Source organism: Leucopleurus acutus (genome assembly GCF_964270905.1).
Source record: "Leucopleurus acutus genome assembly, chromosome: 20".
In the NCBI taxonomy this organism is placed as follows: domain Eukaryota; kingdom Metazoa; phylum Chordata; class Mammalia; order Artiodactyla; family Delphinidae; genus Leucopleurus; species Leucopleurus acutus.
Genome location: NC_139162.1, coordinates 33,953,529 through 34,025,617, shown reverse-complemented (window position 1 = coordinate 34,025,617; position 72,089 = coordinate 33,953,529). Strand labels below are relative to the sequence as shown.

At 40.4% G+C, this 72,089-nt stretch overlaps 2 protein-coding genes across 4 annotated transcripts in view; both read left to right on the top strand.

The window, feature by feature from the left end:
• The window catches only part of CNEP1R1 (CTD nuclear envelope phosphatase 1 regulatory subunit 1), a 14,949-nt gene extending 11,639 nt beyond the window's left edge, over positions 1 to 3,310 (top strand). For both annotated transcript variants that reach the window (XM_082863286.1, XM_082863285.1), the window contains exon 6: positions 1,565 to 3,310. In XM_082863286.1, the coding sequence (XP_082719412.1) occupies positions 1,565 to 1,606 (42 nt within the window). In that variant the 3' untranslated portion in view covers positions 1,607 to 3,310. The remainder of the gene's footprint in view (positions 1 to 1,564) is intronic.
• An 11,015-nt stretch (positions 3,311 to 14,325) lies between these two features.
• Positions 14,326 to 50,646, top strand: HEATR3 (HEAT repeat containing 3). Of its 2 annotated transcripts, XM_082862305.1 has the most exons (15): positions 14,326 to 14,586; positions 14,726 to 14,898; positions 16,813 to 16,900; positions 18,775 to 18,887; positions 21,091 to 21,200; positions 23,454 to 23,594; positions 25,111 to 25,388; positions 29,928 to 30,018; positions 30,125 to 30,282; positions 30,568 to 30,650; positions 32,292 to 32,428; positions 38,390 to 38,478; positions 43,290 to 43,433; positions 46,920 to 47,096; positions 49,876 to 50,646. In XM_082862305.1, exons 1-15 carry the CDS (start codon positions 14,452 to 14,454, stop codon positions 49,996 to 49,998), a joined length of 2,040 nt encoding a protein of 679 aa, XP_082718431.1. In that variant the 5' UTR covers positions 14,326 to 14,451; the 3' UTR covers positions 49,999 to 50,646. The 2 variants fall into 2 exon arrangements, with proteins under 2 accessions (XP_082718431.1, XP_082718432.1); XM_082862306.1 differs by lacking the exons at positions 43,290 to 43,433; positions 46,920 to 47,096; positions 49,876 to 50,646 and adding an exon at positions 46,100 to 46,431.
• The last annotated feature ends 21,443 nt before the right edge of the window (positions 50,647 to 72,089 follow it).

Genomic DNA, 72,089 nt, shown 5'->3' with positions numbered 1-72,089 from the left:
GGGGGTACCATTGACCTTGGAAAGGAGCATGGAGGAACTTTCTGAGTGGTGGTGATGTTCTGTAGCTTGATCTGGGTGGTGGTGACGTGGGTATATACATTTGTCAAAACTCATAAAACTGTACACAAGATTTGAGCATTTTACTGTGCATGAATTATACCTCAGTAAAACAGTAGAAAAATTAGTATCAAAGTTCTATCAAGATATCAAGGAGTTACCGAAAAAGTGAAAGTGAGAATTGAGAGGGAGCCAGAATCCTGACAACACTTGACCTGAGGACAATAAAGTGTGTTTCTGAAAACCAGCTAGAATTTTACCAACCAAAGATAATCACCATGTTTTATATTTTATTGTGTATTCTCATTTACTTTTATAAAAGAAAGTTGTTGATAATCAAGTTTATAAAGAACCATTAAAAAAATAAAAAGATGTTATGAATTTTTCAAACCTGCTTCTTTGACCCAACGTTAGGATTTAAGAGCCACCGTATACTGAAGGTTAACTGTGAAAGGTCCCAGGCCTGTTTTTTTTTGTTTTTTGTTTTTTTTTTTTTGCTGTACGCGGGCCTCTCCCGTTGCGGAGCACAGGCTCCGGACACGCAGGCTCAGCGGCCATGGCTCACGGGCCCAGCCGCTCTGCGGCATGTGGGATCTTCCCGGACCGGGGCACGAACGCGTGTCCCCTGCATTGGCAGGCGGACTCTCAACCACTGCACCACCAGGGAAGCCCCCAGGCCTGTTTTTTTATCTGCATGATCTCAAGATCTTCCATTTTGTTTAATTACATACTGTCCCACTTTATGGACACATCATAATTTAATCCCCTATGTCCACATTTTGCATGTTATATATGTTGTGCATTTTTCACTAGAACTTAAGCTCCGTAAAGACAAGGAACTTTGTGTAGTTAGTTCATTACTGGGTCCCTGGCATCTCACACGTCTGGCACATTAATGGGTACTCAGTAAATACTGAATTAATAGCACTTAAATGTACATCTTTACCCTTGCACCTAGTTTCCTTCAGATAAATTCCTAGAAGTGGAATTGTTTGGATTATATGGTATATGCTTTTTTTCTTTTTGATAAATATGACAGCCCTATAGAAGAGTTGTATCCACATACACTGAATACCAGCAGTGTATGAGTGTCTATTGCTCCAACCATTGGTTTACATTTTAACTTGAGGAAGTTAAAGTTTTAATGTTAGAAAAAGGGAAAAATTTTTGTTCAAATACATAGTTTTATTTATGTTTTATGGTAAGGGGCATAAATTAGTCTATATAAGTTGGGATTTTATTTTATCCACTGGGTTGGTTGGCTGATTTTCTGGTAGCCAGTGGATAGGGAATTCATCAAATAAAGATTTTATGTGTATGTTTTAAAGTACTAAAGATTTTAGAAGAAAGTTCCACACAAAGAACACTTTGAAAACATAATTATTAATTGCTTAATCTTGCCTAATATAGGGGGGTGTTCTAATGCCCTTTAAGTTTTCTAGGTAAGTGGTGGTGTTCTTAATAGAACTGTATACTTTTAAACTTTTTTTTTTTTTCATTTTTACAGACAGGAAAACTAATTTTGAAACCTAGGCCTCATGTTCAATGACAATCTGCACTCATTGTTATGGGACTTAAAACAACCTTTCTTCAAAAAGTGATACAGCAAAAAGCCATAAAGGATTGCTTTTACAGTTGGATATGTGAACGTCATAGCAACAACTGACGAGAAATGTGCAATATTTACCCAGATTATCTTCATGGTGGTGACTCGCGTAATCAGTGCTTTGGTACCTTTGATTATTTGTGTTTCAGTATTAGTGTCACTTTAGTACTTCAGATCCTGCAAAGATTTTTGCAGCTGAAGTATGTATGTATGTTACTAAGTTAAACTTAGAAACAGAACCTCATCCAGTTTTTATAATGTATTTTTGTAAACTACTGTAAATAGCAAATCAATGCCAGTGTTAAAAAGGAAACGTTATGTGGACTTTGTTCTCCTGCATCAGTGTTTCAGGAACATCTGCTTGCCATCTCCACAGCTCTTTAAAACCAGCTATTACGTATAGCTGTGCCTTTCACTCTTACACTCCTCTCTTTTAATCATAATGCAGGAAAAACATTGGATTGAGCTTAGACTAAGGAAAATTCATCTCCATTATGTTTTAAGAAATTATAGGTGTTTTGAGAAACAGTTTTTGTTAAAACTAGATAGTGAACTTCAGCCACTATTGTGATATTTTCCAGTTCATTGTTTTCATTTAATGCTAAATATACTTTATATTTTTTTAATGATTTTAAGAACACTCCAAAGGCTTCTGAATAGACAAGTTTAGTTATAAATTATGTATTGTCTGGGGAATTTGATAGTCATTGTTTTAGATAATGGGATTTTATGCTGTGGTAGACGTGCTGTTACACTAGTATTGTGCAGGTGTGATTGATCAGCCACACCATCACAGGGACAACTTGGGAGCAGTGCCACAAACTAGAGTCTACAATTCTCACTGTTTAGAGAGTGTTAATGACATACTGTGTATGCATATTAGCCACATATACTATAACAGCCCTTAAAATTAAACTATTGGGATTGCTGTAAATATTTTAAAGAACTGGAGGTGCCTTTTACCTGTTTATTAGAAGATTTTGAAAGGTTTAAATTATTTCACGAACAATCTTTTAAATTTCATTTAACATAAGGCTGAAAATTCAAAAACAGGACAAAAAACCTTTTTAACAAGGCTGCCATTTATCTTAAATGTGTTCATCTTGGCTTTCACGTGTATAAAATTTCATTCTTTGAACTGCAGCAATAAACCCCTCTGCTCCTACGAAGTTTTAAGAGGGTATTCCATATATTCTGCATTGTTTTATTTCCTGTAAATTTTGTAGGTAAATATGTGCATAAAAATAAATACTTTATATATATTTAGTGATTGGGCTTTTTCCTTGGTTTATTTTAAGTCTGTAACTGAAAAAAATTTTAAACATACTGAGTGTGTCAGGTACAGGCTAACATAAAATGAGTCAGATACAGGCTAAGTAAAATGAGATACTTTAACTGTGTGTCCAGTAGAGCAAATTTCAAGTAGCAATTGAAGGTACCCAGTTTATTAGGCTGTGAATACTTTAAATTTTTTTTTTTAAATATTTATTTATTTATTTCACTACGCTGGGTCTTAGTTGTGGCATGTGGGATCTTCATTGCGGCATGCAGGATCTTTTAGTTGCAGCATGCAGAATCTAGTTCCCTGACCAGGGGTCGAACCTGGGCCCCCCCCTGCATTGGGAGTGTGGAGTCCCAACCGCTGGATCACCAGGGAAGTCCCCTTTTAATATTTCTTATTCATCATTGTCTGATAATATGTGGTGTTTAATTAGGAAATGCAGGTTTTCTCAAAAATTAAGCTCTACAAACCTGGATCACTAGTTTCCTCCAAGAGTATAAAGCTGAAGAGGGATTTTATGTGTCCTAAATCCTTTTTGGAATCATCAGCTACTTTTTGTATTTAACAAAATCCTTGAATCTTTTCCCCTAGAAAAATATGTCTGTGTATGTACACATACGGTGCATGTACTTGGAGAGGTTTTCAAGGATTTCCTGATGCCAGGCTACTTGGAATCCATTGGCTCCAAGAAAGAAACTTTTGTTACAGTTCCAAAGATTTTTCATACCTTTACTTCTAACAGAACAGTTCATTTTCCAAAAAAGTCTTTGCTCTGGTTGAAATGGCCCAAGGATCCTTGCTAGGTTAGCCTCTCATCACCAGCGCCCTCACTCTCTCATACGCTCTTCCACACTGTTAGGAAATTACTGTTGAGTCTAGTCCTCTAACTTTACAGGTGGGGAAGACAGTCTTAGATTTTCAAAGTGACTTTACTCTACGTCCCCATGACTTACTGAAGACAACTAACACCAAGTCTCTTGACTCTGATTGAAAGGATGTTTATGTGTGTGTGTTGAACTTAAGTCATGAGCCATTATAATGGTATGGTTAAGAATGTAGACGCTTATGCCAAACTGGATTCTAATCTCAGATCTACTACTTGCTAGTTTTGTAACCTTAGGCAAATTAGTAACGTTAGTTTTTTCATTTACAAAATGGGTATAATGCCAATCTCCTCGGTAGAGGAAGATAATGTATAGGATATAGGTGTATCGCCAGTCATCTTATATTGAGTATTAAATTGTTAATTCATGGAGAGCACTTAAACAGTGCTTGGCTACAGAGTCAATGCTCAGTAAATTTAGTTGTTAAACCAAACACTAAAAGTAAAAAAAGGAACAAAACAAAAAACCTCATTGTTACAACTTTACCTAATATCAACATCTCAGTTGAGATAGCCAGGAGGAAGTTGTGCTTATCTTTTGAATCAGGCAAACTCCTGAATACTGGATTAAATACAAAGAGAAAGGCTATTTGGCCTCGAATGATTTAAGAAACCTAAAATGGTTCTAGGTGTTTTCTCAAGCAACTTCACTGAAAACATAAAGGCTGTGACTGCCTGATAGTGCTGCTTTTTGAGTGGCTCTTTTCTCCTTTAGAACTGGACTCTTGATGGGCATTTTGTAGAGACTTGAGTCTCTACATCCTTCTGGCTGACAGATGCTCTGCCTTCATCAGCAACTAAAGTGGCTCTATCATTTCCTCTCCTGTTGAAACCAAAGAAACTTGAGTCTCATTCTGTTTCCAAACTACACTTTCTATATGCTTTACATTAGGTAAGTATAATTTCTATCTTTTTCTGCTAAAAATAGGTGCACCTTGTCTGCACCATAGAACACAAAACATTTTTTAAATTGATGTTTTTAGTGAATGATTGTGTGCCATGCAAGTCTATTTGTGTGAGAGACAAAAAAGGAAGTAAAAGGATACCCATTACCTGAAAGTTTTAGGTGTGCTCCTTCATCACCTTTGTACACTGCCCTTTAAGTGGCAATGCTTTGTTGGGTATTTGTGTGAGGAAGAATTTTTGCACTCTCAGAACTTGTTGCCTGGGGGGAATACAGACCAGTGATTGAGCAGTTACCATGTGGTTTAAGTGCTATGAGGGTAAAAGTGTGGGACGCTGTAGGAGCCCAGAGGAAGTGGGCCAGCCCAGACACAACTTGACAGAGCTTATTTCCTTCTGATCTGAAGGGTCAGTCGTGGGGGGTAGGGGTGGGGCAGAGGCAGTTCTTGAACTTGCCTGGTGGTGAGGAGTTGGAGAGGAATTGTGGCAAGAGCTGAGGCTGGAAGTAAGTAGGCATCTGGGGTTGGGAGTCTTGTGAGGGTAGTGGCAAGCCACCAAACTGTTTTGGTAGGGAAGTGACTTAACTGGATTTGCATTTTATGATCATGACTGCTACTGTGTGGACTGAAGGGCCATGCCCTGGAGGGCAGTTAGGAACTGCTGCTATATAGTCCAGGTGAGAGATGAGTGCTCCTGAACCAGAGAAGTAAGAGCTTTCAGTAGTCAAATGAGTGGGACTTGGTGGGAGGCCAAGAGAGGGAGCAGTTGAGCATCAAGTCTACCACTTTTTCTATCCTGTTACCTGTTACAGAAATAAAGTTTCGATGATCACCAATGATTGGGAACTATTTTATCTTCTTAGAGAGTCCCTATGCTCCAAAGCATATTAAAAGCTCCGAGTGGTCCTGCAGTAGAGGAACCTGTTTCCCTGACGTTTTGTGAAATGCCTGTTAACGTACACTGGATGTTTGGATATTTGTCATGATATTTGTCTACCAAGGTTGTTTTGAATGCCCTTGCTAGGTGTGGGGAATGCCAGCTGAATGAGTCCAGTCTCTTGGAAGACAACCCAGAAAACTCCCTTCCTTTGCATTTGGGACGAGGGTGAGGCCATAAAGATAAGTTTCTGTTGCAGAGTACTTAGTAGTGCTCAGTGGTAGTGGCACCGGTTTCCTCATCAGGCCAGCTTGATGGCATGGGTATGGGCATTCTTTTCTAAAAGTTTAGCCAGACCTCCCCAAAATCCTGTGAGGTACCCAACCCTTTCGATAGTCTGTCTTCTGTTTAATCAGCCAAAGTCAGCTTCTCTTTCTTGCCAATAAGACCCTGACTTACAGAATATTACACAGAAGAAGTGTTCCAAAGAGCATGCTTTGAGGAGACTTGACCCGTCCCTGTAAGGGACTAGGGAGCTGCTTCAAACCAAGCGTGATGTCATCTTCCAGGTAAGGGGTCTCTGGGCCATGTGTAGTGGAAGAGTACAGCCTGGCAGATTGACTTGGGTCATAGTCCTGGTTCCTCCATTAAACCGCTTAGGCAGGTGACTTATTCTTAAAGTCCCTATATTCTGTCCTTGTCATCCGTGTATCTTTAGTACCCTAGAGCACCTGGCATTTGGAAGATGCTCAGTTACTGTTGGTTGAATGAGTGAATGAACCTTAACTTTGGTATTTAAATTTTGTACATAATTACACCAAGTCATAAGTTTTCTCATGTAATGTATCTAGTTTTATGGGGAGGTTCTTAAGATAGAAGGCTAAATGCTAAGATTTGTAAGGTAAATAACAGTAGGGAAACTAAAATAGCTAAGTCTATTATAAATTCATTAAGTAAATCAAAAGAGAAATACTGTATATCCTTGCTAGAAGTTGCTGTTTTTTAAAAAAATTTATTTGTTTTTGGCTGCTTTGGGTCTTCGCTGCCGCGCGCGGGTTTTCTCTAGTTGCGGCGAGTGGGAGCTACTCTTCGTTGCACTGCGCAGGCTACTCATTGCGGTGGCTTCTCGTTGCAGAGCACGGGCTCTAGGCACGTGAGCTTCAGTAGTTGTAGGACGTGGGCTCAGTAGTTGTGGCTCGAGGGCTCTAGAGCACAGGCTCAGTAGTTGTGGCGCATGGGCTTAGTTGCTCCGCGGCATGTGGGATCTTTCTGGACCAGGACTTGAACCCGTGTCCCCTGCATTGGCAGGTGGGTTCTTAACCATTGCGCCACCAGGGAAGCCCCTAAAACAATTTCGTACCATCAAATATTGAGCTCATACTTCCCCAGTTTCCTCATAAGTGTCTCTTTTAGAGTTGGTTTGTCTGAATCAAGAATCAGATAAAGTAAATTTAAATAGCAACAGTTTGGGAAAAAAACCAAACTAGGGTCCGGGCCTGGGTTTCTGAAATTATATCTGATTACATTTGTGAACTCATGCACATAGAATACTTTTTCAATAAATAAAATGACTCCAGTTAAGAGCTTCCACAGTAAACAACATTATCACAGTGAACACCATTGCTCTCTCTTCATGTATTAACAACTTCAAAGGAAATGGGGAACCCAATACTCAAGTCACAGTGAAAGTCCAGTTTGACTGCTGTGCGGCATCCTTAGAGAATTCCCAGTCCAGATAAGGGCAGGAGGAAAGGAAGGAGATCACAGGAAGAAACTGGAATGGATATATTTGAACATATGGCAAATACTGTTGACAAAGATGTTAGACATTTGGGAAAAAATAATGGCAGATTGATGGAAAGCCAGGATAATGAAAAAAAGGCAATTATTAACTCCAAGATAAATGAAGGTTGTATAAGAAAGAGACTGGCTTTAGTGGACTTCTTAGAAGTTTAGCAGTGAGCAGTATTTGCATTGTCCTAGTAATTTGGATAGTGATCGCTGATTTAATCAAGAATTGTGGTACAGTTTTGTTGGATGAAGGAGAAATGGGGGAGAGGTACAGGAGAGCTAAGTCCTTACCTACCAGGGCAAGAAGGTAAGAAATAGTATATAATATTGACAAATAAGAAAAAGTAATAGCTTATCATTTGGGAGTATGGAGATAATAATAGGAGAAACAGGTAGAATAGTTGAGAATGTCTACTTCCTAGAATGGGCTTGGGGTTGGGAAGAAGTAAAGCAAGGGACTGCCGTTCTTTTATGATTTTCAAATTGTGTATATGTATAAATACTTCTTTTCAGTGAGGTAGCAAAATGAATATAAGTTTGCTAGCTGGAGTAGTTCATTTTATGAGTGGAGAAACAGGTATAGAGAGCATTTTACCCAATTTGGGAGCCCTTGCTCTGCTCTTATACTTAGTCATTTTCTACGTTCCTCCCTTTATCTGGTGTTACCCATTAAAACTTTGGTTTCCTCAGTTTGCTAGCTCTTCAGTAAATACCAACAAATTCATTAGGAGACAGTGTATTGCATTTATTATAACTCAAGTCTGACTGTGTAGGGTCAGTCCCATATTTGTCGTTTGCAAATCACGTGCTCTTAGGCAAGTAGCTTAACTTCTCTGTGCTTCAGTTCTTTCATCTCTAACATAGGGATGCTAACGTCACATGGGATTGTTGACGGTTTATATAGCTTAATACGTGCAAAACTCTTAGAGCAGTGTCTGGCACATAGTGATGGCTCAATAAATACTGTCAGTGGGACCCTCACTCTCCAAATAGGGAATGGAACCCATTATTACCACCAATGAATATGGGGGAACTGATCAAAACAGGGATAGGTTCTAAAGGCTTTTAAAAAAAATCAACTTTATTGAGGTTAATTTACGTAAAACAACTCTCTAATTATTATAAAAAACAGTTTTTAACTGTACAGTTTGATGGATTTTGATAAATGTAGCGCCCCTGTAACAATCACTACAAGCAAGACACAGAACATTTCAGTCACCCCAAAGGTTCCATCCCCCCATTTCCCAGTCAGTTCCATCCCCTACCCCTGGCTCTGGGCAACTCAGGTTCGGCTCTTTAGATTTGTGGTTTCTAGAGCTTCACATAAATGAAATCATAGTATAATCATACAGTACTCTTTAGTCTGATTTCTTTTGCTAAACATAGTTTTGAGACTTTCTGTCTATGTTAATATATGTATCTGTAATTCATCCCTTCCCATTGCTTTTTTTTGTTTCTCCATTTACCTGTTGATGGGTATTTGGATTGTTTCCAGTTTGGAGCTGTTATTAATAGACCTTCTGTGAATATTCATGTACAGTTCAGTGTGGATATATTCATTTTTCTTGGGAATACCTGGAGTGGGATTGCTGGATTATGGGCTGAGTATACGTGACTTTATAAGAAACCACTCAACTGTTTTCTGAAGAGGTTGCCCCATTTTACATTCCCACCAGCAATGTTTGAAGGTTCCAGGAGCTATACCCCCACTAAAAAGGCTAAAATGAGAAAGACTGACAATACTGGTTTAGGCGAGGAGATAGAACTGACTCTGTTGACTTTTGGGTAAATAGGACGCTCTTAAAATGTTCTCCCATCACTCTGTTTGGATCAAAACCATTTAAGGTTTGTTGCTTTCCAAAGGTTAAGTGAGTTAGATGGGATTTAGGGCAATCTGTATTGCCCTAAATACTCACCGCAACGAAGAGTAGCCCAGGCTCGCCGCAACTAGAGAAAGCCCGCGCACAGCAACGAAGACCCAACGCAGCCTAAAATAAATAAATACATAAATTAAAAATTATGCCAATACTACCTGCTCATTCTAGAAAACCCCCAAAATAAACTAGTTGAAAGATAAGATATTTAAATGATCTCCCTTAACTCCCCCTATAGTTAAACACAGGTGACACTTTGGTATATATACTTTCATAGGTATTCCCTCTGTGTGTGTTTTTCCAAAAATGGGATTATACTATATATGCTGCTTTGTAACCTGCCTTTTTGCTTCATAGTACCTGGTGAACACCTTTCTTGCCTTATGAATAAACACTGTCAAAGGATGATTTTCAACAAGTTTAAATTTTCATTCATCAAATAAACGTATAGTGAGCATCTGTCAGTTCCTTAATGAAGGAAACAGGAAGATGGTAAAATTGGTATAAAGGAGGAACAGAAATTTGTTTAGTGAGGAATAATATACTTAAACAAGACTGCTAGGAAACCATAAAATTCCTAGAAAGAAGAAAAGATTGGCAGCACTCTTTCTTTTTTTTAATCTTTTATTTATTTTTAAATGAATTTTTATTGGAGTATAGTTGCTTTACAACGTTGTGTTCATAGGCAGAACTCTTTGACATAAATTGCAGCAATATTTTTTTGGATCTGTCTCCTAAACCGAAGGAAATAAAAGCAAATATAAACAAATGGGACCTAATTGAACCTAAAAGCTTTTGCACAGTAAACTAAACCATCGACAAAATGAAAGACAACCCACTGAATGGGAGAAAATATTTGCAAATTATATGACTGATAAGGGGTTACTATCCAAAATATATAAACAATTCATCAAAAAAAAAACAACCCAATTAAAAAATGAGCAGAAGAATTGAATAGACATTTTTCCAAAGGAGACATACAGATGGCCAACAGGCACCTGAAAATATGCTCAACGTCATTAATCATCAGAGAAATGCAAATTAAGACCACAGTGAGATATCCCCTCTCACCTGTCAGAATGGGCTGTCATCAAAAAGAACACAAATAACAAATGTTGGCGAGGATGTGGAGAAAAGGGAACCCTTGCACACTGTTGGTGGGAATGTAAATTGGTGCAGCCACTGTGAAAAATAGTATGGGGGTTTCTCAAAAAACTAAGAATAGAACTACCATATGACCCAGCAATTCCACTCCTGTGTGTGTGTATATATATATAGAGAGAGAGAGTGCACGCGCGCGCAAGCGCGCTAGTTGGAAAAGATACATGCACCCCAATGTTCATAGCAGCATTATTTACAATTGCCAAGATACAGAAGCAACCTAAGTGTCCATCAACAGATGTATGGATAAAGAAGATGTGGTATACATATACGGTGGACTACTAAGTTATAAAAAAAGAATGAAATTTTGCCATTTGCAACATGGATGGACTTGGAGGGTATTATGCTAAATGAAATAAGTTGGACAGAGAAAGACAAATACTGTATGGTATCACTTATATGTGGAATCTAAAAAATAAAATAGTGAATATAACAAAGAAGAAATAGACTCACAGATACAGAGAACAAACTAGTAGTTACCAGTGGGGAGAGGGAAGCGGGGGAGGGGATTAAGAAGTACAAACTACTAGGGACTTCCCGGGCGGTCCAGCAGTTAAGACTCCTTTGCTTCCACTGCAAGGGGCATGGGTTAGATCCCTGGTTGGGGAACTAAGATCCCGCAAGCCGCAAACCACGCGGCGCAGCCAAAAGAATAACACCAAACAGTACAAACTACTATGTATAAAATAAATAAGCTACAAGGATATGTCATACAACACAGGGAATATATTTTATATTTTATATAAATTGTAATATTTTATAACTAATGGAATATAACCTTTAAAAATTGTGAATCACTATGTTGTACACCTGAAACTTACATAATGTACATCAACGATACCTCAAAAAAAAAAGAAGATTGCTAGGTTAGGTATGAAATTGGTTATGTCCTACAAGGCAATGAAATTGTATTCTTTGAGGTTATATTTTCTACTAGACAGAAATAATTTGCATCTCAATAGGACAAAATCATTTGTAATTTATCAATCTATAAATTATATCTAACTTCATAGAATCTAGGCCAATAAGCAAATAGTCACTCAACAAAAGTACATTTTTCTGATTCTCAACCTAGGGCAATATTGCTGCCCAGGAGACATTTGTCCTCTGAGGGGCAAAGTCATCCCCCCTGTTTAGAACCCCTGGTGTAGATTTGCACTGTACAAAACGGTACATGGAGGGCTGAGGATAGAGTATCTGCTGGGACAGGAGGACAGCAGGCCAGGCCCCACAGGACAGCCATCTTTTTGGTTTACATCTCCTATCCCACAATGAGTCTGTAACACTCAGAGGAACTGGAAGTAGATCTAAGACTGTGTATCAGGAAAATGGAAATGATTAATGCCAGGGTGTACTGGGGAAGCTTGCTGAGCTATACAGCCCCCAGGCCTGGGTAAAGGAAAGTCCGAGGGAGTTTCTGGGGTGACTGAGGAGGCTGCCAGGCAAGAGATGAGGTGTTGGAAGCATGTGGCAGGGTGCTGTGGCTGCACAGGTGTGTCATGTAAAAGTCTGAGCCTGATTCTACCTGGTTCAGTTATGCACCTACAGGGGACTGTCAAAGGTTTTCAACGAATATTGATCAGAGTGTGTTTTTAGGAAGATTACCCAACAGACGTGTGAAGGGGGAGAAACAGGAGTCTGAGAGAACAGCTAGTTCCTATATAAAACAAAATTTATCTGCAAATAATTGATTACAAGCATTTTTATTGTCTCAAAAGGAAAGAGGCCTTCAAAGCAATCTAATTCAAAAATTCCCTCTTGACAATGATAATTTGTAGGAAAAGGGGATGGTTGGCTGGATCATTGACGTTGATCATGTCAGTCATTGCTTGGCTGGATTTTTTAAAATGCCTGGTTAACCTGGATTATTAGATGGTTAAAGGTCACTGGGCTTCCCCTAAGACTGATGATCTTAGGTGGGTCCTGGAAGGGCTCTTAAGCTCATTAGTTTATCATTCATTTTTAGCAGAAATATAATTTCTCACAGGAAATAGTAATAAAATAGATCCCATAGTTCTCCCCCGACTAAGGTTTTGAACTATTTTTTCTTGCTCATCCCCACAGTGAGAGAAATAGCAAGAATCTGTTTTGTCTCCCCCTATTCTGTCTAGATTGCATGCCCTACTCTTTCTTGATTATTCATTTAAGAAATGGCATGCTTATTTTGTGCCAGGTCTTGGCCAGTGTTGGGAAGACAGTGATGTGTGAAAACAGGCAGTCTATCCTTACAAGGTTCAGTGTGCAGTTGGGCAGAGTATGGGTATAAGAATTGTGTAGAACTATACACAAATTTAAGTTATAACTGTAATTTTGAACTGTGCTTTGAAGCAAAGGAACAGGATATGTGCCATCTCAAGGGAGACCCATCTCAGACTTCAAAATCAGAGGAGGCACCTATGAAGAAGTGACTCTTGCATTCACTGTGACAGCGGTGGGGTCTGGGGCTTGTCCAAAGTCCTAAGGCAGAAGAGGCCCTTTGGAGGGCGGCTTAAGGGCAGAATGCAGGAGGTGACGTGAGATGAAGCTGCAGGCCAGGATGAGACACTGCAGCCGGCTAAGATTTTGATCCCCATCCTAAGAGTAATGGAAGCCACTGAAAGGGTTCAAGCAAAGGGGTGCATATGAGAAAGTTGGAGGGATATTCATTCTGAAAGAAATCACTCCAGCTTCTCAACGGATGGTGAGGGTAGAAAAAGAGACCAGAAGGCCATGTGGTCAAGACAGGAGAAGATAGTAGCTTGGACTAGGGAGGTTAGATCATCAGTAGCCAGAAAAGAGAGATCTAGGAAGTAAAACCCACCAACATATATCTGGGGGCTCCAAGTTTTCCTTGTGCCTAAAGTTGGTCTTTGATGGGCCTCAGCTTCTGTACAACTTCAGCTACACCTCTGTGATTATTTTCCAAAATATGCTATAGTAATTAGTCATTTCCTTTATTAGACAGTCAACTCTTTGAGGGTAGGGTTGCCATGGGATGGAACTTTTCTCCCATACATTGGTGACCTGAAAGCTATATATCTTTTGGGTGCTCCATAAATGCATGTAATTATAAAGACTACAGGAGATTCTCCTGTACTTTTTCTTCTTTCTGAGTACTTACCACAACTGTAATTAAATACTTACATAATTATATATTTAACACATCTCTCACTAAACTCCATAAGGACAAAGACAAATGACAGGGTCCATATCTGTCTTGGTTATTGTTTTATCCCAATGCCCAGCACTGTACCTGGTACTCAATAAATATTTGTGAAAGAATCCTTTTGTTATTTGTTAAACGAAAGTTTCAACCATACATTTATATGGTGCTTATTATGTGCCAGTCTCTGTTCTTATCATATTAAACACATTAACACATTTATCCTTATAACAACTCCATTACGTATATATTATTGGTATCCCCATTTCATTGATGAGGAAACTGAGGCAGGAAGGTTTAGTAACTTCTTAGGGAGTCCATCAAATAGGGACTTTGTCTGTGACAGGAGCTGTGCTAGGCACAAAATAAAATCGTGGTTAATATTTTTTGAGCACCTACTACATACATACATCAGGCTTGGAGTTAGGCGCTTTACATAATATTTTTTTAAGCCTCACAATAACCTGGCAAGTTATGCATCCTTAATCGCATTTGATTATTATGGAAATAAAGGTTTGGCAAGTTCAGTAACTTGATAAATGTCACTAGCTGGTGGGAGGCGGAGTCGGTTCTACCCTTCAAATCCAGCCTTCTCCTTCCTGAGAAAACCCATAAGACACGCCCCTCCGCAAGGTCTGGGCCCGCCCAACCTCCCCTCTACGCCTGCGCTCTCCCCGCGCTGGCCACCACCCCGCTCCGCCGCCGACACGCCACGCGCACGCGCATTGCTTTCCCATGTGGGTTCGGGCCGTCATCGGGCCCAGCTGAACAGTAGTGCATAGACCCCTAGACTGCAAGACCTTGCTGCCAGCTGAGCAGACTCCACCGTCTTGCTGTTGCCCTCCTCTCTCGGTCTTCCCGCCAGCGCAATTCACAATGGGCAAGAGCCGGACGAAACGCTTCAAGCGACCTCAGTTCTCCCCTACGGGCGACTGTCAGGCCGAGGCGGCGGCGGCGAACGGGACTGAGCCAGAGGAGGACGACGGGCCAGCGGCGGAGCTGCTAGAAAAAGTGAGGCGAGGGCTCGCCGGGCCGCGCGGGGAGGGGCGGGGGGCAGGCCTCGCCCGGAGCCCCCCAGCAACGCCACACGCCCCTGCCGCCGCGTCCCCGCGCGTGCGCTCTGCTGTCTGACACTTGTTCTTTCCCGCAGCTCCAGCACCCGAGCGCCGAGGTCCGCGAGTGCGCCTGCGCGGGGCTGGCCCGGCTGGTGCAGCAGCGGCCGGCGCTGCCGGGCCTGGCTCGGCGGGACGCCGTGCGACGCCTCGGGCCGCTGCTGCTCGACCCCAGCCTGGCGGTGAGGGAGACGGCGGCTGGCGCACTGAGGTGAGCAGGGAATGGGGTCCGGGGTGGTGCCTCGGATCCGGGCCCACGGCGTCCAGCTGGCGCCTCCTGTGTGCCACGCACCGTAGCTAATCGGCTTCATCCTCAGTGCACTTGTCTGCGGCAGCTCGGGAGGGCCAGGAACTGCAGAGGCTCTCCTGTTTGCAGAGGGGGGCATTTGAACTCAGGCTTCAGACTCCGGAGGACCCCATGAGCCCCGGACTACACGCATTGCTGCTTCACCTGCAGTAGCCACCTGTCAAACGTCCTCTCCTCAAGGCCTAGCGCACGTTGTACCCACTCCAGGGAGCCTCCATGGAGTCCTGAGGTTCAGTGAACTCTTCCAGTATAAATGCCAGGTGTTCTAGGTGCGGTCGATTTTGAGCAGGCAGGACATTGAGCAAGACAGCCAAGATCCCTGCCTTCACAGAACCCGTGTTGATGCGGAGACAGACAGGAAACCAGTAAACAGGTGAAACATAACATTAGATCGTAAGTGGTGCTATGGAGAAACCAAGAGGATGATGAGTTGGGGGTGGGAAGTTACTTTAAATTGGGTGATCTTTAGATGACGTTTGTGAACTCTAGCCTCCTGGCTCTGGAGGCTAGAGCCAGGCGTGGACAAACAAGGGAAAGAGCATTCCTGACAGAGGGAACAGCAACAGCAGAGGGCTTGGCATGGTTAAAGAATGGGAAGGTTATGTGGCCGAATAGAGTGGAGGGCGGGCATTGTAAGAGTTGAGGCTGGAGAGATGGTTAAGGATCCGGTGGTGTAGAGCTAAAGGACCTATTCTAAGCAGGAGTGACTGGTCTAATTTACCTTTTCAAAAGGCCACTCTGGTAGCTGTGCAGAGAATGGACTGTAGGGGGGGCAAGAGTAAAGTTAATATTCGTAGTTTTCATAGCTCTGTCTTTATTTATTCTGTTTCATTCATTGATTTAGCAAGTATATATTGAGTGCCTGCTGTGCACCAGGCAGTGGGCTAGGTCGTGGGCATGTGGCAGTGAACAAGACACATAATTTCTGTCCTTAATGGATCTTACAGTATTGAGGGAGGCAGGCATTATGCAATTAATCACACAAGTGTGTAATTACAGCCAGTGATATTTACAGAAGATGCTGTGAGAAGGTATACCTGGGGGTTCAGGGAAGAAAACCCTAAGGGCGTGATGTTTGAGGTGAGATCTGGGGGATGAGTGGGGATTAACCACTTGATGGAGGAAACAGTGTGTGGAAAACCCTCCCCACCCCCCAAAGCATACACACACTGAGAGCTCCTGGAAGATGGTGAGGCTTCATATCTTGAGTGCCTAGCACAGTTTCTCTTCATATCCTGATTGCCTAGCACAGTGCTGTGCACTCAGAGGGCAAGCACTGTCTTTCCAATCAAAACTAAATTTAGTCAGGATTGCTTCAAGGGAATGTCTTTCTCAATAGCCTCACCCTTCCTACCCTGGAAGTCCTGATTCCAAGAAAAGTTCCCTTCATATAAGATCAGGCAGGGGACTTCCCTGGCAGTCCAGTGGTTAGGACTCCATGCTCTCTCTGCGGAGGGTGCAGGTTCAATCCCTGGTCGGGGAACTAAAATCTCACAAGCCAGACTGTGTGGCCAAAAAAAAAAAGATCAGGCCATGACTGATTCACATTAAATAAGAGAAGTCTTCCCTCTCCCTGTGTATCATCTCAGTCCTGGAAACTAAGCTGTTACAAGACAGAGACATCTGTTTACTTCATGTAGAGCAAGGATCGGCATAGGTGGAGATCTGTGGATTGGCTGTGCAACATCTTACAGGAATCATAAGCGATTTCTTCCGGGAAACCTTAAGTATGGGTAGAAATAGAAATAAACTTGAGCGCTTAATATGTTTTGTGACATGTGGTCTGAAAGTAAAACCTGTTTTAAACTTCTTGTGTAGAAATCTCAGTGCTTGTGGCGGTTTCGAAGTTTGTGATGACATGGTGACCAAGGATATCATGACTCCGCTGGTCGCACTGCTGAAAGAGGTATGCCACTTTCCCAGGTCGCTGTTAGTATACACACTCAGACGGTTTGGGGTTTTGTTTTGCCTTTTTTTTTTTTTTTTAATAAGTTTATTTATTTATTTTTGGCTGCGTTGGGTCTTTGTTCCTGTGCGCGGGCTTTCTCTAGTTGCGGTGAGCCAGGGCTACTCTTCGTAGCCGTGCCTGGGCTTCTCATTGCTGTGGCTTCTCTTGTTGCGGAGCACGGGCTCTAGGTGCGAGGGCTCAGTAGTTGTGGCTCGTGGGCTCTAGAGTGCAGGCTCAGTAGCTGTGGCGCACGGACTTAGTTGCTCCACGGCATGTGGGATCTTCCCAGACCAGGGATCGAACCCGTGTCCCCTGCATTGGCAAGTGGATTCTTAATCACTGTGCTACCAAGGAAGTCCCTGTTTTGCTTTTTAAGTACTTTGGTGTTAGTTATTTTGTCTTCCCTCAAAACATTCTATACGAATTGTATTTCTTTCCTGGAAGCACTGATCTCATCACGGATACTAGTCTCTAGTTTGTCCCCACTACCTTTATTTATCTGCTTGTTAGAAAAGACCTTCCTAAAACTATAGACTGACTCCTTTAGACTTTAAACTTTATACGATGAAAATAATTTGTATTTATTGGTTGCTTATTTATGTGCTCGGTGCTGTCTTGTGTATTATTTCACTTAATCTTCGGAGCAGTCCTATTTGGCAGGTATCGTTATTCCTGTTTTACAGATGAGGAAGCTGAAGCGCAGACATTAGGAATTTGCCGAGAAGACTAGATTATGTTCTCAGATTTAATATCATGCCACCTTTATTGCATGATGTAGTTCAGGGATTAAGGAGCTCTTCCTCCGCCGTGCCTCCGGTCCACTCTTCTGTATTGATGGGTAATTTTCACTTGAGGCCATATAAAGGATATCCAGTTTCGATGAGAGGTGTCAGTCTTGTTCCCTTTAGAACGGTGATTGTACTAGGGATGATGTGCCCTGCAGGGGACATTTAGCAATGTCTGGAGCCATTTTTGATTGTCATGGCTTTGGAGTAGGGGTTGCTACTGGCATCTAGTCGGTAGAGGCCAAGGATGCTGCTGAACATCCTACATTGCGCATGACAGCCACGTGCACCGCAGCAAAGAATCATCCCATCCAAATGTCAGTAGTGCCGTGGATTTTAGGAGGGGCAGAACTGCAGAGTGGTTCAGAGCACCCAGTTCGAAGCCAGGATGCCTGAATCTGAATCCCACTTTGCTAGATACTAAGCTACACCTTCAGCAAGCTCTCTGTACCTGTTTCCTATTTGTAGCAGGAGATTAGGGATAAGAGTTCATCTACTTCATAGGTTTGTGGTGAGGATTAAATGACTTAACAGACATGAAGTGCCTAGAATAGTGCCTTGCACAAAGAAGGTACTGCATAGATGTTAGCTCTTATTATGTGTTACTTTTCTTTGCCTTATATACTATCTTTACCACATTAGATAAAATATTTTGTATTGATTTTGCATTTTCACTTAAAATGTGAAATGCTTTTTATCCAGTTTGTACAGTGACTTGTCAACCTTTCTTGTCTGTATTTCTTGCCAGAAGGGCGCAGGGTTACAGGAACTGTACTGTTTGAGAATTTGATGGGCTTGTTAACCACTATCATTTTTAAAAAAATTTTATTGGAGTATAGTTGATTTACAGTGTTGTGTTTATTTCAGGCGTATAGCAAAGTGAATCAGTTGTACATATACATATCTCCACTCTTATTTTTTCTTTAGATTCTTTTCCCATATAGGCAACCACTATCATTTTTGATGTTTACTTTTCGTGATTCTTCACTGTCTTTCTGTTTAATTTTTCTTTTGAACAAAGGTACTAATCACTGTATTTGATTTCAGTGTAGTACTGGACTGGATTCAAATGAGATGTCTCCACAGGAAAAAAAAGATCAGAACAGAAATTCTATTGAAAACATAGCCAATGAGGCCGTAAACGTGCTGTGGAATATATGGTAAGATGTTTTCCAGACGCAGCCTCCTGCTTCAGTGCTACTCAGGCTGCTGCTCCCTCTGTTAAACTGCAGAGGAATCTCTGTTCTCTTTGGTAGGCGTGTAAATCTGTGATGTTAGTGCTTGGTCGGAGGTCTCATCAAGTGACCTAAGATCAACTGTCCTTCCCAAGCCGTTTTCCTCGTAGCATCACTACGTCCTTTTTTGCTTTACAGCTCTTCTCTCCAGTCATTGCTGCTGACAAAATAAGAGGAATCATGGTCATTAGTACCCACTGCACCTCCTTCCTCCCCCACTACCCATGTACCTTAAGGAGCAGTTGTCTTCAAGCCAGCCAGCCTCCAGTGCAGTAGATGCTTTGGCCTGGCATCTGGAATGAGACAGGGACCACAGACCTCAGTGGGTGCTTTACTCCTCTGCCGTGGCAGGTGCCATTTGACAGGGAAGTAGATGCCTGAGAAGAGCTCCTTTGGTCCCAGTAGGAAGAAGGCCACGCTCCATTCCATCATTGTAACAATGGCCGGGGGCGGGGGAGGGTGGACTTGCTTTTAAGAATGGAGATGGCTGGAAACACAACCTGCATTTTTTTCTATGCCATTTTATTGTCTCACATTTCTAGCCAGATTCTAGCAAGAATCTGTCATTTCCTTATTTTCAGTCAGCAGCGATGATTATTTCTGACCTAAAGCACAGGTACTTCATAGAATACAAGGTTAAGTTGGATCCTGGAAAGCTGCCTACACAGCAATCCAAACTTGCCTATGATTTCTCTCTTTTTTTTTTTAGTTTTTATTTTTATTTTTTAATTTTTATTGGGGTATAGTTGATTTACAATGGTGTACAGCAAAGTGAATCTGTTATACATATACGTATATCCACTCTTTTTTAGATTCTTTTCCCATATAGGCTATTATAGAGTTATTGAGCAGAGTTCCTTGTGCTCTACACTAGGTCCTTATTAGTTATCTATTTTATATATAGTAGTGTGTATATATCAATCCCAATCCTCCAATTTATCCATCCCCCCCATGATTTCATTTTAAACTAGTGGATGCATTCCACCAGGAAAATTGGAGAGATCAGATTTGAGGAAATGCCATATTCAAGCAAGCTAGTGGGTGCTGTTTTTCAGATAACTTTAATATATAAATTGTTGAACTCAGAAATTTAAAAAAAGTTTTCTTTGAAAAGTGCCTGAAAAAGTAGTCTTCACAGTGATCTCTCTTTCCTGAGTGCCCATTATCTTAACACATTTATGCTTTATTTTCCTGACTATACCTGACTTTACTATGGGCTTCTTGAGGGGAGGTTCATAGCAGTGTTGCATTAACTAGATGGTTGGATGGATGGATGGATGGATGGATGGATGGATGGATAGATAGATGGATACACAAACAGAAAATAGTTTATCTTTAGACAGCAGGATTGAATTTAATCATTTAGTCAGCTCTGTTAGCTGTTAGTCTGTCATGTGTATATATGGTATGTCTGGAGGAATATTCTTCTCTGGAACCAGGAAAAAAATTATTATAAATAGCTCTGTTTACCCTATATTTAGCATATATGTTAATAACATTGATAACATTAATTCTGATTCTTTTATTAAAAAATAGTGTAATTTCAAAAATGCTTATTATAACAATTTCTTGTAATCTACAAATTCTGTTAAAATTATAACAGTCTAGATGGAATGAATAAAATTTTAATTTTACTTTCTTTTAAATTTGTACTTTTTGTGTGATAAGTATAGAGGCCTTTTATCCTTACTTTAATTTATTATTACTGTGATACAGTGGAAAGACAAGTTAAGCTGGACCCAAAGACTCACCAGTAACAAAGTGTGTGATCTTTGGACAGATCACTTCACCTCTTGGGGTCTGAGTTTCCTTACCCACAAAATGAGGAATTGAAGTAAATGATTTCTAAGCTCTCTTCCATCTTTAACCTCCTGTAAGGAAATTGGCGTACGGGTAAAGAGATTGGCTAAAAGATCCTACTGTGATGGAAATAAATGTACAGATAGCCAGTTGTGTTCCTGCACAGTGACTATGAATGGGCATTGGTTTCTTCATCTATAAAAATGGTGGGTGTTTGACTACAACTCTTTGGTTCTTTTACAAAGCCTAATTATTTTTTCATGAATTTCTGTGGTTGATAATGTTAAAATGTGAATAGTAAAACTTTTTTTTCCCCCCTTCAATTTAGTGAATGCAGTAGTAGAGCAGTATCTATATTCAACAAAGAAGGGTGTTTGGAGATTGTATTAAAGTATTTAAGTAGGTTTTCCACCAATGTTGACCTGGCTATTTCAGTAGGTAAGTGAAGAAAAGTATGTGTGGCCTTATTCAAAATTTTTTATTCAGACATAGCATGTTTATTCTACAGGAGTGATTTTTTTTTCTCACTGTATGTAAATGCATAGCTGAGTTCTATTCTGAATCTTTTAAAGTCTGTGATTAATGCTTTACTTACTCATGTAGTTTTCCCGCTCTTGACCCTGAGAGGGAGGAAAGTAATTATGTGAGCATATGTGGTTTCTAGTATACTACCATTCTTAGAAGGCTTTATTAATTCTGGAAGCTTTCATCTCCCATTTGCCGAGAAACAGTAACCCACAACTACCAGGCCTTTGAGCCATAGTTAATTGGAATGTAGACTTATTTAAATGGCTTGTACCACTATCTCATACTTCCAGAAGAATACTTCTGATAACCTGTGCCTTTTCTGAGAGAGGAAAATAAGTGATTGGAATTTCACATAGGCCTGCTTGCCTTCCAGGCAGGGAAAGCAAAGTCTGGCAGCTTCAGCTGCTTGGCTCCCTCGCCTTCTGTACATGGGGTTAGAGAGCCACCGGGGGCCCTTACTCAGCAGGTGGAGGAGACAGAAACCAGAGGGTGGGTGGCTCAGCAGAACTCTGGGGGCAAGTGGAGAAATAATGGGTGAAAAGCATTTTTTTCTACCCATCATAATATAGGCATCTGGCTGTCCTTTTATTTAACTGTGTATTTCTCCTGGCAAGGACAAGTTTATTCCACTTACTGAAGTGTATTCCCCTTACCAGTGTTTCTCTTGGCTCTAGTGGACATAGAACAGAAAAGGAAAAAATAATAGTGGAATAAATACTACTGAGACAAATTTTTAAATCAGTTTCTCAAAATGGAATCTTTGGCAAAGGGGAGATTTGTGAGTAAATGAGAATTTTAAAAACAGTCGAACTAGGAAATTGGTAGGTGACTTTTAGTCTCAGAGGACAGTCTTTATTACAATAAGAGAATTTCAGGAAAGTTCATAGCTTTTAAAAGAGAAACTTCACTTCTGTTTTGGGGCCTTAAGGTTTGTAGATTTGGTTATTTATTTAGTTTTTTTCCTAAAGAACTTTTTTAAAGAACTTCAAAAAAATGGATCAGAATAAAGTTATTTTGCATTGTATAGCAGTGTTTTCCTTGGCACTTACCTAGGTTCATGATTTTTTAAACAAATGTCAAACTACTTCTGTTTTGAAAATCAAGCACGGCTTACATATAGTAAAGTGAAATTCTGAGATTCCATCCTATGTATTAATACAGCTTTCTTTGAGCTTGTGTTGTCATAGCAATCACAACTTATCTTGTTTTTCTGCTAAAGTGAGTTTAATTAGTCTCTTAATGAAAAAAATACTACATTGGGAAATATGTATATGTACATATATGCATATATATGGATTTATATATAAATGTATTTTGGAAACCAAAATAGAGCACAGCAATAGCGTGTATTTTGACTACTAATTTGGATGGGAACGATCTGCTTTGGAAGTTTTAGACCTGGAAAGAAATGGATTTGTATGGTCTACAGTATCTCAAAGAAAACAGATTTGGGCTTACTTCCTCATTTGTGCTTCAGTCAGACCTTTCATGCAGTCCCAACTGTTTTTATACTTTCAGTTAATTATTTCTAATTTACAAGTTGTAATCCATTGTCTTGTTCTAATGCCAGAGAACAGTTAAGTGCTAAATAAATCATATGTCTATTAATATTTTACCCATCTCTTAATTTGCTCATATTTTTATATAAAATACTTTTTCCCTTAAATATGTTTCACCAGAAATAACTCTAACTTTTAAGGTCGTGCTGAATTTCAACGAAACCAGAATGTTCCCAAACCTAGGGCTTGTCTTTGACAACAGAACTACCCTGAGAGTGTTGTCAGTGCACTGGTGTTTGGTCCGCAGGCTGTTTGCTACTGGTCTGTGATGAGTACAGAAATAGAGGCTAAACCTTTATAAATGTTTATAGTAATTCCACATTGTCACGGCGGTTAAGAGGCTTTTAAATTATATTTCATAAAAGTATAGTTTTATAAAGGATTAGAAATTAAGAAAAAAGGGGAAAAGGTCTTTTATACCTCTGATAGTTTGGGAAGCCTCATTTGCATGTTCCGTGTTTGAGGGAAAGCGTGTATCTGCTACAAAAGCTACCTGTGTCCAAAGAACTTGTAAAGATGCAAATGTTTTTTGATGAGTTATTTTGGTTTAAATTATCCTAGCAGAATTCATTTTTTCCTAAATATTTGATGTTTGTCTTTATAGCATATTGTTTGCAGACGGTGACTGAAGATAACCCAGAGCTACTGAAATCTTTCAGTGCCCCAGCATTGCATGTGCTGGAATCAGCAATGCTTTCTCCTGTCAGTTCCATGGAATATATTCTATTAAAGACATTGGTGGCAGGTAAAGTTTAGCCATATGTGATAGTGTGCTTTTTTAGTAACTTGTAGTAGGTAGAGATGGGGGACAAAGTTATTCCCCCATTTCACCGCATCAGGGCTTTCTGTGCTTAGTCTGTTCTGAAAATTTTAATATTTTAGTGGAGACCCTTAATTCAAGCGGTTCTGCATAGTTTCAAAGCCTTCTAAGATTAAATGTGTTTTTAGTTTAACAAACTACTGTTGTCTGATAAAGAAATGCTGTTGTCAGGACCCCCTCTTATTTATGAACCAGTGAGTTCAGAAGTTGACTGTGTAGTGTAGGCATCTAAGACATGACCATTCACTTTCCTATAAGATCTTCACCCGCAATGCATCTCCCCAGAATTTCTAAATACAGAAAGAAGAAATAATCTGATGACATGTCAAGTAGTAGGAAACTTATTATATCGTTTCCTCTTGCCTTTGGTCTTCCGGAGTAATTTATCTTGAGAGGTGGTTTTTTTCCCCTAAACTGATAAAATACACATAACATAAAATTTAACATCTTAACCATTTTTAAGTGTACAGTTAAGCAGTGTACATTCGCATTGTTACATAACCAATCTCCAGAACACTTTTCATCTTGCAAAACGGAAACTCTGTACACATTAAACAACTCCATTTCCCTCTCCCCTCAGCCCCCAGCAACTACTATTCTCCTTTCTGTCTCTATGGATTTGACTACTCTAGTGCCTCAAATAGGTGGAATCATACAGTATTTTTCTTTTTGTGACTGGTTTATTTCGCTTAGTGTAATGTCCTCAGGGTTCATCCATGTTATAGCATGTGTCAGAATTTCCTTCCTTTTTAAGGCTGAATAATATTCCACTGTATGTATATATGACATTTTGTTTATCCATTCATCTGTGGATGGACACTTGGCTTGCTTCCACCTTTTTGTTATTGAATAATGCTGCTATGAATATGGTTCTACAGATGTCCATGTGAGTCCTTGCTTTCAATTCTTTTTGAATATATATATACCCAGGAATGATTTTTATTTTAACCGTCACATTTTTTTTTTTTTAATTAGTCTAACTACTTAGTGGTAGCTATTCTAGTTTCATAAGCAAAAAACCAAGAACCTGCTCCCTGGTTGTCCGTGAGACCTTGGAATTTTAGTGCATTCCATTCCACTCTTGGAATATAAGAAGCTGCTTAGGAGAGCAGCTCAGGTTAAGATGAAAGAAAGCCAGGCAACTCAATTTGTCGTGGTAAAAGAAACTTGATCGGTGTTCTCTTGATCTCTTGCTCTCTGGTGTATCAGAGCAAGGCATTGTATGCCAAGAAAAGGAGACGATTGTGAAGGACTGCTGTAATAAAGGGAGCTGCCTCAGTGCAAAGCTTTTCGACATTTAATAAAAACTGAACAAAGGCAGTGGGATCGGGATTTTTTGAAATTACACCTGAGCTTAAAGAGCCACTCTCCTGGAAACTGTATTTAATAAAAGATTTCACAGTTGATTTCTTTGTCCTTATGCTCATTTTTTTCCCCACAGGCACAATTTGGAATCTAAAGGACATTATTCCATCCAAGAGTCAGGCAGAAATCATAAATGCCATACTAAAGATCTTATCTGAAGTTCTGGAAATGGATGCTGGTGAAACAGTTCTTCAAATGAAGGAGGCTGAAACTCAAAGGATAAAAACTGCTGCAGAGACTGAGGACACATTACAGAATGTTAATGGTGATGATTTGATTGAGGATGATGAAATGGAAGAAATTCCTCATAGAAGGAAAGTCAGAAGGAAAGCTTTCATTTCAGATTTACTTCCAGTAAGTCGGATTGATGCTTTCAGACATGGATTAATACAGCTATTTTCTTTCAATAGGTATCCTAAGCTTTGTAGGAAAATGTTACAGGAAAGTTAATTATAAAGTGAATTTCAGTTAAAAAAAAAAAGTCATGTTTTCCCATTAACTCGTAACTCAGAAATCTCCCAAAGGAGGAAAAAAAATGTCCTAAGACAAAACTTTTATATAGAGAAGGTTTGAAAGATGGGGTAGACCAGTACTTTTGCAGCACTTCAGAGACATGTGGTCATCTCCCACTTCAGTTACACATTCTCTTCCAGACTGTCTTCAAACTAAAGGAATTTTTACTTTGCTTGAATTGTCCCTTGCATTCTTGTCTCTTTTATTTTAGTGTTTAGCCTTACCAAAGTAGCAAGCCAAACTTTCATTTACCCCCTACTGGCGAGCAGAGGAGGTTGGGTGATTATGAAAATTAATGATGGTTTGTAGTTTTTGCAGACTGGTTTATAGTTTTTGTTTGTTTGTTTGTTTGTTTTATAAATTTATTTATTTATTTTTGGCTGCGTTGGGTCATCGTTGCTGCACGTAGGCTTTCTCTAGTTGAGGCGAGCAGGGGCTACTCTTCGTTGTGGTGCGCGGGCTTCTCACTGCAGTGGCTTCTCTTGTGGAGCACAGGCCGTAGGCACGCGGTCTTCAGTAGTTGTGGCATGCAGGCTCAGTAGTTGTGGCTCGCGGGCTCTAGAGCGCAGGCTCAGTAGATGTGGCGCACAGGCTTCGTTCCTCCGCGGCATGTGGGATCTTCCCGGACCAGGGCTCGAACCTGTGTCCCCTGCATTGGCAGGCGGATTCTCACCCACTGTGCCACCAGGGAAGTCCCTGGTTTATAGTGTTTGATTGGGGCTCATTTGTGCTAGTGGTGTGACGGTGGGGTGAGGAGGAGCAGTCTTGGGTGCAGGGAACACTTCAGCTGAGCCAGCAGCGATGGAGCCATACTTTGGGAAAACATTTTTCCCAAGGAGGAGAGCAGGTCATCAGGAAGACAGGGAGGACAGTGAGTTGGGCTTTATTCATCTAGGTGCACATTTTCTGTGCTTACTCTGTGTGCCAGGCCCTGTGCTAGGTGCTGCTGATAGAAAGATGATTAAGGCATACTTCCTGTCTTCAGGGACCTTTTCCGTCTTGAGAGGATAGACATGTAATGATAATTTATTATAATGCCTGTGCTAAGAACAGTGATAGGGCTGTGCACAGACTTCTGAGGGGGTCGTATCTATAGAGTAGGCACACCTGACTCAGCCCTGATGGAAGCAGAAAGGAAGACGCTCTCAGAAAAGGCTTTGTGGACAGAACACCTGAGCTGTCTTAAAGGATGGCATAAGAAACAGCGTGATGAAAGCGGGTTAGTGTTGTTTGAGGGGACTGGAGGCAGGAAGACCGGACAGGAGGCTGCTGAAGTCATTGGGAAGAAAGACAATGAAGCCTGAACGGGAAGAACCCTAGTAATGTCCTGTCACACTTTCTGCCATCTCACTCGTGGCCAGTCCTGATTCATGTGCAATGAACTGAAACTGAGAAGTATCTTAAGTCAGTGTCTTAGAGTTTTGACAGATTTATTTTTACAGAATTCTTAGTGGGCATAAACTCATCAGTATACCACTGCCCTGCATTCCTGAAGTCCTGCAAAGCTGAATTGGTGGCGTCTGACAGCAGTCAAATGCTGTCGTTAAGAACTGCTTTCTCACTACAGATAACTCAATTTCGTTTCTTTCTATGGCTGATTAATATTCCATTGTATATATGTGCCACACTCCCCATGAACAGCTGTTAGGTGCAAAGCATTGTGTTGAGTGCTGGGGTGAATACGAAAATGAAAAGGCCATCCTGCCCTTGAGTTGCTTGCAAATCGTAGAGCGGCTTAAAAATCATATCACCCCCTTTTGGTGCAAGAGGCGTGTATTTGAACACCCAGTTTACTCCTTGTCTCACTTGTGCATCTGAGTCAGAGTGGGTAGAATTTAAAATCAGTAAAGCAAGATAGACAAAGGCATAGCTATGAGCCTTGTCATTCCAAAGGGTGTTTCTAGACCCCCAGCAGCATCCCCTCAGGTACCACATGGAGGTGAGTTACAGATCTGGGATCCACATGTGGAACATCAGCTCTAACAGGTCAGGGTTTGGAGGCTCTTCTGCAGGTGTTGCATCGTGCTGACAGGTCACTTTATCCTGCCAGATGCACATATACTATGTTTCCCCACCCCGCATTCCCATCAGAGCAGAAGTGGAAATTCCAGTTGGGCTGTCAGGGGACTCTGAAAGATCGGACATCTCTGGCTGGGAGAACAGCACTCCTGCAGGGTTTCCTCATCTCCAGCCTTGCTTTCAGGGGCCCTACAGGGAATGAGTGAGTGGGGATTGAGATCCACATCCACCAAGATGAAGTGTCACTGTTTCAAAGTATCGATATTTAACTGTTATTTAGAGATTCACTTTCCCAAGTATTACTTAGAAATGGAATTTTGGTGCTTAGAAAATGCAGTGTTTTCTCTTAACAAAAGCTTGCTTTTTAAAGCCTATCACCATAGCTGAGTAGACCGGGTGATTAACATGCTGATCAGGCAGCCAGTGTTTAAGTGCCAGTAGTGTGCTAAGCATCGTGCTGCCATGTGCCAGGAATACAAATTTACAGCCAGGCAGCTCTGGTCTTTCAGGCTGCCCAGTGGCTTGTGCAGGGATCCTTTAGAATCAAAACCCTTAATTGCATCATTTAACTTAAGAAGGTATAAGCACAAATCTGTAAAGAGAGAACTGACCCAAGTTGTGGCTGTAACATGCAGAAGTAGGACAATCCCTACCCAGCTTCCACAGTTAGCAGTTGTCAAATCACAGTCTGTTTTCTTTCATCTATTTCCCTACCCACTCTCCCCTCTCAACTACTGAATATTTTGAAGCAAATCTCAGCTGTCATAACGTTTCCTCTAGATTGGTTCTTTAGGTCAATTTGGTAACAATAAGAAGCAGGGAAATGTTCTGAGCAGGGAAGTCAGGTAAAGAAGTGGAACTTAGTTTCAGAATTCTTCTAAGCCAGATCTTCGTAGGTTTTAAGTGGATGAGAGCCCAGCAAAGGCATGTCTTGTGTAGCTTTGAGTCGCCTCTCAGAAATGTTTAGTTGAATATCATACACGCACGAAGTGAGTAGGAATAAATTTTAGATACGTTCTTTTCTTTTTAATTAATTAATTTTATTTTTGGCTGTGTCGGGTCTTAGTTGTGGCACATGGGATCTTTCATTGCGGCGCACGGGCTCCAGAGCACGTGAGCTCTGTGGTTGTGGCCCGCGGGCTTAGTTGCCCTGCTGCATGTGGGATCTTAGTTCCCTGACCAGGGATCGAACCCGCATCCCCTGCATTGGAAGGTGGATTCTTAACCACTGGACAACCAGGGAAGTCCCTAGATACATTCTTGCCAGCAATAAAATGAATATAAACATAGGGATTCCTATGCTACATCTATTAAATAAGCTGTCTTCTTCTTTTTTTTTTTTTTAAGAATGTGGTTCAAAATTACAGTTAAATCGTTGCACAAGAAGTTGCTGGAGGATTAAAAATGAGTACAACATTCTGGAAAAGGAGAACAGGAATATGTCACAGTATCTATAGGTGTGTTTTTAACCTTTGATCCAGTAAATCTGAGGAAATAAGATAACCAAGTAATCTGAAATATTCCATGCTAGAGGAATGCTTAATAAATTATAATACATTCATTTAATGGAATATTTTACAGCCATTGAAAAGACAGAAAACTTTTGAAACTGGGAAACATTCAGACAACAAAATATACATTACTTTTAGCTTATGTACTGTTTTGGAGTGAAACTATTTCACTTTTCATAGGTGACTTGAGAATTAAGGTCATATAAATTTATACAACCCATTTTGAGAATGTTAATTGATAAGTTAGGTTCATGTTATTTATTCCCAGGAGCAAAAGTCCCCCTCTTCCTTCAGTCTTTAAGAAATGCTTTATTGCAGTCTTCAGAGAAAGCCAGAAAGCAGCAAGCCTGTCTGCTCCTTAGTCAAGTTCTGGTGGTCATATAAGGGCCTGTTAGTAATTCTGGTTAATGAAGTCTCTTCCAAGAAACTGTGTAAGTGTCTAAAAGCAGGTTTGTTGTGTGTAAGTGCCTGGTGTCCAGAATGAACTCTTGTTTTAATCTTAGTATGCTGAGCTACTTCTTAACACATTAGATTAAGTTTCAGGGTGAATTTAGTTCAGAATTCCTGAATATTTTTCTGTTCTCTCCAGCTAACTAAGCAACACTTAGAAAATAACCGTGCAGATAGATGGAAACCCGGTGAACAGTGGCACGCTGCACAGTGCCAAGAGGAAGAATCATAATGCCTGTTTGTCCTTCCAGCACTTTATGACTTTTCTTCTACTTACCCACCCCCACCCATGTCCTCTATTCCAAGTGCAAATATCATTTAGTAGGCTTTAACTAAGGAGGGTCACATGAAAATATTTTTCCACACATTTGAGAGTTGGTCGTTTGCTTTTTTTTTTAAGCCCACCGACAAGGAGCTGAGAGAGACCATAGCGTTGCTGACAGCTCAGCAGACTGCTCTGGAAATCATTGTCAACATGTGCTGCAGTGAAGGTTTGTGACCAGTTCCCATTTAGATATCCTCCCCTGGACTGGGAGGGCAGCTTCCATGAGGATTATCTTAAATAGTCCAGTTCTGTGTGATCTGCACTCTTCCCAGATCCCACCGACGATGAATGGGAAGAGCTCTCCAGCAGTGATGAAAGCGACTCATTTATGGAGAATTCCCTCAGTGAATGCGGTGGGCAGCTGCTGTCTCCCCTCTGCCTCTCCCATGAGGTTCACACCGCTCTCACCAACTACCTCATCCCAAAGAAGGTAATCTGTTTTCAGTCTAGGCTCGTTCTAGAGCACAGGGAAGGCTGAAGAAAGCTGTTACTTCTGTGTGCAAAAGAAGTGCGCTAATACTGCCAGGTGTGGCTAATTGGTAAGACCTGGGAAACAAAACAATGACCAGCACTGGAGGCGGGCCGTTCAGAATTCCTGAGCACCTCTTTATCAAGCCTGACCATCTCACTTAGAAGTCACATGTTGGGATTTTATAAAGGAATCGTGTAAAAACCCTACTCTTTAACCTTTGCCTTACTTCCTTTTTAAATTTAGATTTTTGAGAAAACTGCCTTTCCAAACAGCACTGCAGTTGACGTGTGTTCCAGGAACCCCAGTTGGAAACCTTTGATTAGAAAGTAAGAACTTTTCTAGTTTCAAAACCATTTGTCATTGTTATTATATGAAATGATGGACCATTCAATGGAAGATGCCGACTCCCCCTTCAGGATCTCTCCCCCTTTGTCCTGTGTATGTTCCCTGGAGAAGTCTGCCCATATGTTCACTAAGACAGGAGAGTGCACGTAGCAGTGTGGTTCACAGTTGCCCCAACTTGGAAACAACCCCAATGTCCATCGGTGGCAGAATGGATAAATAAGTGCTGACATAATCATACAGTAGAATACATACAGCTGAGCTACTTCTTAACACATTAGATTAACACATGCAGCAATAAAAAATCTGAACTAGAACACTGACACTAAACTGTTTCCTTTAGTGATGCATACATAGGTGGTAAACCTGTAAAGAAAAGCAAGGAAATGTCTGCTATAAAAGTCTGGAGAGTGGTGACCTTTGGGGTCAAGGAGGTGGGGCGTGATAGGGAAGGGATAGGTGGGCCGTGAGGGCGCTAGCAGCATTTCTTTTCTTTTTTTTTTTAATTGAAGTATAGTTGATTTACAGTGTTGTGTTAGTTTCAGGTGTACAGCAGTGTTTCAGATATATATGTATTCTTTTTCAGATTCTTTTCCCTTATAGGTTATTACCCTATAGTTCTCTGTGTTATACAGTAGGTCCTTGTTGCTTATCTATTTTATATATAGTAGTGTGTGTATGTTAATCCCAAACTCCTGATTTATCCCTCCCCCCCTTTCCCCTTTGGCAACCATAAGTTTGTTTTCTATGTCTGTGGGTCTATTTCTGTTTTGTAAATAAGTTCATTTGTATCTTTTTTTTTTTTTTAGTTTCCACTTATAAGCGATATCATATGACGTTTGTCTTTCTGGCTTAGTTCACTTAGTATGATAATCTCTAGGTCCATCCATGTTACTGCAGGTGGCGTTATTTCATTCTTTTTTATGTCTGAGTAATGTTCCATTGTATAAATACGCCACATCTTCTTTATCCGTTCATCTGTCGTTGGACATTTAGGTTGCTTCCATGTCCTTTAAATAGTGCTAGCATTGTTTATTTCCTACCTAGATGCACAGGTGTTTGCTTTGTAAACCGTTATATTTGTTGAGCGCTTTATGTATGTCATATCTCACAATTAAAAATAATTTTAAAGATACTGCCATGCATAGAAATTTTTCTCAAGCAGATTCCATGTGACTCATAAATGCGCTGTGCCTCAGAGGCCTTGAGTGCTCAAGCAGTTTGATGTGGTAGGATTTTTTTTTTTTTTTTTTTTTTTTTTTTGCAATACGCGGGCCTCTCACTGTTGTGGCCTCTCCCGTTGTGGAGCACGGGCTCCGGACGCGCAGGCTCAGTGGCCATGGCTCACGGGCCCAGCCGCTCCGCGGCATATGGGATCTTCCCGGCCCGGGGCACGAACCCGTATCCCCTGCATTGGCAGGCGGACTCTCCACCACTGCGCCACCAGGGAAGCCTGATCTGGTAGGATTAACAGTTCACTTTACGAATCCTTGCTCACTGCCCTAGACCTCCTTCTGCTTACAGATGGTCCCTGTCAGAATCTGACACTTAGTTTCAAGGTCAGTGCTGAATTCTGCTGGGTTACTGTGAGAGGAACAGACAGCATTCTCTCTCTTCCTTTGCAGAATGAGCACTATACAATGCAGAGCCCTCGTGTGTCTCCAGAGCCTTGTCTCCCTCCTGGATGTGGACCATCTGGGAGGACCTGCAGCCCTTCAGACACTTGCACAGCATCTGTCACAACTGCTTTTTTCTCAGCCAGGTAAATATTTAGGCCTTATTGTGAAAAACGACTGGGATGGAGCAGAATTTTGAAGGGCCAGGAACTTGGAGTTTGTAATTATACGGTCTCTCATCCAACCTGCAGAAACCTTTCCCAGACACTAGCAGTCATATATTTATAGTTGCCGGTGGTATAGAGTCAACAAAGTATGCAGGCAGGCCTCTGGGGTATAATTACCTTTTTCATTAAAATTGCTTGCATCCAGTTACGTCAGGACAATCAAGGCTGCATCACAAATATCGTAAATATTAGGGTTCATTAAAATATTTGGGTAATTCTCTATTCCTTAGTTTTCTTCTTAAATATAAAATCGTTTGATTTACATTTGATGGGGTGCTACAGATGTGTATGACAGAATTCACAAGGTTTGAGAGCACATAAAGTGGAAAGCCTCCCTCCTTTTTCTCACACTACCCAGTTCCTCTCCCAGAATTGGTCACTGTGGCCAGTTTCTTGTGTATTCTTCCAGAGAGATTCTCGATACCAAAGTATGTATGTGTATTTTTAAGGCAAATGATAGACTACCGTACACACAGTTCTACACCTTGCTTTTTTTCTAATACATCTCTTTCTTCAAATACCTTTGCATGGTACAAGCTGAATCTTTAAGTTACAGGTATCTGATACGGATTAATTTCATTTGTACGCAGAAACCTAGAGAGATACTGTACATTAGATAGGTGTTCTTTTTTTTTTTTTAATTTTTACTGGAGTATAGTTGATTTACAGTGTTGTGTAAGTTTCTGCTGTACAGCAAAGTGAATCAGTTATACATATACCCACTGTTTTTTAGATTGTTTTCCCATGTAGGTCATTACAGAGTATTGAGAAGGGTTCCCTGGTTATATAGTAGGTCCTTATTAGTTATCTATTTTGTATATAGTAGTGTGTATATGTCAGTCCCACTCTCCCAGTTTATCCCTCCCCCCCTTCCCCCTGGTAACCATAAGTTTGTTTTCTACATCTGTGACTCTATTTCTGTTTTGTATATCAGTTCATTTGTATCATTTTTTAAATTCCACATACAAGCAATATCATAGAATATTTGTTAACTGTTCTTTTGAAATGACCTAGCTGTACAGTGTATAATGCATGCTCTTCTAACAGATTGTCATAGTTCACTGTCGTAGAATCTCATTTAACTTCGGCACATTAAACTATAGGAGCTCAAACAAAACCGAGAAAGGAAATAGAGGTATTTTACATAGTAAAGGAAAATTCTTCGCGTTACTCTACCCGGCATGTATGTCTGGAGTGAGGGTTAATATGGGAGATGTGAATCTGCTCTATTTCTGTGCAAAACTGTTTAACATTTCCCCTTCTCAGACACAGTACTAAGTCCAAGAGCTGAAACTCTTAGAAGATCAAAATATGGTCACTTTTGACTAAATACAGGTTTCTGTATAAGCATTCCTTCAAGAGTTGGTCTCTGATTCTTTAAGACATCTATCTTGCACTCTATGAAGAGGTGCTGTGTATTTAATGGTGCATGTTTTAGAAGTTCTAGATTAATTTTTAAAGATTAAGTAAATAAATATTTAGAAACTCATTATATAGCTATCAATATTTGTCCATTAACAGGTGGAGTTTTCAAGTGATCTCACGCTGTGTTTAGCTGGTGCCATCATGTGAAAACCACATGCCCAGCCATACCTAAGACAGGATGTTGAACAGGATGTGAGCAGTGTTAGCCCCACTCCCGTTCCAAGCCCGTACTGGGCCAGCTCTGGAGCACAGAGGTGACTGGTCATTGTGAGCTGGCCAAATGATGACTATAGCTTTATATTTCTCTCCCAGCCTTATAAACCTAACGAGATCTGGATGGCATGGGGGGCAAGAGGGATGGTTTCCGTCAGCCCAGCAGGATGTCCTGTGGAGGGGTGGCTGGGGGAGACGGATAGGGGAGTCCACAGCTAGGCCCCCAGGCGAGCAGGACCTACCCAGACCTCTTAGTGCTTCCAAGACCTGCTTAACCTGAGAGAACCCTGTTTGCCCTAGTTTCACAATTGCCATCTCTTTCCTCTGGGCCATTTCTCCATGAGAGTCCAGTCAAGGTCCCACAAGCCCCATCCCCTGCCAGCATGAAGAGTTTATTTCACTGGAAGTAAGTGCACATATTCTGTGCCTCTGCTTATGCAGAACACACTTAGGTGTGTTTCTCCTAGTTCAGCTGGCTGTTCTTGGTCACTGGTACAGGCACATTTATTACCTGGAAAGATCACAGGAAAACCATAACAAGCTGAGCCTTAGAGAAATAATGGAAAGTTTCTGAATTGTGAGAAAGTATAATTAAACACTTAGATTTTTAATAAATTCCCGTTTCCTAGCTATTGTAGACATAACCTTTTTATCAGAATGAAATTTTTGATAAAGGATAATTGCTTATACTATTCTAGTATAGTCTTTCCAAATATTTGGGATTTATAAAATAGTGTAACCCTGTGAGCTCTACATGGATAATGTGAACTGTTATTGAAGAATTTGGTGGGGAGAATGGGGCTAAATTTCTCTTTTGTGTTACCATGTTTGAGAGTTAAATGTATGAGGATCGTACAGCTGTATTGTATTTAACTTGTTTTAGTTTTGCTGCTGAAATACAGTTCTGAATACTTATAAAATTTTTGATACATACCTCCATAGATTTGTGGCTGACATCAGAGATAAAATGAGCAAGTTTTTAGTAGAGTCTGGTTCTTGTGTTCAAAACACCAACGTCTTTGTCTCCTTCATTTAAAATATTGATCTTCAAAACATAAGAAATTTTTAGCAATGTTGTATTTGCAGATTGGGTCAGTTTGTCATTTTTTCCATTACGTGGGTTCTAAAATCATTTAGGATTCCCTGCTACCCTAGATTTTGGGGAGCAGAAAGCTCATTTTCATTACAGTTAGAATGGTGGTAGCACCCATTCTGGGATACGGTTTTTATTCCATATCAGAACATTGAAAATCAGTCTGCAGAATTCACCTAAATATAATTTGCTGCTTGATTACTTGTGGGTTGACTATTTACCTACATTTAGGTGTGCTACAAATTCTTAGATGCTGTACAAAGTTGTTGCGGGGAAACACATTTTGAATCACCTCTTTTGTTTAACTTCTTTTGACATTTACTTAATTTCTTTTGACAAACCGCGTCTTGACCTTTTACTGAGAATTTCTCAGAAAGGCAGAGTTGTTTGAACTTCCTTCCCTAATTTGGATAAATGAACAGAAATGTGAATTAAATAAAAATCATCCAAATTTAGGGGAAATATGAATTTCACGTAATGTAAAACAGTAGTGTAGTTTAGATTAGGATTTTGAATCTAAGGTAATTGTTATTTTCCTAAGAATAGAGGATAGAAAAAAAATTGGTTCCGAGATGTGTTCTAGTTTGTATCAAGTTAGTTCTTCATAACATGGTTTAATAGTTTTATGTGTAGCTGACAGATTTCCAGGACTACATTACAGCTTTAATCAAATATAAGTTACTTTTCAGAGCCAGTATGGTGGCTTTTGGAAGTTTAATAGTAACAATTTTATACCAATTTTTGAGGGCCTGTTAGGTACTAGGTTTTATGAGCTAGGCATTTATTACTCCACCTGCCTGATGGGGACGCTGAGATTTAGAGGTTTAGGAACTTTTTTCAGGGGGGTTCCTTCTTTTAACAACTATTTATTTATTGACTTACTTTATGCCTTGCGCTGTTCTAGGTCCAAGGTATATAGGCATAAACAAGATAGGCAAGGCCGCCATGCTCATGGAGCTTGCATTTTCATATAAATAAAGGTTTAAGGTCATTTTGGCTAGGAAGGAAAAACATAAAAGCAGAATGGTATGAGGTGTCGCACTAGTTAGTATGGAAAGGCCCCTTTGAGGAGCTAACACTTGGGCTGAGACCAAAATGAGAGGTCACATAATGTCACAGGCTGGATTCTGTCCCTGGTCTGTCTGATCCTAAAGTATCCTAGTATCTGTTCTGTGATACTTACAGGAATTCCCTACCTCTGTGCATAACATATATCTGAAAATGAGAGAGCCGAAAGATAAAACAAGCCTTAATTCCAGTCTTTGCAGAAGCTGCCTTGCTCTCATGCAGCCCAGAAAGGGGCATCAGAATCTCTATTTGGCCAAGGGCACCACAGAGGAGAAGGACAAAGTGTCTCCTGCTATATAACAAATCACCCCAAAACTTGCTGGCTTAAAACAGCAGTAATCGTATGCTATTTCTCGTGGTTTCTGTGGGTCAGGGATTTAGAAAGGGTCCAGCGGAGATGGTTTTCTCTACCCCATGATGTCTAGGCCAGTGTGTCTCAACTGGCAGCAGTTTTTGCCCCCCGAGGACTTTTGTCAATGTCTGGAGACCTTTTTTTAATTACAATTTGGGGGTTGCTGCTGGTATCTAGAGGGTAGAGGCCAGAGATGTTGTTAAATATCCTAGTGCCCAGGCGACTCCATGTGCACCACAAAGAATGATCTGGTCCAAAATGTCCATAGTGCTGAAGTTGACAAACCCTAGCCTAGGGCCTCTGCTGGAAGACTGGGAGCCAGAATCATCTGAGGCCTATTCACTCACATGTCTGGTAGTTGGTTTGGAGCTGTCAGCCAGAACACCCACCTCTGACCCCTTCATGTGACCTGGGCTTCCATAATATGGTGGCTGGGTTCCAAGGGCGAGAGTTGAGAGAGAGGAGAGAGCAAAGGCATGTGAGTCAGGTGGAAGTCATGCCTTTTACCACTTAGCCTGTCACTTTCACATGTTGTCCTGGTTGGAGAAGCCACAAAGTCCCACCCAGGTTCAAGGGGAGGGGAAATAGACTCCACAGTCTTTATGGGAAGTGGCAAGGTTCTGCAAGATCATGCAGAACTGGAAATACTCTTGTGGCTATTTTTTTCTATTTTAAATCAATTTATTGGGTTTAAAAAAAATATACATTTATTTATTTATTTGATTTTTTATTTTTGGCTGTGTTGTGGCTTCGCTGCTGCACACGGGCTTTCTGTAGTTGCAGCGAGTGGGGCTACTCTTCGTTGCGGTGCGCGGGCTTCTCATTGCAGTGGCTTCTTTTGTTGCGGAGCATGGGCTCAGGGCACGCGGGTTTCAGTAGTTGTGGGTTGTGGGCTCTACAGCACAGGCTCAGTAGTTGTGGCGCATGGGCTTAGTTGCTCCGCGGCATGTGGGATCTTCCCAGACCAGGGCTCGAACCCGTGTCCCCTGCATTGGCAGGCGGATTCTTAACCACTGCGCCACCAGGGAAGCCCTGTTGTGGCTATTTTTGGAAAATATAACCTATCACACCACATCAATTGCTTTCCCTTCCACCAAAGGGGTTAGGGAGCCAGCTCACCTAGGCGGTCCTCACTCTCCTATATGGCTGTGTTATCATAATTGTTTATTGCTGTTGTTCTGTTTATTCTGTGTGGGAAGAAGGGACAATAAGAAAAGAGTAAAAATGAGCAAGAGTGGGAAGGGGAAGTTGGGTCAGTAAAAACCACAGGAGCCACTGAAAACTAGAGGCATAGTGGCCTGGCCCTGCACAAGCAACACTTCTTGGCTGTGCAGTGGGCTTGGGTTGGCGAGGAGGCACTCTGACTTGGGAGATGACTCTACCCTACGTCTGCCCAGCACCGTGATAGCAATCTGTGAAAAGCTTAATTCAGTCTACAAAGGTTAGCTCAGGCTTATCACGTGCTACAGTGTGAGTTAAATGAAAATCCAGCATCTACAAGTCAAGGACTCTCAGGACTATCCTGATTATTTCAATCGTGGTCATCTTTCCGACTCAAATATGCAGTTCACAGGGAGCTGTGAAGTGGAAGTTTGGGCTTAAATATCAAATGTTTTTAATATTGTAGCATATATTAACATTTAACATGCTTTATTTTGACTCTTTTTCTATAAATAACTCTTCTTAGAGAAAGACAAAAACAAATTTATATTTCACTTTTGTGTTTTAGATTTCGCTAAGCATGTTGACTTTTTAGAAGCTATAAGTAGTGCCTTGAGGGCCCTTTTGCAAACGGCGGCCTCCAAGAACATTCCTCAGGTAAGGTTTTAAAATTTTTTTGTGGAACTAGCCAAGATTCTGTATTATGGAGGCAAAATTTATTGCTTAACTATTTTTAAGTATTTATTTCTATTGAAAGAGTAATGCATGATCCTTGTAAAGTGGAAACAAAAGTACTGAAAGTATAAAAGTAAAATCTTTTCCTTCTCCCCACCACCCCCATCAAAACATACACAGTTTTTTAGTTGATATAATGTGTTTGGCATTTGTGTTGTAAATATTTTCTCTGGAAATCATTTGTCTTTTTTAAAACATTTTATGACAGAAATTTATAGGCATGTACTCCAGGTCCTCCACAGTGATCTGTCTGCACCTCTGTGATAGGTGCCTTATCACGTTTATTTTTTACTTTTTATGAAGGAAATTTTCAAACATTTCTAAAAGCAGAAATAGTATTGTTACCTGAAAGCATTATCACCAAGTGTCAACAAGTTGCCAACATCTTGTCATTCTTGTTTCTTTCACTTTCCCTACATTTTTGTTTTAGCTTCTTGGAATAGTTAAAGCAAATCATATTATTTCACCCATGAATGTTTTATTGTGTGCTTCATTCATTATGTGTCTGTGACAGAAAATGAACTTTTAAAAATCTTAACCGCAATACCATTATCCCAAACCCCCAAATCAACAGGTGTTTTAAAATTATCATTTGATATGCAGTCTGAGTTCAGTTTCCCCTGATTGCTTTTAAAATGTTTTTTTTTTTTTTCAATTGGTTTGTTCAAATCAGCATCTAAGTAGGATCCATGTATTGTTCTCAGTTGGTATTTTGGTCTCTTAAATACATATATTTTAACGGGGTTAGTGAGATTCAATTCACATACCATACAGTTCACCCATTTAAAGTATACAATTCAGTAGTTTTTAGTATACTGACAGATTCTTAAATCTCTGAATTTATAACATTTCCCCTGCCTGCCCGCCTTTCCCCATACTATTTATTCATCGAAGAAGCTATCGGGTTTCCCTGGTGGCGCAGTGGTTGAGAATCCGCCTGCCAATGCAGGGGACACGGGTTCGAGCCCTGGTCCAGGAAGATCCCACATGCCGTGGAGCAACTAAGCCCGCGCACCACAACTACTGAGCCTGCACTCTAGAGCCCGCGAGCCACAATTACTGAGCCCATGAGCCACAACTACTGAGCCCGAATGCCCAGAGCCTGTGCTCTGCAACAAGATAAGCCACCACAATGAGAAAGCTGTGCACTGCAACGAAGAGTAGCCCCTGCTCGCCGCAACCAGAGAAGAGCCCGCGCACACCCAAAAATAAAGACCCAATGCAGCCAAAAATAAAAAATAAATAAAGTAATTAAAATTTTTTTAAAACCCAGAAAATGCCATAATATTAAAAAGAAGAAGAAGAAGAAGATGCTGTCATCTGTCCTAAAGAATTTCCCCCATTCTCAGATATGGCTGCTTTAACAATGTTATTATTTAACAGGTCCCTCTGTCTCCCATATTGCCTATAAATTGGGAGCTAGGTCTAGAGCCTTAATTAGGTTCAGGATCAGATCATTTAGGCAAAAATAATTCACAGTGCTGTATGTATATTCTACTTTTATATCACAAATCACATATTGTTGTAAAATAGTGATGTTAAGATTAATCAATGGATTCACTTGTAGCAACCAGTGATTTTTGTTGTATAGATCCACTATTTTGCAGACCACTATAGGGTTTGCAAAATGGAGATACCCTAATTTTGTCATTCCTTTTAAAGCATTTATTAGCTGTGATTCTTCTATAAATAAAAACTTCCTATTTCATCAATTAGTTGGTAACTTTGAAATAAATTTCATACCAAAAAAGATAGGGCATGATTCTCCCTCCCCCCACCCCACCTTTTTTCTAGAATAATGAGTTGGTGTCCTAGCAGTCTCTAAAAATAACCAGTTTTTTAAACCATCATTAAAAACTCGTTAATTATTTACCCTACAGAATATAGTTAATAATTTCAAAATAATGGTATTATTACTAACAATAACACTACTGAATGCAGTTTAAGATTTCTTTGTGATTCTTCATGTCCTTAGGGGAAAAAATCCCTCTAGGACTATACAAATTACTGTGTTTTAAAGTTGCTTGAAAAGTTCTCTTTGTGGCTTGTTATAAAGTTAGCTTCCGTTGTTTCAGCTTTTATTAAAGCACTTTTTGTTTGCTTTAATTTTTAAATTATATAAAATATTTACACAGTTTCAGAGTTAAAACTGAAACAAGATATATTCAGAGAAAAATATGGTATATACATACTGTGGAATAGTACTCAGCTTTAAAGAAGAATGAAATTCTGATACATGCTACTGCATGGATGAACCTGGAAGACATTATGCTAAATGAAAGACACAAAAGGACAAGTATTGTATGAATCCTCTTATGAGGGACCTAGAGTAGTTAAATTTGTGGGACAGAAAGTAGAACAGTGGTTACCAGGGGTTGGGGTAAGGGTGGGAGACATTGTTTAATGGGTACAGGGTTGCAGTATGGAACAATGAAGAAGTTCTGGGGATGGATGGTGGTGTTGCACCAACCGGTTGCACAACAGTGTGAATGTACTGTACTTACTACCACTGAACTGTACTTTTAAATATGGTTGAAATGGTAAGTTTTATGTATATTTTATCCCCAAGAAGAATGTATATATGTATATATTAGAGAGGTCTAGCTTCTGTCCCTTTGCCCCTGTTCTTTCTTTTGTGCCATTGGTAATCATCCTTTTTGGTTTTTTAATTTATCATTCTATTGTTCTTTTTTGGAAAACATAAGCAAAATATGTATGTATTTCAGTCCTTTTCTTTTTTTTTTTTGCGGTATGCGGGCCTCTCACTGTTGTGGGCTCTCCCGTGGCGGAGCACAGGCTCCGGACGCGCAGGCTCAGCGGCCATGGCTCACGGGCCCAGCCGCTCCGCGGCATGTGGGATCCTCCCAGACCGGGGCACGAACCCGTGTCCCTTGCATCAGCAGGCGGACTCTTAACCACTGCACCACCAGGGAAGCCCCACTCCCTTCCTTAAAAGTAGTGCTTCTGTACTTTGCTCTTCTCCCTTATTAATCACCATAGACATGTTTCTCATTTCTTTTTTACAGCTTCATATCACTCCATTGTGTACATATTCCATATTCAACATGTCTGCATCGATGGATATTGTAGTTGTTTCCAGTCTTTTGCTATTACAAATAGAACTGCAGTGAATAGCCTTTTTACAGAAGTTCTGTTGTGTTTTTTGCCATTGTGTCTTTGGGATCGATTCCTAGAATTGGACTTGCCGGCTCAGAGAACAGATGGATTTGTAGCTTTGCTCTGGGTATTGCTGTAGTCCCCTCCTTAGAGTCTGAGCCGTTTCAAATCTCCACCAGCAGCATTTGAGAGTGCCTGTTCTGCCAGAGCCTCACCAGAAGAATATGTTGTCAAAATGTTGGATTTTAAGTGGTCTGATGGGTGAGAAATTATATCTCAATTTTAATTTGCATTTCTCTTACTGTGAGGAGGTTGGACATCTTTTCATGTGTTTTAAGGGCCTTTGCATTTCTTTTTCTGTAACTTTTCCCATCTTTTGCCAATTTTGCTATCGGGTCTGTGGTCTTTTTCCTCTGTGTGTATAAGGGCAAATCCTAGGGCTTTGGCCCCAGTCTACTGAAGCAGAAACTCTGGGGAGGGGCCCAGAGATGTCTGTGTTTTAACAAGTTCTCTAGGTGATTGTCATGCACTCTGAAGTTTGAGAACTACAGTTCTAAACCGTCCTCACTGCTTCCTTTCTAAAATCCTCCAGTTCTGAGTACCATGTCACTAGACCACACCACCCCACCTCTCTTGGTTACAGTCACCCACCACCCCCAAGGGCGCCCCTCGTTCCTTGAAGATTCCTGCTGTTGGTTTCTGTTACTTTTCACTGGTCCCGTCATGATTCTAGGTGATTTCAGAATCCACGTGGATGCTCTTCCCAGGAACCTGGCTTCGCAGTTCTTCCGCCTCCTTTCCTCTGGTGGCCTGTCTTCCTTCCGTCCTTAGTCATTGCATGGCCACACCTCTAGAGCAGTGCTAACCCAGACTTGACCCTGTTCCAGAGTTTCATGGGAAGTCTCTGGTGTTTTACTGTTAAATATAGCACATGATGTTGGCCTCTAATACATACTCTTTAAATATTTTCTCTTTGTATATTTGAGAATTTTTTTCAAGAACGTAACTTGTAAAGAAAAAAGAAAGAACATAACTTCTGACCCTCAGTTTCTATGAAAGGGAAAGTGACATTTGCACTCTTGTGATACCTGTGTCCACGTGTGTGTTCAAATCAGCTTAAAATGAAAATTATCACTACTTGGTGGAAGCACTATATGATTTAATGGGTTTTACAGTCTTTATTAATTTACCATAACACACAAATCTCAGAGTCAGTTCTTACCTTGTATAGATTTCAGCCCATTTTTATTAAAGCTGCGTGGTCCTATTTACATTTTTTATGATCAACGTTGAAAAGAAATGAGAATCTCTTTGGTCTGTGTACCTCTGAATGAAAGTCTTCAAATGAGACAAATAGGATCTGAAGGTTCTTTTACAGGCTTACAGCCATGGGATAGAGTAAGTGGTGGCAGTGACATGAGCAGGCCTCGTCCTAGTTCAGAGTTACCAACGTTATTAATGAGTGATTAGAATATGGAATAACTTCTCCACCGAGAGTTTGTGTCGCTTGTAGCATCGTGCCTCTTGTAGAAGAGACTCCTGCCAATCCCGTTGCACATGCTGTTGGAATTGGCTGAGTTTAACGTGCTAAATACTCTCTCCTTCTCTTTCAACAGTGCATGACTCCCGACCAGCTGTTGACACTATGCAGAGCAGGCATCCATAGTAGTAATGTTGGGGTGAGGGTGAATGTGGTTAGTATTTTAGGAATCACTGGCAGCGTCCTAGCCAAAGAAGATGGTACACTTGACACTCTTAAGGTAAAAACAATATGCTTCCAACCTAAATCATTAAGTCATTAGAAATGGGAGAAGAGTGACTATTGGTGTGGGATTTTAAAAACTTCTGTGGACTTCATGAGAAGAAATCATATCAAGAAGTTGCTTACTGGGGACTTCTCTGGCGGTCCAGTGGTTAAGACTCCAAGCTTCCAATGCAGGGGGTATGGGTTTGCTCCCTGGTCAGGGAACTAAAATCCCGCCTGCCGTGCGGCACAGCCAAAAAATAAAACTAAAAAAATATATATATATATATTGCAAGAAAAAGAAAAGTTGCTTACTAAGGTATATTATTAAAACATGCCCTTTGGCTTAATCTAACTCCATGAATCAGATAGGTACTTGAAGAGTTGTCACATTTTGCCATTTAACTTTACTCCGGAGATGTTTTATCAAAAATAAATTTGTCTTCAGTGGAAGGCCAGGGTTCAGAGTTGTTCAAGATGCCTCTGCCTTTGCTGTTGCGTTAAATGTGTACATGTTGTATTCTCCTCCTGATGAAGGAACAGTCCAGACAGTTTCCTCAGCACACCAGGCTGTAGTGCATTCTGCACAAAGCCACCCAGTTCATCCTAAGACCTCTCATAAATTTTAAGCAGCAACTCTGGTAGTGCCAGCACACTAGGAACTCACTCAGCATGTTTGCTTCCAGCACTTTATCTCAACAAGTTGCTTAGGAACTGCACTGCCAGAGATACAGCCTAGTAACTAAAAGAACAGTAATAGTAAAATTACCCTTTGTTGTGCTAATCATCATTGCTGAAGTGTAGATTGCTGATAATGGATTATAAACTGATTATTGTAAAGTATTTTCTTAACTTGCTAAGAGCTAAACAGTGTGACTGGTATTTTTTAGAAGCTTATTTTGAAATGGTGATACATGCATATAGCAAAACATTTAGGAAAGTAGAAAAGAATCTATAGTGCAAAGACATCTCCACTCCTAAACATCCGGTCCCCCAGTTCCACTCTAGAGAGGCAGCCACTGTTACCCATCTCTTCTGTGTCATTCCAGGGATTTTGATTATATATAGACACCAAGTGAGAGAGCATGGCTGTGTGGCTCTGTACGTGTGCACATATACCGATGAGCATGTGTAGGTATAATCACTTCCCACCCCTTTAGACTGTAAGGTCCAAGGTCCACTTTAGGGGAACAGCGAGTTTTTCTGAGGCATAACATAAGATTTCTGAAATATTTTTATTTAGTCACCTTTTCAAGCATGAAGAAAAGTAGAAAGTGCAGTAAATTTTTGTATAGCCATCAAGCGTATTTAAGAATTACTAGTTTTCTATCATATATACTTCAAGTAGTTGCTCTGCTGAGGGTGTTAAAGACATCCTGGTATTCTGCCCCTATGGGTTCAGTAGGCGTATCTTAACAAGAGGGACACTCTCTTATATAACCACCATTATGCTGTACACCATTAACAGTTATTTCTTAATATGTCTAATACCTGGTCCATATTCAGAACTTCCTAGTCGTTCCAGAAATACCTGTTTGTGGATGGTTTGTTTGACCCAGGATCTCAGTCGAGTCTGCACGCTGTGCCTGCTTGGGGGCCTTCTAAGCCGCTCTCCACCTAGGGCCGCGCTCCTTCTTGCGCCACCTCCCAACCCCTGTTTTCTCCTCAGCTCCCGGCTTGGCTGTGGCTCGTAACGTTCAGCTTCTGGATTTGTCTGATTGCTTCCTTGTGACGTTACGTTTGCTCCTTTATCCTCTGAATCTCCCGCAAGATGGAAGTTAGATCTAAAAGCTAGGTTCGATTCAGATTAATCTTTTCAGTAAAACTGCTTCGTAGGTGATGCTGTTTATTTCATGTTGTATGATAAGATACTAAATTTAAATACTATCCTAGAGGTTATCTAGACCACTTCTATTCAGAGGAGAAAATTGAGGCCCAGCGTGGGTAACGGGACTGTCCCGGAGTCACCCCGTTATTTATGGTAGAGCTGGAGTTTGGACTCAGCATTTCTTAAATTTATTTTATTTTATTTTATTTATTTTATTTTTGGCTGTGTTGGGTCTTCGTTGCTGTGCGCGGGCTTTTCTCTGGTCGCGGTGAGCGGGGGCTACTCTTTGTTGCGGTGTGCAGCCTTCTCATTGCGGTGGCTTCTCTTGTTGCGGAGCACGGGGCTCTAGGCGTGTGGGCTTCAGTAGTTGTGGCTTGTGGGCTCTAGAGCGCGGGCTCTAGAGCGCAGGCTCAGTAGCTCAGTAGCTGTGGCGCATGGGCTTAGTTGCTCCGCGGCATGTGGGATCTTCCCAGACCAGGGCTCGAACCCGTGTCCTCTGCATTGGCAGGCGGAGTCTCAACCACTGTGCCACCAGGGAAGCCCTGGACTCAGCATTTCCACTCTCCCACCCGTAATACAGATGTGCACATCGCCCTTAAGACATAAAGTGTGAAGCAGAACAGCCAAAATAAAATAACTTTACTCTTAAACAATTCTTTGCAGGTTGGGAATGATCTGTTCATTAGCTAGCTAATTGTGAAAGAAATGGGTAGATGTTAAAAATCATCACAGTGATGCAAAATCAGATTATGTGCTCTTTAGTTTTTTAATTGTCTTAGGGTGTTTTTCATGTAATTTAAAAAGCAGGGGCTTCCCTGCTGGCGCCGTGGTTAAGAATCCGCCTGCCAATGCAGGGGATGTGGATTCGAGCCCTAGGCCGGGAAGATCCCATGTGCTGTGGAGCAACTAGGCCCGTTCGCCACAACTGCTGAGCCTGCGCTCTAGAGCCCGTGAGCTGCAACTACTGAGCCCGTGTGCCACAACTACTGAAGCTCACGCACCTAGACCCCGTGCTCTGCAACAAGAGAAGCCACTGCAATGAGAAGCCCACGCACTGCAACGAAGAGTAGCCCCCGCTCGCCACAACTAGAGAAAGCCCGCGCATAGCAATGAAGACCCAACGCAGCCATAAATTAATTAATTAATTAATTAATTTAAAAAAATTTTTAAAAAAGGGTTTTTTGTTACAGATAATATTTATATGCATTTTGACACCATGGGAAAAGCCTTTTTGATGGAGATAGAAAGGAAATTTTAATAACTTCCAATATCTGTCTTTCATATATCATTTATGGATCTTAATTCATTTTATTTAGGAATATAAACTCTAAGATTTTAAATTTATCTTGCTTATGTTATACTTGGTATTTTTATAAATATGTGTTGCCTTTGATCTTTTTAAAGTTTTAATTTTTCCCTAGCATTTATTTATTTATTTATTTATTTATGGGCCACACCGCATGGCTTGTGGGATCTTAGTTCCTCAACCAGGGATCACACCCACGCCCCCTGCAGTGGAAGTACAGAGTCTTAACCACTGGACTGCCAGGAAAGTCCCTCCCTAGCATTTTTATGTAAAATTTTATGCGTGAATTGTTGTCACCTTTAGAGTTAGTACTTATTTCGAAAGCTGACTCAGGATGTTGGATGATAACTGTGTTTTGTTGTCTCCAGACCATCGGGTGCTTTCTGCTTGAGGTTGCCACCAAAGATCCCTCCCTTGTAGTAGCAGGAGAGGCTTTGGATGCCCTCTTTGATGTTTTTGCAGATGGTAAGGAAGCTGAAAGGGCCTCAGTTCAAATTAAATTGTTATCTGCTCTGAAGGAATTCCAGCCAGTCTTCAAAATGAAGGTATGTAGCATTTTATTTAGAAATGCTGAAGTCTCAGCGTTCTATGGGAGGCGGGTGTGTGTGGTTCCCTCCGTGCAATCTCAGTGATTCATATAGCACTCCATCCCCAGTTCTGTGTAAACGCTTGTTGGCTGAGTCAGGGCTCAGTCTCCCTTTCTGTTGAATCACTGTGACGTGAGCCAAAATGGTGTCGACACGTTCCTGTTTCTGCAGCGGTTTAGAAATGTTAACAGTGCTTATGTGTAAGCACTACAGTCTGGCCTGCAAAGCACTTTCATAGACATGTTAAATTTATTTTATATCATGTAATGCATTATAGGCTGATTTCATTGTTACGAATATTTCCCTTTGGTGCTCTGAAAAAAAGGCAAACAAACTCCAAGTTGGCCTCTAATGGAGAACGTAGCTACCTTCATTTGCCCTTTTATTGATTGATTGATTGACTGATTCATCAGAAGCATAAAAGCTAACTTTGAGTCAAAAAATTAATGTTCAAAAACTGTTTTAGTGGTTGGGGGAAGGCAATCAGAAATTTTAAAAACAGCGTTTGATCACATGTCCACGAATGTAAGTTTATCAATTCTCCTCTTATCTAAATCTCTATTTCATTTTGAGAAATAAAAATGTTTGTATTTTTTGCTTTTACATTTTAAATTAAAGTTTTGCTTTTAAAGCTTTGTCAAGAGAATAGAGGCTTTAATGGAAAAGTAGCTTACTTTTGTTGCTTTCCAATACGTGTTTCTTTTCTCTAACAAGATTCTAAGGCAGAATTCAGTTCCTGTGGCCAGAGCTCTGTGATAAGTTTTTAGGTGAATGTGATTGTATGTTTAGAAATTTAAACTTTTTGAATTTTTTTAAGAGATAAAAAATAGTTTTCTTTTGCAGAAGAAAAAAATAGCACATGCCGTGCACATTCTGTGTCACGGTTACATCAGTATTAGTTTAGGAACATTAATAATTGGTTTGTTTTTAACATTTTCATGTTTTGGCATCCCACATTTAAAAATGTAGTGATAGTGGCTGACACTTACTGAGTTAAGCTTCACCAGTAGGTGACTTTAGTCTTGAGGGGGGAAAATTGATCAGTTTACTCTTAATTATGCTTTGTTTAAGCCTGTAGTTTTGTTTGTTTCTTTGTCTGGGTTTTGTTTTGTTTTGAGATGTAATTGACATATAGTGTCAGTTTTAGGTATACAACATAATAATTTGATATATGTATCTATTGCAAAATGATTACCGCAATAAGTTTAGTTAACATTCATCACCACACATAGTTACAGATTTTTTTCTTGTAATGAAAACTTATAAGACCTACTCTCTTAGTCACTTTCAGATATATAGTACAGTGTTGTTAACTGTCATCACCTTGCTATACATTACATCCCCAGGACTTATTTCTCTTATACAGTTGATCCTTGAATAACACGGGGCAGATCCACTTAAATACACAGATTTTCTTCCGTGGTAAATACTACAGTACTGCATCATCCGCAGTTGGTTGAATCCGTGGCCAACAGTAAACTTATTCCCAGGTTTTTGACTGGGGGGTGGGGAGTTGACGCCCTAACCACTGCATTGTTCAGGGGTCAGCGGGAACCGAAGTGTGTACCTTTTGACCACCTTCACCCATTTTACCCACCCCGATCCCAAAGACCTAGTGTTTATTTTTTAAGCAGTGAGAAGTTTTATTCCCACCTGTTCCCTGTCTCATGGGTAACCAAATTGAATGGTGTTTCTCTAAGCAAAGACAAATGCACCTTAGTATTTTCCCCCTTCATTATCCAAAAGGTAGTATAATATATTCACATTCCTGTCCTTTTTGTGCTTTTACTTAACACTGTCTCCTAGAGACATTTCCATACCAGTACGTGGAGGGTGTCCACATTGTTCTTAAAGATCACAGGCCCTTTAAACTTCTGAAAAAGCAGTCTGCATGGTAAGGAGAAAATGTCCCCTTTCCCTGCAGCTGCAAGGAAAGCAGTTGCAGTTGAGTCATCAGACTGTGTAGAAGCGAATGCTTAGAGAGCAGTGATGTAAACTGTGAACTAGGAAAGTAACCCCTAACCTCTGGAATGTCCATTGTTTTGATTGATTTTCCTACTTAATATGCCTTGCAGTGATGGTGATATTTAATTGTTTTTCTTTTCTCAAAGCTATAAAGCCCTGATGAAATTTCTCTGTTAGCCAGAACGGCAGCATGTAGTTTTTTATATGAAGCTCCTTTGTGAATGAAGCCACAGTTGCATTAAAGGCTGTTTGGTATATATTTAGCCCCAAATTGCATCTAAACACAATACAATGCATTTTACCAAAAAACTTCTTTAGAGCAGCTGTCCTCAAAAGTGTCCTGTATCCGCAGCGCCAGCATCACCTGGTAACTTGTTACAAATGCAAATTCTCAGGCCCAGCTCCAGACCTACTGAAAATCAGAAACTGTGTGGATAGGCCCACCAGTCTGGTTTTTAACAAGCCTTCCAGATGCTAAAATTTGAGAACCATGGCTCTGGATTAGAGGTGAGGTATAGTTCACATACCATACAACTCATTCTTTTAAAGTCTACAATTCAGTTGTTCTTGTAACTATCAGTTAAAAGGTGCATAATCTTAATTTATCTTTATTATGGCTAATGTACTGTGTTCCATCACCTTGGAAGTGAAAATGTTTCACCAAAATCTGACTGCTGTTTGTTCTAAAAATAAATACACCACAAATTAAATGCTTTCTTATTTAAAGGAATTAGTGATATATACCAAATCACATATGATATATTTTTGGCAGATACGGAAAGAAGGGAGAGCTAAATACAGTCCAGATCAGCTGTGTGTTCTTGACAACGTGAAGATGAACTTGAGAAGGTTTGTCGCTTATCAAGAAACTGTTGAGAAAAAACTGACTACTTGAAAGAGACCAGTCCTCGTCTCAGAGCGTTCAAAGCTGAAGAATACTAGAGGGTTTCCTTTCAGTGTGTGTGTTCCTGAAAGTCATTTTTTAATGCCTGTACACTAATTTGAAGTTCATAAAAACTCCAGAACCTATCAGAAACTCTTAAAAGCTCTGGGATCTGTGTGGCATTTCTAGTGCTCTCAGAAATGTTTCCAGCATATTTTAATCACTGGAAACACGAAGAGTGGAAACACAAGGAAATCTCAGGTGCTTCTTCACGAGCAGTGAAGACACTTCCAAACAATCATGTTTTCCTTGAATTTTGCAAAAAAGGAAAATCCGAAGCATTGCTTGGCTGCTCTTTTAAGCCATTATCATTTTATATTAGCTAAATCTTTAACTGAAATATGAAGACAAGCTTTATAAATTTTTTTTGGTATGAAGTATATCAGTTATGCTTACCTTTTGTGAAGAGGGGAGTGAGTTGGAGTCATACACCACTATTTAGCAGACTATACTACTAGCTAATGAGCTCATGAGGTCATCGTCGTCCTCTGTACAAAAGGATCTGATCGGATACTGCTTTGGAGCATCACTCCTTATTTAATTGGAATTTAAATGGAATCAGAATTGGAAGAATATGTTTTTTAATAAATAACTTTTTAATTGAAAGCTTTGTGTCTTGGAAGATCTTTTTTAAAATATCAGATAATCCTATTACTGCGTGTTTGCTTGCTAATGGATCTTGCTTTGAATATATGTGTGCTATTAAAAACAAGACTTTATACCAAGAATCTCCAGCATTACTGTCAATGTCCTTGAGGTAGTACGGTGACAGGTGGAGCAAAGGGAGGGAGCTTCAGTGCACATCATTGTCGGAGTGGGGCCCCTGGACCGGGTCTGTTGTCTGTCTATTTGCCTGATCAGAGGAGTTGTTGGAGATTTGAAAATTTACCCACTGTAGATCTCAGTTGACCTGTTAAAAGGCCCAATACCCAGCACAGGACTTAACTTTAGTTAACATCCATCACCTCACATACATTTTTTTTCCTTGTGATAAGAACCTTTAGCATCGACTCTCTCAGCAACTTTCAAATGTGCAATACGGTATTGTTAACTGTAGTCCCCGTGCTGGACATGACATGCCCAGTCACTTATAATTGGAAGTCTGTACCTTTTGACAACCTTCACCCATTTTGCTTGCCCCCCACTGCTCACCTCGGGCGACTAACAATCTATTCTCTCTATGCATTCAGTTGTTTGGTTTTGGGGCGTTTTTTTGTTTGTTTTTTTAGATTCCACATATGAGTGAGATCATACAGTATTTGTTTTTCTCTGATGTATTTCACTTAGCATAATGTCCTCAAGGTCTACCCACATTGTCACAAATGGCAGGATTTCCTTCTTTTTTATGGCTGAATACTATCCCATTGTGTATATACAGTACGTTTTCTTTACCCATACATCCACTGATGGGCGTTTAGGTTGTTTCCATGTCTTGGCTACTGTGAATAATGCTACAATGAACAAATGGTACATATATCTTTTTAAAAATAAATTTATGTATGTATGTATTTATTTTTGGCTACGTTGGGTCTTCGTTGATGCCTGGGGGCTTTCTTCAGTTGCGGCAAGCGGGGGCTACTCTTAGTTGTGGTGCACAGGCTTCTCATTGTGGTGGCTTCTCTTGTTGCGGAGCATGGGCTGTAGGTTTGTGGGCTTCAGTAGTTGTGGCTTGCAGGCTCTAGATCGCAGGCTCAGTAGCTGTGGCGCACGGGCTTAGTTGCTCCGCAGCATGTGGGATCTTTCCCGACCAGGGCTCGAACCCGTGTCCCCTGCATTGGCAGGCGGATTCTTAACCACTGCGCCACCAGGGAAGTCCTGCAGATATCTTTTTGAGACAGTGATTTCATTTCCTTCAGATCTATACCCAGAGGTGGAATTGCTGTATCATATGGTGGTTCTATTTTGAATTTTCTGAGGAATCTCCCTACTGTGTTCATAGTGGCTACACAATTTACTTTCCCACCAATATTGCACAAGGGTTCCCTTTTCTTCACATCCTCACCAACACATATCTCTTGTCTTTTTGAAAATAGCCATTGTAGCAGGTGTGAAGTGATAGCTCATTGTGGTTTTGAGAGACAAATTCTTCCAATGAAGAAAAGTTTCAGAGTTCTCCCTGCTTCAAATGTTTATAGCATATATTCATTTTCAAGGAGGATAAAATTTCCAATTTTGTAATCTTTCCCACACTTTCCAACCTATAAACATTATGCAAAATAACTAGCACAGGGCTTAGTACATAGTAGGCCCTCGATAAATATTTGTCGAACAAATAAATGTTAGTGATTTTCTGTCTTATTAAGCAAGCTTGTTGCAGTTTTTGAATGCAGAATCACCCTATGGAACAGTGGAACGTGAGTTATTACATTGGAAATGTGCCATCCCCCCAATGTTTTAGGCTCTGAGGCATTAAGAGTCTGTACTGCTACCATTTAATTTTGCTACTCAGAACAACAATAAAGATAGGAAAAGATTAAATATACTCTACAGCTGTTTACATAATAGCTCAGCAAGCATATGAATATTATTCATGCCACAGTAAAATAGAAACTGTAGTTTTTTATGTAGGAAAAAAAAGTCTGCTTTAAAATACAGTTATTTGCAAATTATCCAGAATAGTCCATTAAGCATATACACTCTTTTAAGAGTTGAAGTATAAGCTCATGTGAGAGCCTTTTTTCTAGAAAATATTTTTAAGTGTCCAACCTGCCATGGCATGTTTATCCAAGGAAATAAAAATCACTGCTTTACTTCTCTCTTTTTCTTTTTGCCTTTAAGATGGAAACTCATTTTAAACTAGAATTGATTTTGAAATATTAGTCATTTAATTACATTTCTTTATCTGTAGTTTTATCTTTTGCCTTTATCTAGTCTTTCAGAGGAATACCTTTGAGTAATCAAGATAGGGAAAGTTCTTATCTCTTCAGCGTTCCTGTTCAGCCAGTTCTGTTGCAGGCTTGCTTCCTGCCTTTTTGAAATTGCATGGACCAATACTTGATTGTACAGGCAGACCTCGGAGATACTGGTCCAGACACCTGTGTCAAAGCAAATATTGTAATAAAGTGAGTCACCAATTTTTTGATTTCCCAGTGCATAAGTGTGCAATAGCATTATGTTTAAAAAATAATGTACATACTTTTTTTTTCCTTTTTGGCTGCGTTGGGTCTTCGTTGCTGCGCGCGGGGTTTCTCTAGTTGTGGCCAGTGGGGGCTACTCTCCGTTGCGGTGCGTGGGCTTCTCATTGCGGTGGCTTCTCTTGTTGCGGAGCACGGGCTCTAGGCGCATGGGCTTCGGTAGTTGCAGCACGCGGGCTCAGTAGGTGCGGCACGTGGGCCCTAGAGCACGCGGGCTTCAGTAGTTGTGGCGCGTGGGCTCAGTAGTTGTGGCTCGTGGGCTCTAGAGCGCAGGCTCAGTAGTTGTGGCGCACGGGCTTAGTTGCTCCGCGGCATGTGGGATCTTCCAGGACCAGGGATCGAACCCGTGCTCCCTGCATTGGCAGGCAGATTCTTAACCACTGCGCCACCAGGGAAGTCCTACATACCTTCATTTTAAAATACTTTATTGTTAAAAAATGCTACCCATCATCTGAGCCTTCAGTGAGTTGTAATCTTTTTTGCTGGTGGAGGCTCTTGCCTGGATGTTGATGCTGCTGACTGACCCGGGTGGTGGTTGCTGAAGGCTGGGGACGCTGTGGCAATTTTTTAAGTCACCAGTGAAGCATCTCTTGACGCCTCCTTTCGCAAACACGTTCTTTGTAGCATGCAAAGCTTTTGATAGCATTTTATCCACTTCTTTCAAAATTAGAGTCAATCCTCTCAAACCCTACTGCTTCCTTGTCAACTAAGTTTTTGCTCATCCATAAGACGTAACTCCTCATCCATTAAAGTTTTATAATGAGATTGCAGCAATTCAGTCACATCTTCGGACTCCACTTGTGATTCTAGTTCTCATGCTGTTTCTACCACATTGGCAGTAACTTCTTTCACTGAAATCCTGAAATCCTCAAAGTCATCCATTAGAGTTGGAGTCAACTTCTTCCAAACTCCTGTTAATATTGATATTTTCATCTCTTACCATGAATCATGAATATTTTTAACGGCATCTAGAATGGTGAGTCCTTTCCACAAGGTTTTCAGTTTATTTTGCCCAGGTCCGTCAGAGGAATTGCTGACTTTGGCAGCTATAGCCTTACAAAATGTATTTCTTAAATAAGACTTGAAAGTGGAAATTACTCCTTTATCCATGGGCTGCAGAATGGGTGCTGAGTTAGCAGGCATGAAAACAACATTAATCTCATTGTACATCTCCATCAGAGCTCTTGGGTGACCAGGTGCATTGTCAATGAGCATTAATATTTTGAAAGTCATCTTTTTTTTTCTGAGCAGTAGGTCTCAACAGTGAGTTTAAACTATTCAGTAAACTACGTTGTAAACAGATGTGCTGTCATCCAGACTTTACTGTTTCATTTATAGAGCACAGGTAGAGTATATTTAGCATAATTCTTAAGGGTCCTAGGATTTTTGGAATTGTAAAGGAGTATTGGGTGCAACTTAAAAAGTCACCAGCTGCGTTAGCCCCGACAAGAGACTCAGCCTGTCCTTTGAAGCTTTGAAGCCAGGCATTGACATAACCTCTCTAGCTATAAGTCCTAGACAGCATCTTCTCCCAGTATAAGGCTGTTACATCTACAATGAAACTCTGTTCTTTAGTGTAGCCACCTCATTAATTATCTTAGCTAGATCTCCTAGATAACTTGCTGCAGATTCTACCTCAGCACATGCTGCTTCACCTTGCACTTTTATGTTATGGAGTTAACTTCTTTCCTTAAACCTCATGAACGAACCTCTGCTACCTTCCAACTTGCTTCTGCAGCTTCTCACCTCTCTCAGCCTTCATAGAATTAGAGAGTTAGGGCCTTGCTCTGGAATAGGTTTTGGTTTAAGGGAATGTTGTGGGTGGGTTTGATCTTCTATCCAGACCACTAAAACCATTTCAGCTATAAGGCTGTTTCACTTTCTTATCATTCCTGTGTTCAGTGGAGTAGAACTTTTAATTTCCTTCAAGTACTTTTCCTTTGCATTCACAACTTGGCTAACCGTTTGGTGCAAGAGGCCAAGCTTTTGGCTGATCTAGGCTTTCACATGCCTTCCTCACTGAGGTTAATCGTTTCTAGCTTTTGATTTAAAGTGAGAGACATGCTACGCTTCCTTTCACTTGAACACTTACAGACCAGTTAGGGCTATTAATTGGCCTAATTTCAATATCTTTTTGTCTCAGGGAATAGGGAGGCCCAGTAGAGGGAGAGTAACGGAACAGCCCGTGGGTAGAGCAGTCAGAACACACACAAAATTTATTAAGTTCATCATCTTATCTAGGTGCAGTTTGTGGTGCCCCGAAACAATTACAATAGTAAACATCAAAGATCTTTGATCACAGATGGCTGTAACAAATATAACAATAATGAAAATTTTGGAATGTTGTGAGAATTACCAAAATGTGACACAAACACAGAGGAAGCAAATTTGTAAAAAACGCCGCTATCTGTGAATTGCAAGGTATGCCTAATTTAACTGATATATAGGACATGAGCAATTTTAACACTCTCTTCTCCATATCCAAAAACACTTTGTTTTCAGCAACAGTAAACTTGTATTATACTAGTTTAAAACATCCGCTTTTAGGAGCAGAACACTTCCTTCCTTTCCTTGCCATTTTATTTTTATAAAATATGGATTTATAGTATATGGTTAGTCCATATATTCTGTCCCCTTCAAAATAAAATCCGTCATCGTCTCTGTCTTGTTACTGCTTAGATTTATTTTTTTTAAAATTTATTTTATTGACGTGTAGTTGATTGACAATGTGTTAATTTCTGCTATACAACAAAGTAATTCGGTTATACATATATACATTCTTTTTCATATTCTTTTCCATTAGGGTTTATCACAGGATATTGAATACAGTTCCCTGTGCTATACAGTAGAACCTTGTTGTTTACTCATTCTATATATAATAGATTGCATCTGCTAATGCCAAACTCCCAGTCCTTCCCTCCTCTACCACTCCTTCCCCCTGGCAGCCACAAATCTGTTCTCTATGTCTGTGAGTCTGTTTCTGTTTCATAGATAAGTCCATTTGTGTCATATTTTAGATTCCACATGTAAGTGATATCATATGGTATTTGTCTTTCTCTTTCTGACATACTTCACTTAGTATGATAATCTCTAGGTCCATCCATGTTGCTGCAAATGGCATTATTTCAGTCCTTTTTATGGCTGAGTAATATTCCATTGTATATATATGTACCACATTTTCTTTATCCATTCATCTTTCGATGGGCACTTAGGTTGTTTCATGTCTTGGCTATTGTGCTACTATGAACATAAGGGTGTATGTATCTTTTGGAATTATAGTTTTTGAATTCTAGTTTTGTCTGGATATATACCCAGGAGTGGGATTTCTGGATCATACGGCAACTCTATTTTTAGTTTTTTGAGGAACCTCCATACTGTTTTCCATGGTGGCTGCACCAATTTACATTCCCATCAACAGTGAGAAAAGGAGGCTTCCCTTTTCTCCACACCCTCGCCAGCATTTGTTATTTGTGGATTTTTTAATGATGGCCATTCTGACCAGTGTGAGGTGGTACCTCATTGTATGCTTAGATTTATTTCTAAGTGTTTATTTCTATTATAAGTGGACTGTGATACTGATAGATTGTCTGCTGCCAAAGTAATTCGTGGTCCTTTGGATGGTTCTGCCCCAGGGCTTGGACTGCTGTGGAACCAACACCAAGTCAAGTGTTCGTGAGACATTTGTGGCAGGAGCAAGAGGCCTGTGGTCACAATGGTGTCCTCTTTGGGGCAGCAGTTTCTTACTAGGCCGTTCCTATGGCTGCACCAGGTCCCTTGTGCCCTGTGTCTGCATTTCCTGCCCATTGAGAGAAACTGATTCTCCCTCCCTCTCATCAGTTTTGTGAGCTACCCTAGAACTTTATAATAAACTTTATTTTTTGATAGCCATGCTGTTTCTGCTGCTTGCAACCTAAAAACCCTGGTTGATAGGTATCCTTCTAGAACTTTCTGGGCACATCCATCTAGACATACATGAATATATTTTTTCTACAATAGGCACATAATGTTCTGCAGCTTGGCTTTTTTCTTTAACAGTAATTCAGGGATGTATTGTCATGTCAGAATTGTGATTAGGTCTTAGGGTAAAGACCTAATCTTTAGGTCTTTAGACCTAAAGACCTAAAGACCTAATCTTAAGGTCAAGACCTTTCTTCTTGAACGTGAAAAATCACTTCGTTTCCACTGGAGCGTCTGTTAGATCTTAGCTTGATAGGTTGGGGTGAATTTGCTTTTCTAGGCCTGTTCTTTTTATTTTAATTGAAGTATAGTTGATTTACAATGTTGTGTTAATTGCTGCTGTACAGCGAAGTGATTCAGTTATACATGTATATACATTCTTTTTCATATTCTTTTCCATTATGGTTTATCACAGGATACTGAATATAGTTCCCTGTGCTATACAGTGGGACCTTGCTGTTTATCCATTCTATATATAATGGTTTGCATCTCTAGGCCTGTTCTTGAGACAGCACTTTTAAACATTCTTTTGAATCTTCCAGTGGTTTGGAAAATTGAATCTCCTCATTTGTTGGACCTAATCCCAAACTTTTATTAAAAATAAACCCATAGAAACTATAAGATAGGGACCAAAGATTTTTAGAAATCTAGTACGTATTTTACAGTAGTAATTCCTAACCTTTTCTGGGTCATTAATTATGCTGAGAATCTAATGAAAATTATAGACGCTTCAAATAAATGCACTGCATTAGTTATCTCCTGTGTAACAAATTACCCCAAATTTAATAGCTTAAAATAACAAACTTTATTATCTCACAATTTCTGTGGATCAGGAATTCAGGAGCAACTTAGCTGGGTGGTTCTGCCTCAGGGTCTCACAAGGTTGCAGTAACGATGTCGTCCAGGGCTGCAGTCAGCTGAAGGCTTGACTGGGCTGGAGGGTTTCTTCCAAGGTGGCCCATTCACTTGGTTATTGGCAGGAAACCTCAGTCCTCATGACACAGCAACTGGCTTTCGCCAGAGTCAATATTCCAAGAGAGAGAGGAGAAAGCTGAGATGCCTTTTATAACCTATTTTCTTTTCTTTTTTGTTTTTAAACATCTTTATTGGAGTATAATTGCTTTACAATGGTGTGTTAGTTTCTGCTTTATAACAAAGTGAATCAGCTATACATATACATATATCCCCATATCTCTTCCCTCTTGCGTCTCCTTCCCTCCCACCCTCCCTATCCCACCCCCTCGAGGTGGTCACAAAGCACCGAGCTGATTATAACCTATTTTCAAGAGTATGAAAAAGAATATGTATATGTATAACTGAATTGCTTTGCTGTACAGCAGAAATTAACACATTGTCAATCAACTATACTTCAATAAAATTTAAAAATTAAATAAATATAACCTATTTTCAGAAGTAACACGCCATCACTCCAGCCATGTTCTATTCGTTGTAAGTGAACCAATAAGTCCAACGCACGCTCAGGAGGAGGAGAATTAAGTTCCACATCTTGAAGAAAGGAATAGCAGAGAATTGGTGGACATATTTTTAAACATACATACCTTTATTCTGCATCAGAGTTCAGATTGTTTATGGATTTTTTCAGTTCACACATGGACATCAGGTTGAGATTTGTGATTTTATACTGAGTTGGTTACTCTTCTAACTTTAAGTCAAAAAGTATTCTGTGCACTTCTACATGCAATTGTCTATTGAATTAATTTTTAAAAATTTTATTGAAGTATAGTTGATTTACAATGTTGTGTTCATTTCCACTGTACAGCAAAGTGATTCAGTTATACATATACACACATTCTTTTTCATATTCTTTTCCATTATGGTTTATCACAGGATATTGAATATAGTTCCCTGTGCTATACAATAGGACCTTGTTGTTTATCCATCTTATACATAATAGTTTGCATCTGCTAATCCCAAACTCCCAATCCTTCCTTCCCCCATCCCCCCTCCCCGCCTCCCCCCCGCAACCACAAGTCTGTTCTCTATGTCTGTGCGTCTATTTCTGTTTCATAGATAAGTTCATTTGTGTCATATTTTAGATTCCACATAGAAGTGCTATCATATGGTATTTGCCTTTCTCTTTCTGACTTACTTCACTTAGTGTGATAATCTCTAGGTCCATCCATGTTGCTGCAAATAGCATTATTACATTCTTTTTTATGCTGAGTAGTATTCTGTTGTATATGTACCACATCTTCTTTATCCATTCATCTGTCGATAGACATTTAGGTTGTTTCCATGTCTTGACTGTTGTAAATAGTGCTGTTATGAACGTAGGGGTGCATGTATCTTTTTGAATTATAGTTTTGTCTGGATATATGCCCAGGAGTGGGATTGCTGAATCATATGGTAACTCTATTTTTAGCTTTTTAAGGAAACTTCATACTGTTTTCTGTAGTGACTACACCAATTTACATTCCCACCAACAGCATAGGAGGTTTCCCTTTTCTCCGCGTCCTCTCCAGCATTTGTTATTTGTAGACATTTTTTTAATTTTTATTTTATTTTATTTTTTTGGCTGTGCCTTGCGACATGTGGGATCTTAGTTCCCCAGCCAGGGATCGAACCCGTGTCCCCTGCATTGGAAGGCGAATTCTTAACCACTGGACCACCAGGAAGGTCCCCCATGTAGACTTTTTAATGATGGCCATTCTGACTAGTGTGAGGTGGTACCTCATTGTGGTTTGCATTTCTCTAATGATGAGCTAGATGTAATTGTCTATTAACAGATTTCTTTATTCATTCAGCATTTAGTGTTTTATTAAACAAATACTGCCCCCATTGTTATCTTTTCTCCACATTGGAGTGAGAGTAGTCTTTTTGAAACATGGAATAACTTACGTTGCTTCCTTGCTTTTTGCTCTAATTCTTCAATGTTTCCCATCACCCATAAGATAAAGTTTAAAATCCTTGCTATCCCCTGCAAGTAGCGTGATTACATGTCCAGGTTTGCTTGAGAGTCCAGCATAATTATTAACACCACTCTATTTGACTATCAGAAGTGCTCTGGAAACTAATGAGACAGTGTAAGATCCAGGATTGGGTCTGGGACCAGGATACAAGCAGCTCTAATGGACGTAACTGAGACAACTGACCAAGTTGAATTTGTAAGGTGGACTAGATAGTAGTATTTTATCACTGTTAAATGTCCTGATTTGATTACTGTGTTTATGAAAGGGAATGTCCTTGTTCTTAGGAAATACACATTGACACATTTAGGAGTAAAGGAGCAGGATGTCTCTGACTTACTCTCAAATGATTCAGAACAAAAATTCATCTCTATATAAATGTAGAAAGAAATAAAGCAAATGGGGCAAAATGTAAAGAACTAGTGAATTGGGTAAAGGGTACATGGGACTTCTCTGAACTATTCTTGTACTTTTCGTTAAGTTTGAAATTATATCAAAATTAAAACTTAGAAAAATAATGTTTTTAAATTAGGGGAAAAAAAGTTCTCCAGTTTAGACATTAAATTAAATGGCATCCTAACCATAACCCCCTGCTTGACCCCTGGTTCCTCCTGCTATCTGCCTCGCTACGTTTCAGCCATTCTGCCTTTTATTCAGTTGTTTGAATGCACCATGCTCCTCTGTGTCACATGTGTATGCAAACCCACCATCTGGCTTCTTTTCCCACTTAATTTAGGGAACTCCTATTCATCCCTCAAAACTCAGCTCAAATAGCAATTTCGCAGGGAAACTTTCTCTAATCCTCCAGACAAGCTCAGGAGTTAGTGTTCTAGCCACTCATAGCATCTTGTACTATATACCCTTCCTTTGTAGCACTTCATTCTTCATCAGAATGCTAGCACTTGCCTGTGTGCCAAGCACGCAGCTTCTGAAGACACCAAGGTAAGGAAAATGTCTTTATAGAGCTTATGGACTCACAGGAGACAGACATAGTCAACGTAAAATTACAAAGGTGAGAAGTGCTACGAACAGAGAGTACAGGTTGTTATGAGGCCATAAGAGAGACTTGCTCTAGTCAGCGAGGTCAGTGGAGGCTTACCTGGATACACAGGAGCAAGCCGAGAGGTAGGAGAAAAACCAGAAGAGTGCAAAGACAGGGGCACTAGGGAATGCTTTCAGGAGGAAGGGGCCAAGATCATGGAATGTGATTCAGGTCCAGGAAGAGGAGAGATGAAAAACGGCCACCAGTTTAGTGACTCGGATGTCACCGGTGTCAGTAGCAAGGGCTCTTTCCATGGAGTGATCAGGTCAGACGTCAGCCTGGAGGGAGCTGGTGGAATGTGAGAGGGGAGGAAATGAAGCTGGTGTGGAGACCAGTCTTCAGAGAGGTTTGTGAAGGGAAAAAGGAGACAAGGCAGTAGCTGAAGAAAGGAGTCACATGTGTTCATTTACTATAAATGAATGAACTGGTGATGTATTGGATATGGACGATAGAGCAAAAGAAAATCCCAGGATCATCCTGGCTTCCAGCTTATGGAACTAATTGAATAGTGGTCTATTTGTCTATTGGAGATGGGAAGCAAGACTCAGGTTAGGAGGAAAGTACCTGTAGTTTGAGTTGAGGAAGCATTTACCTAGGAAAATGTTTTTTTTTAATTTATTTATTTTTGGCTGTGTTGGGTCTTCGTTGCTGCGCGAGAGCTTTCTCTAGTTGCGGCACGTGGGCTTCTCATTGCAGTGGCTTCTCTTGTTGCAGAGCACGGGCTCTAGGCACATGGGCTTCAGTAGTTGTGGCACGAGGGCTCAGCAGTTGTGGCTCGTGGGCTCTAGAGCGCAGGCTCAGTAGTTGTGGCACATGGGCTCAGTTGAGCCGCGGCATGTGGGATCTTCCTGGACCAGGGCTTGACCGTGTCCCCTGCATTGGCAGGCGGATTCTTAACCACTGAGCCACCAGGGAAGTCCCTACCTAGGGAATCTTAATTTACCTTTTAAAGAAGTTGCTTTTTTCCTCCCCAAACCTCAAAACCTGTTTACTGCTTCTGTTGGTAACAAACATTGAGAGTTTCAAAGTCTTAGTGCACACTCTTTTCATCTTATCCTGTCTTTGAGTTAAAAGTTCACCTTAGTCTTACTGTCTAACCAAAAAAATGTTATTTCTTCATATAGTGGAAGATTCTCAAACTTTGCCTTATTAGAGAAATTTATATCTGTAATTGAAACTATTTTGGTCCCCTTATTTTAATGAAAGAATTAACTTGAGTCATTTTTTTCTAGGCAGAGTGAGAAATTACAAACAAGTGATTTCCAGTTTTGCTTAAATATATATATATTTTTTCTTTTTTTTTTTTTTTTTTTTAACGGTACGTGGGCCTCTCACTGTTGTGGCCTCTCCCGTTGCGGAGCACAGGCTCCAGACGCGCAGGCTCAGCGGCCGTGGCTCACGGGCCCAGCCGCTCCGCGGCATGTGGGATCTTCCCGGACCGGGTCACGAACCGGTCACATCGGCAGGCAGACTCTCAACCACTGCGCCACTAGGGAAGCCCTTAAATATATTTTTATCCTCCCTAATCTCATATAGGAATCCTAATTATGACAACACAGTTACCCTAAACTTTTCACATTTTCAGGAATGTATGCCTGTCCATGAAAAAAAACAAATTCTTTTTGAATAAAGAAGTTATAGTCTTCAATTGCTTTCATTTAGTATGAATGAAACCAGGAAAAATGCTTTCCTACTCTCATTTGTAGGAATCAATTTCCTGAGTTTATTTAACATAAAGATAATTAAAGTTATTCAAGTAAAATAGGAAGAAATGAAGTTTTTGTTTTTAGACTGAATGCTATTGAATTAAAGGAATAATGGATTTGTTTTTAGGGCCATGAGATTTTGAATTACAGATAGTGGAATAGGTACAGAACATGGAGCTGAAATGATTTCACAAAGGTGTTAGAAATAGTCACCTCCTTTTCCTTTTTTATTTCAAAGATTAGTGTAAAAAGATTAGTCAGAAAAGAAGTTTAAAATCATGGCCATTTTTTTTCTTTTTTAATTTTTGGCTGCGTTGGGTCTTCATTGCTGTGTGCGGGCGTTCTCTAGTTGCGGTGAGCACGGCCTACTCTTCGTTGCGGTGCGCAGGCTTCTCATTGCGGTGGCTTCTCTTTGTTGCAGAGCACGGGCTCTAGAGTGCAGGCTCAGTAGTTGTGGCGCACGGGCTTAGTTGCTCCGCGACATGTGGGATTTTCCCGGACCAGGCTCAAACCCGTGTCCCCTGCATTGGCAGGTGGATTCTTAACAACTGCACCACCAGGGAAGTCCCATGGCCATTTTTAAAACCTTACACACTCAAAGGAAATAGCTCCGTATCGTGCAATTCTTTTCGTTAAAATTTACACATGAATTTAATGTGTTTCACAATTTGATAAAAGTAAAACTGATAAGCCACCAAAAAATTTTTAAACCATATGAAAGATAAGGAAGTTTTCACCTTTGGTCTTTCAATTTGACCTTAAAGTATAAAGTAAAATAAGTTCTGAAAAATTCAGAAGATGACATTTCCCATTGCTCTATTGAAAGAAGTTACATTTCCTTTCAATTATTTATTTATTTTAATTAAAAAAAATTTATTTTTATTTTTTGGCCGTGCCGCGCGGCTTGCAGGATCTTAGTTCTCTGACCAGGGATTGAACCTGGGCCACAGCAATGAGAGCGCCGAGTTCTAACCACTAGACTGCCAGGGAATTTCCTCAATTTTTAAAAATTATATTCAAGAGGTATTACATGTGTATGATAAGCAATTAAACAATGCCAGAAAAGTCCTTGAAAAAATTTTCTATTTCGCAGTTCCTCTCCCCAAAAAACATACCCCTTCCGGTTTTACATGCATCCTTCTAGAAATGCTCTTTGCATGATAAAGCTCATACATGTGTTCTGCCCCAGTTTTTTTTGTTGTTGTTGTTGTTGTTGTTTTTGTGGTATGCGGGCCTCTCACTGTTGTGGCCTCTCCCGTTGCGGAGCACAGGCTCCGGACGTGCAGGCTCAGCGGCCATGGCTCACCGGCCCAGCTGCTCTGCAGCATGTGGGATCTTCCCGGACCGGGGCACGAACCCGTGACCCCTGCATCGGCAGGTGGACTCTCAACCACTGCGCCACCAGGGAAGCCCCCTGCCCCTGTTTTGTATAAAAATCTTAGTGTACTCTTCATACTATTCAGTATCTTCATGTTGTTAGTTAATATCTTCAAGATATTTCCATATCAACTTTTATAGAACTGCCCCCCACCCCACTCCCCTTTTTATTAGCAGCTCCATAGAATACCATTAAAAGGCTGGAAGCATGATTTAATTAATCTCCCCTTAGAGAGGGAGGCAGCATTGCATCCAGGTCAAGAGATTAGGCTCTGGAGCCAGATTGCCTGGGTTTGAGTCCCGATTCTACCACTTCCTCATTGTGTTAAGTTGAACAAGTGACTTAATTTGCATGCCTCAGTTTTCTCATCTGAAAAAGGGAATAATGACATTAGACCCTTAATAGGTTTGTTGTTGAGGGTTAAGTGAGTTAATATTTGTAAAACACAGAACAGTGCCTAACACGTATGAAAAGCTATACAAATGTTTCTTACCTAGATAGGTACCTAGACTGTGTCCAGTCTTTTGCTACTACAGACAATGCTGAAGTGAATATTCTAGTACTTATGTGAATATCTATGCACGAGATCCTAGGACTTGAATTACTAAAGGAAAAGAAGTATATATATATATATGTGTATATGCACACACTTATATGTATATATAATGTATTATATATATTATGTATAACATATATTATGATTTCCCTTCCCACACCCCTCATCTAAAATAACACACCCTTGGGGATTCCCTGGTGGTCCAGTGGTTAGAACTCGGTGCTTTCACTGCTGGGGCCCTGGTTCAATCCCTAGTTGGGGAACTAAGATCCTGCAAGCCACACATCACAGCCAAATAAATAAATTAAATAAAATAAAATAGCACACCCTATGCACACTATACACCCTTACTCTGCTGTGTATTTTTTCTTTAGTACTTATCACCATTTGATATATACTTTTACTTAGAACATTGTATTTTTAATTCCATAAATCGGCCCAGATTTCTTCTCTTTACATTTGGAAAGAATAGGAACCAGAAACTGGAGAAACCTCCTGTGTTCTAGGTTTTTGCATTGCTTTAAAGAGGGCTTTAGAAAGAACAGGGATCTGGAAGCCGCGTGTTACCTAGCGCTCACCTTGCCCTTTCCTGCTAGCGCTGGAAGGCGAGGAAGTCGCTGTACCTGCCTTCCGGGGGCTTGCAGCGTCCTTGCAGAGAATGAGAGGCCTGTGAGTCTCTGCGATTTGTAATGACATGGGCAACCAAATAAATTCTGGAAGAAACGGGGAAAGAGGCAACTAATCCTGCTTAGAAGTTTTAGGAAGACAGATGTGTCAGATGCTACCCTACAGATCTGCCCTCATCCTTGCCCCCTTGGCGCACACCTGCCTAATTTCCTGCTGCCAGCCCCTACGTTTCCTTGCCTGAGGACTTTCTTTGGCCCCCAGGTGTTTCTTTGCCCCAGCATGACAAGGAATGGATGAAACCTCCCCCTTCCCATTCCTTCCATCAACGACTGGCAGGCAGAGGTGTAATAACTACCCAGCACACTTGTCCCCTGGATGGGGTGTGGCTCTGAGGTGCCCGCATGATCCAGCAGGATTAAGTCTTAGTTACTCACACTGGTAACTAAGACTAAAACAAACCCTTCATCGCTGCCTCCCTTCCCCGTCTGGCTTTCCTTCTTCCCACTGGGGTCTCCTGGGATCACCTCCCACATAAACTGTTTGCACTTGAAACCCTGGCTCAGTGCCTGCTTCTCGGAGAACCCAAAGCAACACAAGACATATTTAAGTTGTGTTTTAGGGGGCAAAACTATGTGTGTGTAAAATTCGTAAGTTCATAAATTTCCATTCTGGGTGTGCAAGAGTTTTGTGCATTAGCCATATCCATGGAGTGGCTCTAGTCAACGTGCAGGGTGATCATCTTAGATTTCCTGCCTTAGGATAGAAGATAATTCTCATTTCCATTTATCAAACTAATTTCCTTCTGCAGATATCAAAAATTGCTTACGCCAGCCCACATCTCTAGTTAACAGAAATGGATTTGATGATCGATTAAATTATATTTCGATCTACTTAGGATCAGAATAATATAGCTATTTGGAAAAAATGTGTTAAAAAATACTAGTGGGAAAATACGATGGCACTCCCCATGTTTGTCATGTCATTGCCAATTACGTGGGAAACAAATTCAAGAGGGAAATCTTTCATCCTGAAACTCATAATTGCTGGTAGATTCTGAGGTCTGAAAAACTAACTTCAAAGCTGATTTTTGAGATCTAACCTATGAGTGTGTGGATGGAAATACTTGCTGAACTACACATGAAATTGCACTTGGAAAGCCAATTGATAAGTTCTTGTCTAACAGGAATGAGATGAAATGACATACTGGAAAATCAGAGCAATACACCTAGTTTGAAAAACAGTGTTTTAATCCAGGAGAGATGACAGGTATAAAAAATATAAGAACTTGCTTATCCAAACTGTGCCTCATTTCTGCATCTGTGAAGGGGGATCACCTTGATGATTACTTGGATAGGTCTGGGGATTAATTTAGAAAAATAAAAATAAAGTCTTTATTAAAAGACATGCATTTTAAGATATAGAAGTGCATAGACTCCTATGAAGATCTTCCTTACAGCAGTGTTTATGATAGCAAAAGATTGCAAACTACCTAATGCCCATCTGTAGAGGTGTGGCTAAATTCCGTATGGAGTTAAAAAAGGAGGAAAGTAGGGGCTTCCCTGGTGGCGCAGTGGTTGAGAGTCTGCCTGCTGATGCACGGGACACGGGTTCGTGCCCGGGTCCGGGAAGATCCCACATGCTGCGGAGCGGCTGGGCCCGTGAGCCATGGCCGCTGAGCCTGCGCGTCTGGAGCCTGTGCTCCGCAATGGGAGAGGCCACAACAGTGAGAGGCCCGCGTACCGCAAAAAAAAAAAAAAAAAAGGAGGAAAGTAGATCTACATGTATTAACACTGAGAGATCTCTAAGGTTGCTAAGTGAAAAGAAAGTTACATTACAAAATACACATCTATATTTTTAAGACAAATAATATGTTTTTATAAAGATACATATGTATGTGTCTAAGAGTATGAGTGCGTGTATTGAATTTTAAAATTTTTTATTGTTTGTCTCCCCTACTAGACAGTACGTTCTATCGAATCAAGGGCTATGTTTTATACGTTATGTTCACTGCTATATGGACCTTCAGTGTCCTTAGCAGGAGCTCAGTAGTTATTTTTATTCATGTGCATATGTGTGCGTATGTTCCTCTTCTTTTTTTGTGGCAAAATATACATAAATATATATTTTAAATATACTTAAATATGACGTAAATTTACCACTTTCACCCCTTTTAAGTGTACAGTTCAGTGGCATTAAGGACACTCACACTGTTGTGCAACCATCACCACCATGCATGTGCAGAATGTTTTTCATTTTCCTCAACCCAAACTCTGTACCATTAAACATTAACTCCCCTCACCCCACAGCCCCTGACAACCATCATTCTACTTTCTGTCTCTATGGATCTGACTACTCTAGGGACCTCCATATAAGTGGAACCATATGATATCTGTTGTTTTGTGACTGACTTATTTCGCTTAACATTATGTATTGAAGGATCACCCATGTCTGAGCACGCAACACATTTTTTTAAATCCATTTATCTGTTGATGGACACTTGGGTTGCTTTCACCTCTTGGCTATTGTGAATAATGCTACTATAAACATGAGTGTATATATATCTGCTCAAGTCTCTGATTTCAATTCTTTTTTTTTTTTTAATATTTATTTATTTATTCGGCTGCGCCAGGTCTTAGTTGCAGCGCACAGAATCTTCATTGCTGCGTGCGGGCTCTTTTCGTTGCTACAGGCAGGCTCTTTTGGGTATACGCCCAGAAGTGGAATTGCTGTGTGGTGTGGTAGTTCTGTTTTTAATTTTTTGAGGAACCACCCTGATGTTTTCCCCAGCAGCTGCACCATTTTACATCCCCCCCAATAGTGTGAGGTTGCAATTTCTCCACATCTTTGACAATACTTGCTAATTTTTATGTTTTGATAATAGCCCTCCTAATGGGAGTGAAGTAGGCCATAGTTATTTTTTTGAATAAACAAATAAACAAACAATATTTCTAAAATTAGAATAATGACTTTATTGCATGGCATCTTGTCTAAGGATATTAATATTACAGAAGAATACTTGTATCCTTCTGAGATGCACTGTTTCAGTTCAATTCAACAGCAAGAGCATTAGACTTTCCATTTTCTACAGGATATCTAATAGACCCTAAGACAAAATATAATGCTAAACCCAAATTACTGCTTTAACTACGATAAATAATATCCGTTGTCAAAGAGAGACCAGGCTGAAAGATCTTTCAAGATCCTGTCATATACATTCTCATTTATGGCATGTAACTAAATATTAAAATACAATGAGAAGTAATATTCATCCTCAGAAAGTTAAAACATAGAATTACCATATGACCCAGCAATTCCACTCCCAGGTATGTACCCAAAAGAACTGAAAAGAGGTATTCAAATAAAAACATGTAAACAAATGTTCATAGCAGCACTGTTCACAATAGCTAAAAGTTGGAAACAATACAAATGCCCACTGCGAATGAACAGAAAAACTTCCTGTAGGATATTCATACAATGAAATATTGTTCAGCCATAAAAAGGAATGATACGTGCTACGGTATGGATGCACCTTGAAAACACTCTCCTAAGTGAAAGAAGCCAGGCAGAGAGGCCACACTATTATGATTCTGTTTATAAGAAATATACAAAGAAGGTAAATCCATAGAGATGCAAAGCAGATTAGTGGTTGCTAGGGGCTGGGTGGAGAAGGGAGAGCGATTGCTCATTTGGGGTGATGAAAATGTTTGGAACCAGAGAGAGGTGATGGTTGCGTAACATTGTGAATGCACTAAGTGCCGTTGAATTGTACGCTTTTAGATGGTTAAAATGGTGAATGTTTTTCTACGTGAATTTTTTACCTTAAGAAAAAAGTAACATGCGTTCACCTAGCAGTGAGGGTGGGCAAAGCACAAACAGTATGGAAGGGTATAAGAAGGGTATAAGGAACAAATTCTTCCTCCTCATGCCCCAAGTCCACTCTTTAGTGGTAATGACTGCCAATAGTTTCTTGTAAATCCTTCCAGAAGATATTGGTGCTTAATTTTTTTTTCTTTTTACAGAAATTGGATCATATTCTATACACTGCTCTGCACCGTGCCTTTTCCACTTAATGATATAGTTTAGTGAGTTCTCCATGTCACCGTGTTTAGCGCTGGCTCATTCATTTTAACAGTTGCATGGCAGTATTTTATTGACTGAATGTACCTTAATTCGTTTGACTAGCCCTCTCCTGAGGGATGCTTAGGTTATTTACAGTTTTTGGCTACAGCAGACAGTACAGTTTTTGTGTTTTTTTAAAATTAATTAATTAATTTATTTTTGGCTGCATTGGGTCTTCATTGCTGTGCTTGGGCTTTCTCTACTTTGGGCGAGCGGGGGCTACCACTATTCGTCGTGGTGTGTGGGCTTCTGATTGCGGTGGCTTCTCGTGTTGCAGATCATGGGCTCTAGGCATGCGGGCTTCAGTAGTTGTGGCACGCGGGCTCAGTAATTGTGGCACACGGGCTTAGTTGCTCCATGGCATGTGGGATCTTCCCAGACCAGGGCTCGAACCCATGTCCCCTGCAATGGCAGGCAGATTCTTAACCACCGCGCCACCAGGGAAGCCTGACAATACAGTTTTAAATATTGTTATTTAAAGATCTTTGTGCACGATGCAAACACATATGTCAGATAAATCTCCAAAACTGGATCTGCTGGGCGTTATGGACTATACTGTGACCCTAACTCCTGCCCCCTGCCAAATTCACATCTTGAAATCCTAACCCTCAATGTGTATTTGGAGAGAGGGTCTTTAGGGAGGTAATTAAGGTTAAATGAAGTCATCAGTGTGGGACCCTGATCCAACAGAACTTCTGTTCTTTTAAGGAGAGGAAGAGAGTCCAGAGATCGCTTTCTTCCTCTGTGGGCACATTTAGACACAGGGAAAAAATGTCACCTACGAGCTAAAAAGAGAGTTCTCACCAGAATCTAACCCCATCAGCACCTTGATCTTGGACTTCCAGCCTCCAGAACTGAGAGAAAATAAATTTCTGTTGTTTCAGCCAGCCACCCAGTCTGTGATACTCTGTTATGGCAGCCCGAGTAGACTAAAACACTGGACAAAGGACATACACATTTTTAATTTGATAGATGGACCAAAATAATCCTCTGAAGTTTTGCTCCACTTGACCCTTCCACACACAGTAAACAAGGCTTGTTTCCCCTGTATCCTCACCGGCACTGGGTATAATCACACTGTTTAATCTTTGTCAATCTGAGAGACACAAAAAATGTATGTATGTAACTTAATGTATGCTTGAAATTGAGATTTTTTTTCCAAATGAGTGTGTGACTTTTAGAGTGAGTCCTTTATCCTCCCTCTCCATCCCTGGAAGCCCATTATGTGGTATTACATGAAAGCTCGTCCAACTCCACAGGGACGTTTCAAGTAATTTTCTTATTCACTTTCCATTTCCTCTTGCTTCTTTAATAATTCATGAGTTGAAATGGCTATAAAAGAAATAAAGGTAAGAGAGCATTATTGGGAGGGTCTCTCATATTTGGTAGTAAGATATTTAATTCACTGTGATTTGGAAAAATGAGCTATAGGTCATATAATATTATAGATGAACGTAAGTTTCCACTAGAGTCAAATTTTCTCAACTGCCTGATTGCCATGTGAAATGTATTTGAACAGTTTTAGAACAGAAGTTGTTATTACATGTGTCCACAGACTGATAGAAGTAGGAATGAGGGAGACGTGCAATTTTTTTTCTCTGAGACATGTTGAGCTAGCTTCTTACTGATCATTCTTCTTTCTTCTTGGGAGTACAAGGATGTGTCACCAGGACACTCTGCTCCAGGGGCTCCCAGGTGCCCCATTTGAATTATACATCCCCTGTGCCTATCCTCCAGGTGCTTGCATTCCAGCCAAATGAAAAAGGTTGGGCTACAATGACATATATTGATTAGAAAACACACCCACACAGCCATGGACCACTGGATTATGAATGATGCCCCTGACTTGTACCCCAGTGTTAAATGTTGATGGAACGAGTAAATGTATGTATGTATGAATGAATGGCAAAAATACCAATTAGTTAAGTATCCAAATGTTTCTTGGGAAGGATGTTATTTTGGCCAAGAGGCTGAGCACAGCTTTTGATCTTCATAGCATTCAAAGTCATGACCTTGTAGCCACACTGGCAAATTTCGTGGCTTGAACAGATGGAACAATCAAGCCAACCTATGAAAAACTGAAGTATTTTACACATATATACCCTCACACGAAGTGAATTACGATTTAAGAAGCTGGATAGCGATGATATCTTATTACTCACTGTTTTTTAGCCGTTAATTCACAGATGTTGATTAATCATTGACCACTCATGATTGTGTGTTTTCTGATTCAGTTCTAGAACTTTGAACAAGGTCAGTAACCTTGTGTTGCTGTGGTCATAGTACCTTGCTAATTACTGAGAGTGAATAATTATGTCAAATATTTTCTAGAGCACTAAGAAATGGCTTTCAGGATATCTTAAATTTGTTATATGGGCTAGTTTTAAAACAGATCGGGGCTACAAATTTGAAACTATTCCACTGGCATGATGTCTGCGGGGGCGGGTGTGTGTGTGGTGTGTGTGTTTGTTGTTTGTTTGTTTGTTTGTTTTGGTAAGTGGTGACCTCGGTAATTTCTATTTGTGGCACATGGTGTGTGGCCTCTCAGAGCTCTACGCTATACTCTCTGACTCGGTTTTCCTTGCTATGCAATGAGT

What these genes read in the sequence shown, in the direction of transcription:
- HEATR3 (XM_082862305.1), top strand. Translation starts at nt 14,452, where the DNA reads ATGGGCAAGAGCCGGACGAAACGCTTCAAGCGACCTCAGTTCTCCCCT. An exon ending in TGACCTGGCTATTTCAGTAG is followed by an intron (nt 21,201 to 23,453) that starts GTAAGTGAAGAA and finishes TTGTCTTTATAG; the next exon opens with CATATTGTTTGCAGACGGTG. An exon ending in ACTACCTCATCCCAAAGAAG is followed by an intron (nt 30,283 to 30,567) that starts GTAATCTGTTTT and finishes TTTTAAATTTAG; the next exon opens with ATTTTTGAGAAAACTGCCTT.